Source organism: Solea solea, chromosome 9, assembly GCF_958295425.1.
Source record: "Solea solea chromosome 9, fSolSol10.1, whole genome shotgun sequence".
Taxonomy (NCBI): domain Eukaryota; kingdom Metazoa; phylum Chordata; class Actinopteri; order Pleuronectiformes; family Soleidae; genus Solea; species Solea solea.
The window spans coordinates 4,366,032-4,438,120 of NC_081142.1; the positions used below are offsets into that span (position 1 = coordinate 4,366,032).

General features: G+C 41.5%; 2 protein-coding genes across 2 annotated transcripts; both read left to right on the plus strand.

Moving 5' to 3' along the window:
• The first annotated feature begins 20,748 nt into the window (after positions 1–20,748).
• On the plus strand, positions 20,749–22,289 carry LOC131465885 (granzyme B(G,H)-like). Its single transcript, XM_058638840.1, has 5 exons — positions 20,749–20,884; positions 21,048–21,213; positions 21,365–21,491; positions 21,663–21,887; positions 21,986–22,289. The coding sequence occupies exons 1-5, from the start codon at positions 20,773–20,775 to the stop codon at positions 22,139–22,141; spliced, it is 786 nt and encodes a 261-aa protein (XP_058494823.1). The 5' UTR covers positions 20,749–20,772; the 3' UTR covers positions 22,142–22,289.
• A 5,889-nt stretch (positions 22,290–28,178) lies between these two features.
• On the plus strand, positions 28,179–29,662 carry LOC131465926 (granzyme D-like). The gene is made up of 5 exons (XM_058638895.1): positions 28,179–28,280; positions 28,445–28,607; positions 28,764–28,890; positions 29,054–29,281; positions 29,380–29,662. Exons 1-5 carry the CDS (start codon positions 28,223–28,225, stop codon positions 29,533–29,535), a joined length of 732 nt encoding a protein of 243 aa, XP_058494878.1. The 5' UTR covers positions 28,179–28,222; the 3' UTR covers positions 29,536–29,662.
• The last annotated feature ends 42,427 nt before the right edge of the window (positions 29,663–72,089 follow it).

Here is a 72,089-nt window from a genome sequence, read left to right on the forward strand (position 1 = left end):
TTCTACTTGAGTTGCTCTACATGCGTTACTTTCTTGCCAGAGCACTTCTCTTGGCTACATAGAGGCGAGTGGCCCACTAAAATATCTTTAAATGGCACTTTCTTTTTCTTTTCCAATTCAACAATGTGCATAGCAGGTCTTCTCCCAAACTCTGCAACTTTCAGTTATGAACAGTATACGCTACAGTATACCACCATGGGGGGGGGGGGGGGGGGGGGGTAGAAGTGGGGGCAGGTGGAACTCCATCGTTCCACCACATGTCCCTCACACAAAAGAAGATTAAAACAGACAAATCCAAATTATTTAGTCATCGTGTATGTTGTGTTTATATTATTAAATCCCACAACATCAATAGGTGTAAACATCAAAAGTTAAAAAGGGAACATGTTAACAACCACACATGGTTGTAATCAAAGTCACATTTTTATGTGCTTTAGGTAATGTGAGGTTGGCACCTCATGCAGACACTCTGGAAGTCTCCAGACAGTTCACAGGAGGACCTTGGTAGACTTGAATCGTGGTAGAGAAGTCTGCAAGTGTAGGGAAGTCCCGGGGGGCCACAGTAGCTTAGTGGTTGTGGGTTTGATTCCCAGCTCTTCTAGTCCATATGCTGATGTGTCCCTTAACCCGACATCGCTCCTGACAGCGTGTGAATGGGTTATGAAAGATGAGTGACAGAAAATGCACATAGATGCACTGTATGAACGTGTGAGTGAATGGGTGTGACTGGCTGTAAGCTTTGAACGGTCATTAAGACTAGAATAGTGCTAAATACAGTAAATACAGACCATTTCAAACGCTACGTGAGTCAAATACGCAAACTTTGCCTCATACTTCGGTGGCTGCAGAAATGAACTTGGCCCCGTTAATACAGTGTGTGATCTCAAGCGCTGTCTCGTGAAACATTTAAAGCCTTTGCAACATCCCAGAAGTCATACTGGACGAGAGTGTGGAACAGCACACTGGCTGGTCTTTCATCCAACGGATGGACAATATAATAAAACCAAGTAATATAGGAAAATAGCTTTATTTGTCAAGAAGGAAATCTTCCAATTCTTTGACGGCTGGGACGACAGAGGTAACTCCACACTCTCTGTTCCCGATCCCATAAAAGGTGCAATAATGTTTAAACCTGGTCACTGTTGGGGCCGCAGTAGGATATCGCTCTTAACAGTGTTCATGAGATCACACTTTGCACCAGTATCTTGGATCAAACTAGGAACAGTATTTTCACCAACTGGACCAGTAAAACCTGTCTTATTTGATGACCATGCAGAGCAAAAACTCGGTCTAATGGCACAAACGATCCCACAAAGCAGTGCATGCAGGTATAGCATTTCACTCTTTCCAAACACGAAGCCTGTCTGTGAGATGACCCGAATTAACTTGCAGGAAACAGGGCACCTGTGAAGTTGAATTTATGAGATGTTGTCCACTTCAGGAGTGACTTATATTAAAAGCCGCTGTCAGCGATGCGTTATGCATAACCTTTGGCGAACCTGTGTTTGTCGCTGCTGCTCACATTCCCCTCCCTTCTTTATATGTCACCTCATGAATGCTCTTGGGGCTGGATCAGACTTACCAAGACTTACCGCATGTGTGTTCATACTTAGATAAGATCTCCCAAGTTTGTATTTCCTTGTATTCTTTGTGCACTGAGTTGTACGTGTGTGTGCGTGTGTGTGTGATAACAGACTTCCTCACGTAACCAAGTTTCCATGGTTACTATCTTCTTTGTTTTGTTTGCGGTGTGCCAGTTGGCAGCACACCCAAAACAAGGGTGTGCTGCCAACGAGGACTGGAAAGTGCTTCAAAGAGAATGTGCAGTTGGCGCAGAGCGTGGACCAATGCAGAAATGGATGACTGACAGATGTAATGTCACATGGATCCTCGTGGGGCTCAGTGCACATGTGGACACATAACTCAGGCCTTAGGCTATGCTCAGAATGGAGTCAAATGAGATTTATTTTTTTCTGAAATAACATCTTTTCAGTCTGACTTTTAAGTGATCAAATTCGATTTGTGCGTCAAGTCATAACTAGACATAACTCTGATGGTTGTTTAGGTAAAGATGTACCCATGTTGTGTCCCAGTTTCCAAACATGGTTGCGTCTTTTCACAGAGCGACTGTGAAATTGAACATTCACTGTGTTTCCAATACAGTTTTTCGCAAATAAAAGTGATCTTTCTAAGATTTCGACAGCCTACAGGTGTTTCCATTGAATGGTATTTTGCATATGAGCTGTAACCCACAAAATCTCATCCCGTGAGACTCCAATTTGGGGATGTTGTAAATGATTCCATTACACTTTTACGATAAACTTTAAAACCTCATGAGAGCAAATGTTTTAGCGTTATTTGAGTTTTGAAAAATAAATAAAATGAGGTGTTTCCATTACCAGGGTAATGAAAACCCACTGACTGAAAGGGACAATGTGAAATTTCTCTGCCTTCTTTTACGAAGTACATTTTGAATTATTAAAGCGACACTGAAAGTTTCAATTTAACACTGATTTTGATAAGAACTGTGTTAAATTTAACCCTGTTAGTGTCACAAAAGTTAAATATAATTAGTTAAATTCACTCTTTTATTTTAACACTGCCACACTGTTTCACATGCCTTTTCCCCAAATAATAATTTATGCCTATAAATAAATTCAAATCTGTTGCTACAGAGGCGTGTCAATATTTACACAGCAACAAGATCAATCGCGTTTTGTTACAAAGAGTTGGGAGATCATCTTCTTCATTTAAATGCAGACAAAGAGCCAAACGACAGCCACTAAGCCTGGGCTTTAGTTTCAACATCTGGTGATTTTGAAACTGCAGGATGTTCCTGCATCGTCATTGTCAGAATATAGAGAGGTTTCACACATATTTTACAGAAATATTTCAGTGACAGCAGCTTCAAACAGAGAATAAGTAGAGTTTGAAGTATTATATATTACCTTGTTTATTCCTCTTCCTGTTGGACTTGATTTTATAATTTGATTGATGGCGTTGAGCCGCACAGACACTTCCCACTCTTCGTCATGTCACTGTCTACACACCGTCTCAACTTGCCAACATTCGTCTCTGTGCAAATTCACATCGATTCCTCATGCATAAAGGTTAGTGCTGACATTTAGATACATGGAGCCGTTTTCCTGCAACCTGACAGGATACATGTGTTCTGGGGTGATTCTGTGCAGCATTGTATCCTCAAATGTGGTCTTAAGAAACACTAACACTATGGTGGACAGAAACCAAGAGTCAAACCTAGTTTCCAGATGGCATCTTCTTGTAAAATGCACCTTATTTGACCTTAAAAAAAAAGAAATGTCCCCAAAAAATTCCCCATGAGACAACAAGGGCATGACAATGAGCTGCTGACTCACTTTCTATGAAGTCTTCCACCCGGCACTGTGTGCAGGTCTGCAGGAGAGATCAGACCATGCTACATTCCTTCACTCATGTCCTCAGTCTTGATTATATCCAGACACAATACATCTTGTTCTTCAAGTTCCCAGATTAGCAGACAGACTGTTAGGGGAAATAGAGGCGGGAGTTCACATCTAAAAAATGCAGACGTGTAGCTGTCATGACATTCCTGTGATGATGGTTTTACAGTGTGCCATATGTTTCCTGCTGTACTGTGCCAAGAGACTAGATTAAAGGGAAATAAGATAAGGAACATCACTGTCGATTATTGAATTTTTAACAAGTTAATCATTTTTAACAAGTCTTAATGTTTATCAAGTTTGGTGTATTTGCGTTCCAACCAGTGGCACTGGAACAGGGGCCAAGTGAGGACTGTTCCTGGGGCCCAGCACTGAAGGATCACATTATTGTTATCATGACTATCATACTGAAGGCACAATAACATAATCATTTTAGGATGATTATAATCTCCCTGTATTTATGTGGTTTTGTTGGTTAATTTTCACAAAATTGGATTACACCTTCTTTATTCACCAAGTGGTTTGGTCTTGGTACGCTTTTAAAATACAGAGTGAATGAAGAAGAGATTAATGATAAAAAAAAGTAGAAACCAAGTATTCTGTACATTTTCTAAAAAAAAAAAAAACGCCTTTCGACATTTTGGTTGCGACATACTCTTCACAGATAGTGATGGTGAGAGATAGAGAGATTGTCAGATACAGAAGAGACTTTCAAACTTGCTGATGAAAGAAAAAGATATTTTCTCTCTTACACACACACACACACACACACACACACACACACACTCTATAGCTATAAAACATTACTGGACACAGTGTTCCTCTCACAGAACTTTAATCACTTAGCGCTCCCTCAGTCAGCAGACGTCTACACAACAGACGGGACTCTAAAAAACATCAAGCTCCCTCACATCAACCTGCTATTCATATTAAGACCTGAGGCACACAAAGACCAGCAACTAAAAAGAACAACTGTGTGTGTGTGTGTGTGTGTGTCTACACGGCAAACAGCCAGCTGTTTATTACACCTTATGAGCCATTAGGGCCGTGCACAGAGGTCCGCTAGGGTTTGTGTTATGTAAATGTTGTCATCTGCCCATTTACACAAGGGCCCACACAGACAGTGTGGACAAATCCCAGTTTGATTCCACATGGACTGAGTGCACCGACTCTGCTTTTGTTTTCCAGAGACAGTGAAAAGGATGGTTCCCATGGAAACGTGCTTTAGATTGTATCAGGAGGTGCCCGCCTATGTACAACTCATCACTCAAAGAAAACAAGGAAACACAAATAAGGGCAGTCTCCTGGTGAGACATTGTCGCAACTGGAATGAAATATGAGCATTAGCATGCATGTGTGGAACACAAGATCTGCATCTGAGTATGAATTAAACTGCGGGATTCTTCACGCGTGCAGAAATGGAGGCGGCTCTCCGCGGACAGGGGACGCGATAAGTATGAGCTGGCCCTTAGCAAACTGCTAATTTTGTCACATGAGAAGAAGAAAATCAAAACACTTCGTGCTTATGCAGGTAAATAAAATGAAAAACAGTTTCTTTTCTGTATAAAACTACCTACAACATTCTCCAGGAAGACATTTAGAGATGAGAAGCTAGGCTGTCAGTCACTAAATGCATGGACACATGATCAAATATATATTCTAACCAGTGAGTGTATATAAAAGAGAGGAAAATAGTTATTGGGACATTGCATTTGAAAATTGCCCATGGAGACATTAAACTTGTTCCCATCTGTTGCCATTAACACAGCGGACCACTGCTGCTGCTGCTGCTGCTGCAGTTTCCATCCCAGACTCAGCCTCAGTTTTCCTCTCACGGATACTTCAAGCTTTACTGATCATGCATGTGTCCCATAACAGCACTCTTAAAGGGACATAGTGTATTCCCCAGGCCTTGAAAAACAGTCATGGGATGCTTTATGCAAGAATATTACAGTCAGTATCAGAGGAACAAGATAGTTTAGAGGCTGTATAATAAGGGCCAATGGCTTTCTCACAAAGCAAACACACATTTCATTAATGTGCGTCTCCTGTTTCATAAAGACAAATCATGAAACACTGCATTCGTTCAGCGATGCCTCCCCAGTTGTGAGCTTGCAAGACCAACACAAGCAAAAACAACACAAAGCTGGGCCATGCAATGACCCCCCAAGCTGTCCAGCGGTGTACCCGGCCTTTTGCCCTATATGTAAGCTGGGATGGCCTCGAGCTCTGTGAGGATTAAGTAGTAGAAAGTGAATGACTGAACACAAAACTCGACATGGCTTTCAGTCTTTGTGTGTAATATGCAAGGATTTAAGAAAATAAATTACGAAGGGAAAGAGGAAATCTGCATTGGCTCAAAGGTTCTAACCACATCACAGCAATGAGGCTAAAAGTCTGTCCAGCCAGACGACCTCAGTCTGAGAGCGCAAAGGACTCACAGCACAGGGAGATTCATTTGCAAGAGGAACAAATCCATATGGGAAAGGGAATATTCAGAAACAAAGGGCTCTTGAAGATTAACTCAACATTGTGCCGAGATTCAACTATTATTCAAGCATTTAGGGAAAGTGCTTGTGAAACACACACACTGCTTTTGTGTCAAATGTGAATCGGTCCACATTTCTGTTTATTGTGACGGAGGCAAACGGTGCATTTCCTAAGATTTTCTAAGGCCCAAACATACATCTTTACCTCTAGCTGTGCAGAAATGATTCACTTTTGAATCCAAGAGCAACATAGTCAATGTAAATGTAAATGTAAATCAACAAAAGACATTTTTACATTTAATGTTGAGAAAACGAAGCACTATCATGTCATACTATCACGTACCAGTGTTTAGGCTCATATGCATAACTCGATTCCATCACAAAACGCCTTTGCAATCATTTCATCAAATCTTTCTGCGAATCATGTCCTGTTTACAAAATGCAGATATTCTGTGGTGTTGAAACTGCATGTTAACAGATGTGCACAAGATAACAAATCTGCATATATGGGTTCTCACAGAGGAAGAGTGTTGCAGCAGATAACTCTGCTAATGTGACCACAGCAATGTTAAAGTCACCAGTATTAAACCTTTATTGTGGGGTGGTTTTTCACTCACTCTTGTTGAGAATTAAATAGTCATTATATCATATAAAAATAGAATTTCAGTGATTGATTTCAATCATAAAGCTGCAAAAACATTTTTTTTTTAAATGTTCTAATTATTCTGTGTTCGCCTGGATTCCCAGATACTAAACTAGAATCTAAAGTAGCAGTTTGAAGCAAATGGATCAATGTAGACCTCATTATAGCAACAATATGCACTGAAAAAGCAGCATTTGATACACCGTAGATCAAAGACACAGGTCCAACAAAATATCTGTTAGTGTTACTATCTATTTAAGGCCCTTAAGTTATAAATATGTATATTACCAGACCACTTTGCAACAACAGCCAATCGTCAACATTGTTTAGGACCAGTTGGGAAAGTCTTATGTCTGTTCTGCATGATTCTCCAGCCACCTTCAAACTTACTGTTCGTTCAAGCGCATGCAAAATCATATCTTACTGTGACCGATATCCGATCCTTGATGGACTGCCGTATAAAGGCCTGTTTAATCCATTGCATTAATAAAGTGTGAGGATTTGGTGTTTTGTTTTGACCTCACAAAATCGTCCGAGCCTTCTCAGACATCTCTCGTCTTCCACATGTTCCTACATTTTCACTTCAGGTCTGACAGCTAGAATAAGTTGCACTTGCTAGAAAGTAGGTCAGGGTAGGAGCTACCTGGTAGGAATAACCTGCGTGTTGCCCAGGGAATCCTCTGTGACTTTCCTCTAACTGTGAGTTGGAGCAGTCACAGTGGAACACATTTATTTAATGAGGTGCCGAGTGTCTTTCCAGTCTTGTATCTGCAAGGCCAAAGGTTCCACAATTGTCTTAACCAGTACTTCCATGACCAACTGAAAGGAATGGCATTTGGTCATCCTGCATCCTTAAGATATACCGTTTAGAAAAATACAAGCCTTCAAAGTTTGAAAGATGTACAAAGGTACAATATTCTGCCTCAGAACATCCACGGCAAAGGAAGTGGTTTATGATATTAATCTATACTTCCGTTTAAACGAATTGACTTGTCAGGTTTTGTTTGAGGTCTCACATTGATTCAGATTGAACTGCAGCAGCTGCTCTGACACTTGACACATACACAGTCATCTCTCTCTTCACTTTGTTTGGTTTTACTTGTCTAAAGGGTTTGGACAAAATGTGAAGGAATGAAAAAGAAAGCAAAATGTGCACTGAAATGATTCAAACAAATGTGGGGAATATGAAAAGTTCCAGTTCGTCATTAAAATAATAATGAATGAATGTTTGGTTTTGTTAAATATTCACGCAATGTTTGAAATTGTATGTTTTAGTTTGAGTCAAAGATCATCAGTGCTGACATTGCTCTTCTTTTCTACAGATTCAACTGCTGATACACAAAACACTAACTGGTACTGAGAACTGTGGAGCAGCAATCATGAATTACAAACATCCTATTTTCAGTGTTTGCATGTTTGCAAGATCAGATTGACAAATTAGCACCAATTAGTATTTTGAAAGTGCTTAATTCACAATTATTGATGGTTCTTAAAGCAAAGCTGCGTGTGTTCCCAGCCGTATCCTGCTTTATTTCAAGATTTGCTTTGCCAGAACATGAGAGGTCTGTTAAAGGAAAACTCTGTGACCTTGGTTGTTGTTCATCCCCTAAGCATTTCAAACGAAAGAAATACAATGTTTGGTTTTGTTCTTTTCCAGAGAAAGAAACACAGTTTAGCTCAAGCTTTTCCAAATGAAAATGCAGAGTATGTGCAGCAGTTTGTGCATTAGAAAATCTACATGAGTGTGTCTTCTAATTCAAACGACTTAAACAACTTCAAAAAAATTCAGCGGCAGGTCAGTAAACAGCAGGTGTGACACTGATAAATAGCGGCCATTAGTGATGGACTTGAACGTTGAAGTCAGGGTAACATTTGCTATATCGTGGAGAAAATAAATATGTCACAATAGCTTTGGTGTGCAGAGGAGCAAAACAAAAATGAAGTTATTCTGGCATGAAGCTCGAAAAAACGATTCTGTGCTCAGCAATTAAATGGCGCTGACATAAGTTTTCAGCGGTAGGTTGTGACAGTGACAGTAGACAGAGGCTCGTTTTGATGTTATTGTTGGAAGTTTGACGCGTCAGTCAAACGCAGCAGAGCGTTTTAAGCACATCTGTGGGAACTAGGGTGGTCTGTGGGAGAAAAGGAAGTAAAACAATACATAAAAGGAGACAAATGCTCACACACAAAAACAAACTGATCCTCCCTTCTGTCTGATCACAGCTGTCGGGAACCATCAGATAAGAATGGCTCATCTGTTTTCTCTATAGAGAAATCTCACAAAATGACAAACACAGACTGTCTGAGTGTTCTTCCACCCCAAGCCACAGTAAAGATACCCTCTCTATTGTTCTCACTCTCATCTTCTTCATCCTGATCCTGTCTGTACACTAGGAATCCAAGTACCTTCAAATACTTGCCTTTCCTTCTCCGCACTCACAGCCAAATACCCAAAATACCAGTGTCCTTTTCCATCTGGAGGGACCAATATTTTCAAGGTTTCCTGTGTAAAAGTGAACCTCAGGGAGTTTAGCACTGAGACACTTGGCCTAATAAAAGGCTTTCCACATAGGTATTTGTGCTTTGCACAAAAAGATGACTGTACATTGCAAAATATCATTAAAATTCCTTTAAAGTCCAATTTGAAACCCTTTGGGGGCAGAAATGTGATGCATTTCCTATGTTTATATGTGTATAATCACTTAATAATCACTTGTTTAATGAACTTTTCTACAACAACCTGAATAGTCAGACCATGCATTTTGTGTTTTTTATGCAAATGAAGAAGAACGACATCCTTTCTGGTAAGTGAAGGCCACCATAGTTCCCAGGCATGATTGGAAAAGAGAGGGGTGAGTAAAGGAGTCCTCTGGTTGTTGCATATGTGGTTTCACCTTTACATGTCACTCATTTTTACACACTGGTCCTTAATATTGCCATTAAAAAAATGATAGGGACACTTTTAAAATGGCCAACTCTAATCCGCACGATTTGACATCCTGTTCCATTTTCCTTTTCACTCCTAAGAAAACAAGCGAACAAAACAAGAAAATTCCACTCACAGTCCATCGTAAAAACAGAAGTGAAATATGGTCAATGCTCTAATCCAATATACCACTGTCTACATCTGGCACTTCGATCATTCCCCTCAGCTATACTGTGCTAGAGGGAACATCCAAATATCAGCTTACCATTGCTATTAATTACATCTGACCCGACACAGCTCGCCATGAAAAGGGCTGATGTTCTGTATTAGTCCTTTTGCCTGCTAACACAACTCTCCTGCACCACAGTGAAAACTTAGACGGCGACGTTTCAAAGGTCTGTTTTGGTTTCCATGCTGTTTGACCAACACGTCTTTTTTTCTTTCAGAGGCGCTCTCTGTGGTAAGAGCACTGGAGCTCAGACAGACGACCCGAAGAGGAGACACAGCAAAGGGATTGTGTATAATGTCAAGGTATCAAGTGTCTCTCTCTGTGTGTGCATGTGTGTGAGGGGCAGCTTTCAGTTACTGACCTCTTGATCCCCTGAGGGTTCTTATGTCTCAGCCTGATTTACAATTACAGACGTACAGTACATGAGTAATGAAATGACTTACATTTTGGATTTTTTTTTATATATTAATAATTCAGAAGAAACCACGGATTGTCCAGTCATTACTTTGTTGGTTTTTCAGCATTTAAAAAAAATGTAAAATGTAAGGAATGCAAAACAAACACTGTGATGGTGTGGATGCTTTACTGCGAGTAAATGTTAAAACTGGGTGGTGAGTTAATATATTATATCACATATTATGTTGTCTACATAAGTACTCATCTCACAGTGCAAAACACTGTGTGATTCAGTTAACTGGACACTCTTTATCCGGGGTCTCAAATTCAAATGACCTTGGGGGCACCAAGTATCTGGTCTGGCCAGTAGGGGGCAAGTTCAGAAGGGGTGGGTAATTTGAGCATCAAATGATATGACAATATTCTATCATGATATCTAAATAAAAATAGTAGTATGAGTAAAATATGATAGATATTTTACAGAATGGGCCACATGGTTGGTGTAGTGGTTAGCACTCTTGCCTTTGCAGCAAGAAGACCCGCGTTCGAGCCCTGGTTGGAACAAGGGCTTTTCTGCATGGAGTTTGCATGTTCTTTGTGTGTGTGGGGGGTTTTCTCCGGCTTCCTCCCACAATCCAAAAACATGCATTATTGGGATTAGGTAAATTGGTCACTCTAAATTGACCATAGGTGTGAATGTGAGAGTGAATGCTTTATCCCCCCGCGACCTGAGGATAAAGCGGTAGATAATGGAGCGTGTCTGTGTGGAACAATATATAGTTCACAATGACTGTTTATTTATGAATATGAAAATAATTCAAATCCACGACAGAGGTGTATTTTATATTAATATTCATATTAAATGGAGCGGATTTGGAGTCAAACAAATTTCAAAATTTGAAATTTAGAGGGTTGCTATAGCGCCACCATCAGGAAAATTGGCTGCCTTTTGTTGGTGATGACATTTGCAAAGGAATTGGACCTCTGCACCAAGTTTAGTGCTTTTAAATACATGGGAAAGTGGCTTTTCATGGAAGAAGAATAAAAACATTCATCAAAACAAGAAGACCTTCACACCATTCACTATGTGGGGCCTTTGTGTTTTATTTTTGATTGTTTTATTGACCTGTGTGATTTTTTATTTTTTTTACCCTGAAATGAACGTGTTCCATGTGAAATTAAAAACTTCAAAACCACAGAAAACTATACAGGACTGAAAGAAAATGTGATTTTGTACTTCCTTGATACCACATTATAATATAAGCACTTGTGAATAGAATAAAATAGACAGCCACTTTATGATGACATGTAATCCATTGCCGCAATCAAATATGAGTTTATTTGTGACAATTCCTCTCGAAACACCTGATGAATAGCTCACCTTCAGACAGGAGAGCTTTTAGCTTTACTGGTATCACTTTTTTTGCCAAAAAATTGAGGTCTAACTATTTTTTTGGAAATGCTTTACTCTTTCACAAAATGAAAAAAAGGAGGCAAGAAAAACATTCCCATCCTCTTATTATCCTGGTTTAAATCTGATACATCTAAATATGAATCCCATGTCTAAAGTGGATAGTCACCATGTGTTTTTTGGATTGAAATGGATCAAGCAGAACAGAAAAACACTCATACAGCTGACATAATTTATGTCATTCAAATGATTTGTTTCTTTTCTCTCTCCTTTTTTTTTTTTTTGCTGTCCACGTTGCGTGAGTAGAAGTTGGATTCATGGCAATAAGAAAATCCTGGCTTTATTGAGTATTTGTGCTGTTTAGGTTTATATCGTTACTGGGGGTTGTACACAAGTGCATTGGGCCCCTGCTGTGAAACATGACCAAAAGCACTGCGGGGAAATGATGGTTTGAACCCCAGAGCTCATTAGATTGTGGTTGAGACCCAAATGCAGCCTCCAAGTATGAGACGAATACAAACAAAGCAAGGGCTCGTTGTGGTGGAGCAAAATAACATACGATACAAGAAGTTGTTTAACAAGCTGTGAGTGAGAGAAGTCAACACAAGGTCATGTAGGTCTAAGTGATAAAATGTGATAGTGTAGTAAGAATGATTAAGTACTAGTGCTGTCAAACGATTCAAATATTTAATCGCCATTAATCGCATTAATGTCAACGACTGTCGTTTTCCCAGTTCACAATACTGGACGTGCCCACCATTATGCCAGGTGGCTACACACCTTTTTAAGCTTGTTAGTAGTGGGTGATTTCTTGTTTGTGTCTGTGTGTTTTCAGCATCTTTCTACCATCCATGAACTTTATACAGAGTATAAACTTCTTATCTTCGTCATCTAAAAAAAAATGTAATTTACCGTCAGCATTGTCTTATTCCAGCATCTTCTTTTATTGTCAGGTATTAGTCACATGTGGGAACTGTGGTGCATGTGCAGAGTACCAAGGCCAGCTTGAGTCCAACTGTGGTCCGACTGAAAGTATATATGCAGTTATAATTGCCAATGGCATTATCTGGGTCTTTTAGGGCGCATTCACACCAGGGCTGTTCGAAAAAGTTTGGTTCATTTTCACACTGCACTTTTGTAAGCAGGCCAAACCACATGGACAACATTACGCAGTTAAAATAGCTGCTCTTTTGGGGTGGTATTGCACAAAACAAGCACTGACCAGGAAGGAAAAACCCCGGCTCATCAACTGGCCACGTCTGAAAATGGAAATCCATCCCCTTGCGTCAGTTTGTTCACCACAAAACCAAACAATGGAGCAACACCAAATGTATGCAGTCTAGGGCTTTCTGGTTTTACTTTGGTGTTCCAAGCTAATTGGTTTTTCACAAGAAGCTGCCCAGTGTGAGCAGCAGGGGAGGCAGCCATCTATCCTCACTTCCTCTGTTTGGTTCACTGGATAGTTCGTTTTGCATTTCCCACTTGCAAGTGAACCCGAGACGCACGTTTTCAGGCGGACAAGAGCTTGGACGAGCTTTCACACCTGCCCAAACAAATCCGAGGAAACAGACTATGGCCCGTTTTCAGCGTACCAAACAGCTCTGGTCTGAAAGCACACCTTTAGTTCGACTTTGAGGAATTTGATTACGTAAAATCCCAATCAGACTAACATGTTTGCATGCACTCGTACTAACAACATAACTGATGTTTTTTCCTGATGTACCGACTGTGAAAATGTGGATCATGTCTTTACTGTGTGTTTGTGGTGGAAGAGAGACATTTCTTAAATTCCTATTTTCCCCATCTAATGTGTCCAGCACATACACAGCTGGCATCCCATAGTCTAGTCACATAGAAAGACCATAATTTTATTGTATTGGAAATATTAATTCCAAACTGTCTGCTATAAATACCTCTCATGCCATATCAACTCATGCTATTTGCACATGTAGGTTATAATTGAAAATAAACACACCTTTGGACTGAGCAGCTTTATTAAAATACCTTGAAAGTCGAAAGCAAAACAAGGGATACATCTACATCTGATTTGTCACTCTTTTGACAGCTGCACTACACACAGAACACGTTTGCAGAGAGTACACTATGATTCTACATCCTCCTCCAGTTTGTTGGAGGTTTTTTATTATGCAGTGTCAAGACTAGTTTCAAGAGCACATATCTAACTTTAATTGAATATAAAAAGTCAAAACCTGACTTGGAAGAAAACTCTTAGATGGAAATCACAGGTGTACACACCAAGCATGCCTTCTGATTCCTGCAGAATCTTTCCAAGCATGAACTGCCAGCTCTGTCTGTATATCCAGCTATAGCTTCCAAGCTGCACTGCCATTCAGAAAACTTTAAAATAAATGCACTCATTTTGTTTTACTTTTTTAAAGTAAATCATGATTTTAAAAGCATTACAAGTGCTCAACTGTTTTACTGTGGTACTGGTTAGAGGCCGCCCTTGTATAGAGATTAGTATAGACCAGTGGTCACCAACGTGGTGCCCGCGGGCACCTGGTAGCCCGCGAGCAGCCAACGAGGTGCCCGCGGGCTCATTTCACTTCACCTCACTTGTATGTATCCATATGATCACTGAGTAAAATGTCCTTGATATTGTTTATAAAAACTGTGATAATCATTAGGAGTAAGCACTGGAATTAATGTGTATGCAATTGAATGCATAATATTTATCATTTAAATGGTAAACTGCATAAAATGTTAATATGGTAGCCCTCCATATTATTCTCTAACCTTCAGGTAGCTCTCGGTCTCAAAAAGGTTGGTGACCCCTGGTATAGACCAAGACAATCACTGTAATCGTACTGTATTTTATTAACACGATTTAATATTGGACACCCAAGAGCTAAATATCACTCTTGGGTGATGTAGCTCTGTGCTCAATTTACTGCACAATAAAATGACCATCACTAATCTTCTCTTAGCAACCTATCAACTGAGGAGCAACAGTGTTGATCGCCAAAACTAAATGTTTTTGTGGAGGAAGACAATAGCCTACCTGTGAGTGTGTGTGCACTTATTCATATCTTTGTGAGGTCCAACAAAGACTTTGTGAGAACATTCTATATAAAAACAAGTTTGTGTGTATATACATGTCTTAAATTGTCTTTGTGGGGACATTTTGGCTGCTCCACATAATTTTAACAGGTGTTTTTAAGGATTAAGACGTGATTTTAAGGTTAGGTTAAAGGTTAGGGAAATAATGTATTTTGTCTGTGAGTGTCTGCACAAAGAATGCAAAACTAGCATGTGTGTGTCACACGAGCCTTCTGTAGGTGGAAGCCACCAAACAGGAGCACTTGTTGCCCACATAAAATTACAAGACAAGTCTGGATTCCTGCAGACTGCAGCTAAGCCATCTTGCCATCAATGATGGCAAGACAGTCAGAAGATGAAGACTGTTTCCAGACAGAAGTAAAACAGCTTTACCGAAGGGACTACACACACACACACACACAAGCATGTCCAGCTCTCCTTGTAAAGACATTCCATTCATTTGGACAGCCTAAACAAAGCATTGTCCCTAACCTTAACTTTAACCAGTTCATGCTTAACCATAACCCTTAAACTAAAAACAATTTACATCTTATCTCTTTTCCATAATCAGGGCCTTGGAAACGGCTGACACTACTGCCTTTGGTTTATAGCTGAGGTGTCACCAAGGCAAGGTGCACCTTGCCTTGGTGCAAAAACACACAGGAAAGCTCTAGCACTTGATTTGAAATTCCTAAAGATCACAAAATGAAGTAGAGACGAAGAAGCATAGAAAGTCCCCTGCTGTGAGACTGAAAGTACCAGTGATGGTGTAAGAGGGAGCGAGAGGGCAAGAGTGTAAGCCCGAGTTATGTTGGTGCACAAACTGTGACCAAAATGGTGAAATTGTTGGTTCGCTACAAGTTCTTTGAACAAGCATTTAAATGAATATTCTGTAGTAACACTGATGAACAATGACGTTCAGCTGCTTTGGTTCCCACTAAAGTGCGTGCTGTGTTTGAAGGAGCAGAGAATTTAGCTGAATTTCACCTGATTTGATTTTAAACTTTTTTTTAAGCTGACAGAACAAGTCAGAACAGATATTTTATTTCCTTTACATGCATGTTAAGTGCTGACAGTTTCTGACTCTCCATTCACCCCTATTAACATGCTGACAGCAGAGGAGCCAGGAACTGTTTTTTTTCTTTTTGAAGTGTCTTACCTCAGAACACTTAGGCATGAACATCTCTCCACCTACTCAGCCCCCATAATAAGACTTTGGGGACAATCAGAAATCACTGGCATCATGTAAATACAAACCTTGAGAGAACAGAAACAGCAAGAGACAGAACACATCAGGATAATCACTGAACCCATACTGTGTCACATCAGCAGGACCAGAAGGCCTTAAACCCTCTGTCTCCTTATGGGATTTCCTTTCAGTCAATTATGACTGATGCAGGAGTGTGTTCCTGTTGACTGCTATTGTTATAATTTTCCTTTTTTAAATAATAATAACAATAATAATAATAATAATAATAATAATGATAATAATGATAATACATCGCTTTATTATGGCTGCTATTACATTCTCCCTTTGTCCTTGTTGCTGTGCTCAATGGCTAAACCAGTAAGCCTCCTCTGCCTCATGGTCCTCATAAAAGTGATGGAGTAATGGTGAAGACCCCGTTCTACCAAGGAAATTCCTCTCTGCATCTCTTGCTGTAATTTCCATTACTACACTGGACTCCAGAAACTCGTATCAAAAAACAAAACCCTCTTCATTCTTTTCCTCTCTCATCCTCCTGCACCTTCTTCTCTTCCCCTTATTTAACGTGTACATTGCACTGTGCTTCTTTCAATACATTTTGATGACTTTTATAGGAGGGAATGGTTTGATTCTAGACTGTGAACGTTCACCTCTAACTTTGTTGTTCTTATTATTATGTCTGTTAGATTTTTAGATCACTGGCATTTGGATTGGGCTTTGGACCTGGGATCCAACAGGCATTTGAAGAGCTCCCAAGGAGATCTGCCGCAGGAGATATACCTACACTGACTGAGAATTGTCCTCAAGAGTTTGCTGAATGGTCAGAACAAGATCCACGCCATTATTTCCCATCTATGTCTTGCCAGTCATAGATACCCTTTGGCCAATAGCTTGAAGATAGCAAGTGAGGCCACTGGCATCAAGGTAAGGAAGCTCCTCAGCATGCATGGAAGGTTTCACCTTAAGTCCAGCACCCGAAGATTGTACACTAAGTGGAAGAAAGGAGACTCAAAGTCACGACATAGGGAAGATGGTGATGACCTGCTAAGTTAGACTGTAGATGCATGAAAATCATTCATGCTTTTATTTTGAAGCCGTGTGTGTTAGTTTGAATGACCTCACAGGTGCATTTTTTTTTTTTTCAAAAGGAAACAGTCATTTACCCCTACATTCACACAACCACACACACAGGGATATAAGTAAAAAATTAAATATAGGGTTATTCCTAAAGTGTCAATATAGTTTTTTCTAATGCATTATCTCCTGTATCCATTTATTATAAGTGGGTGGAGAGGCGGCATGTATCCATTTGAGTAGAATAAGCCTTCTCGCCAGGAGAGCGGTGAAAGCAATGACATAAAGAGACGATTTGGTTGTAATGCAAAAAAGGCCAGTCAGAGAGGAAGCAGCTACAGTCACACCAGAGCATATTCCAAAGGTTTAAAGAATTTTGGCATTTTAACCATGGGCATGTCCAGAGCATGTGAAGGTAATCTGCGGGAGATTGTTTGCACCAAATGGACCCTATGTAGTATTTTGCACTGAATAAGGTTTTGTCTTGCACATATTGAAGAGCTATACACTTGGGTGAGGAACTATTTCCACTGGTCATTCGATATGATCAGGCCAAGGTCATTTTCCCAAACAGATTTAAGTAAAGTTAGCTAAGTAGGTTTAATGTTTCAAATGTGACGTTATTGAGTTCTTCTTTTTTCTGTGTCTCTCTGCAAGAGAGAATCCATCTCTGAATAAGGGAGACGTTTAGGGAAATGTGGAAAATGCCTTACTATAAAGTGCCTGATTTTAAAATAACAGAATAGGTGACTCGAGCTGACCTCAACATTTCGTTGTGCAATACCAGTTGTATAATGACAATAAAGATGCTTTAATTTCCTTTTCCTACTTGGAAGGGAGAATTTGGCCGCCAAGTCTGTGAATGAGGCAAAAATATCATTCATACACAAGTCATTGATTGTCTGCACACCTTTTTCATGCCAGAGTTTGAAAGCTGAGTCAGAGCAGGATGGTAAGAATTCATAGTTGTGGAGAGCTTGGGACCGAGTTGAAGATGTGTGCAAACTGCAATGCTTCCTAAACTGGCTCCATATTCTAAGGGTGTTGCTCACAATTGGGTAGATTCTTTAATGGAGAGAGGCAGTTTGGAGCAGACGATAGACCAAAGTGAAAAGCGAGCAGAAGAGGCCTCCATCCTCGCCAGGTGCTACATTATCATTCTGAATTAGTATTTTAGTGATGTTGGAGGTCCAGTAATATAACGAAAATTGGGAAGTCCGCCCTTCGTGAAGGCATAGTTTTTCAAAAACCTTGTGGAGAACAGGTTGTGGTGTTTAAAGATTACAATTTGGATCGCCATCACGAGACTAAACACGCAGAGAAATACAAAAACTTGACTAATGAAGAGTGGGCATGGAACCCTCTCCAGGCAAACCTAACAAGGAGGATCAAGCTCATTGTGGGAAACCTGGAGCTTCAGCTGCAAAACTGTGAACCTATAGTTACTCATCTTTGTACGTGGGATAATGAAAGACCTTGAGATTACAGAGGACAAATTGACATATGTTACAACCGAGGGTTGTCCAGGATTAGAGAAATGCATGTGATTTCTTCTCCCTTTCACTTACACTGTGGATAATGCACCTCATTGTGTTAAGCTCAGACTCATTGACCGGCAGTCTGATGCGATACTGGCAGAGCACGTACAGTCTGTGTCGCTGTTAGATTTCTATTCTTCTCTTAATGAGGAGAACTTTCCACACATGAGGAGGTGCATACTCAGAGGTTGGTTCTCTTGGCATCAGCCAACATATGTGAAAGTGGAACAAATCCAGGTATAGACCCTGTTACTGACGATCACCTGTCAGCTGTCCTTCGCATATCCAACTCAGACTTTCAGCCTGACTTCCGTGCACTTGTTCGAGCCCAACAGAGACTAGATTTCTCTCACTGGCAAGCCTGCCTCACTTTCTCATCACTTAATCAGTTGCAGCTTGTCAAAATGATAGAATGTACTGCTTTTCATAAAGAGATAAAATAAATATTGAGCAGAATTTCATTTATTTCATTCCATTCGACGAGGTGCCAGAGGGGCAAACATCTGTGGACAAGCCCCTACATGGCATGTTACACCACCAACAGATATTAGAAATTGGAAAAACACATCAATGGCTAGAGATGACTGGACTGAAAGACAGCATAGAGGCAGAAATCATGGCCCTAAACACCAGATCAAAAGAGCTGCAGGGCAGGGTGTAAGATGTGGCTGAAATCATCGCATCTGCATACAGTAAGAACTGGAGGTCCCAGGGTCAAGATGGAAGATGCCAACAAAAGGTGATTAAGAATAGTAGCGCTACGTTGCCTGGGAGACTTAAAGATCCAGACAGACAACCTGTAGGTGGCAAATCAACTGGACATAGATGTGGTTGATAAACAGCAGTGGTGAGAGATGTGGCAATCCCAGTCAACAACAACATCCAGAAGAAGGGCTAGAAGAAGAGTTATGTGGGTGAATATGTGTGAAGTGAAGGCAACTGTGGTCCCAGTGGTAAGAGGAGTACTAAGGGCTCTAACTCAAATTGGGAAAGCATCGCTCCAGCAGTTTCCAGGAACAGCAGCTGAGATCTCTGTCCAGAAGAGCACAGTCCTAGGAACAGCTAAAAGACACAAGACTGCCCAAGTGGGCGAGTGGAGAATAAAATTATACTGTTTATACCACAGCAACCACCTCTACATTGCATCCCTGTTTGCTAAAATTAAAAATAGTTTGTGTACATTTTACATTTGCAGTCGATTTATTATATGTCACACGCAAAAAATGTGAGGATGACATATTGTAAGACTAAAGGAAAATTGATGCGTGAAGCATGCGGCTATGTCCTTCAAACTATCATGACCGTTTCTCATAATTCCACCTGAGGGCCCAATATACCTGCATAGTCAGCAGCATTTTTTTTTACCATTAGCCTTTACCTTTTTCACAATATTGTGTACTGCAGATGATGAAATACCAAAAAGTGAGAAACACTGTCTTGTGGAACGTCTGCAAATGGTGTTTGTACAATAGATCAGCTCTCTACCCTAAAAGAAAGAAATGGACTCAAATACTCTCTTGCTATGAAGCTATAGTTTATAAAAACGATACTGCCCTCAACAGAAGCCTAATGCTTCTTCATTCCTCCAGTGGCTCGGGAGTCGCATTTCACTGTAAGTTCCCTGAACCACACTTTCAAACAAATCCTATTTTGTGTCTTATGCACTGTCTTATGACATGTTAACATCAGAATATTTTGTTACCTTTGGGGCCGTGTGACAGACAGAGAGGCTTCTCTGAGAAAGCCACAGCTTTGAACATGGATTACCAATGGAGTTCTTCAAAGCTACAACTGCCACCACACAGACCAGATCATAATTATGACCAATAATAATCACTGCACTGGTCTGATTGATGCTCAGACATGAACTGTCTAATATCAGATTCATGGAAATGTCAAATATCTGTGAAAAAAAGTAGAGCATTAAAGGTATAGATATGAGAACAGGGTAATGAAAGCAATGAGTGTGAACAAAAAATCCACCACTTCAGACCCTAAATAACGACAAATGAACATTCTGATGACTGAATAAATTCTATAACCTTCAGGCAGATCTTTAAAAGTGAGCAAATGTAAAACCAAGAGTCTCAAACTCTTGAGGTTCAACAAGGAAACAGGTCAAGATGAGTCAGACACTTTTCTCTTGCACATTTTGCATTTTTGTGGTTACTATTTTTTGTGTCCCTCTTTTGTCTGTGAATCGACTGTTTGTTGAATACTGCAACTGTGGTAATACTTTTGCAAGGTAGAGTTAATGTCTGTCCATCATTGCCATAGGTCTAATAAGGTTGAGTGTGTGTGTGTGTGTGTGTGTGTGTGTAATAGTGCTCTCTCTATCCACCCATGAGGAAGTACTTAAATGCATGTAAAGACGGTGCGTCCTTCAGTGGTTGAGCTGCACTGTGATCTCACCATGTTCCTCCACTGTGAACTGGTTGTGCTGATAATCACACTGTCTCTTCATGGGCAAGGTAAGTTTGAATTCACCTTTTTCTTTTTACTCCAGGTCAGTGTAAACACATTAGGTGGAACACGGGAAGTACAAAGATAAATATGTATACACTGTATAATTCTCTGGTCCGTTATTAAGGACATGAGGAGTATGATCACTGGTCTCCAATCCATGCTTTTCAGTTCACACGGGGGAAATCATTGGAGGCCATGACGTGGTGCCACATAGTAGGCCATACATGGTGCTTTTGGAGCTGCGCACAGAAGATGGCATAACAAAACACTGCGGCGGCTTCCTTCTCACTGAGGATTTTGTAATGACTGCAGGCCACTGCCAATACAACTCAGTGTATGTATTTCATTTCTGAGGCCTTTGTTGAGACTTCTTATCCCGATAACCACCCGGACTCAAATGTTAGATCTGGCATATCGTTTTTCTTTGTTTTTTTGTGAAAAAATGTGTTTAAGCTCAGACAGCTTTTCTTTCCTTGTTTTTTCAGATCATGCAACGCCATACTAGGACTTCACAATTACCATGATGCAAAGGATGCACAGAATATATCTGTGACAAAGATCTTTCCACATAAAGACTACAGATATTATGAGAACGACATAATGATTCTTAAGGTTAGAAAGACAAGATGACTGAAAAGGATGCTTGCAATATTGTAGCTACGCAGTTATACAACTACAGGATAAAACAAGCAAATACATGAATTTGTGAGCAGTAGAGAGGTTTGGACTATTTATTTTGTTGGTTTTTTTTCTTCACATTTTCTTATCTCTCTTTTCCTCCAGTTAAGCTCCAAGGCAAACATCAGTAGAACGGTGAAACCCATTGCCATGGCAGACAAAGACAGTCCCTGTCTGCCAACAAATTGTTCTGTCACCGGCTGGGGAAGAGATGGCAAAAACTCGCATAATTCTTTGACGCTCAGAGAAGTCAATGTAACGCTCATTGACAATGAGCAGTGTCTTATGGAAAACTGCTACTGCTCTAAAGGAGACAACGGACCGGCTAAGGTATGGTAAAATGATAATATGCATTAGTTCATAAAAATGATTAACAACATTTTAAATATTGCTGAAATAATCACTGCAAACTGTTTGTATGCTTGCAGGGAGACTCTGGTGGTCCATTAGTCTGTGGAGATGGGAAGGCATATGGCGTGGTGTCACACATTAAGCCAGGACCGCCAGGAGTGCCTTTGTACTGGTACACCAAGATACCAGACAGTAGACGCTGGATCGATTCAGTTCTGCTTGATGTTTCTTAAATGCATGTAACAACTGTGCTGTTGTGCTGCATAACTTGCATGCTAAGCCTTGCTTATATTAAATATATTCAAATAACATAATAAGTTTGCTTCTCTGCTTGGAAATGTATTCAATCAATAATCAAAAATAAATTAAAATAAAATACAACGCAGCCTCCGTTTGAACATTATTGATGCAACAAGAAGAGATTCTTTACAAGTTACAGACAGAGCTGAGAGTTTCCTGTCACAGTTAAACTCTAAACGTACGCCTCTGTTTGCGTGATGCATGATTCGTGGTTACGATAACTTCTCTATCAGAATCGGAATCAGAACACTTTATTAATCCCTGAGGTCACACAGTTGCTCAATGCCAGATTAAGAGATATACAGAAAACAAGAAAGAAAGAAGTAATTATATAAATGAAAAGTAAGGTAGATTAAATAAAATACCCCTTGTAAAACAAAATAGAATTTTTTTTTTATAGCTTTTATTCATATTGTGAAAATAGTCCAAAATATAGTTTATAACAATATGAATGACTCATTTTATTTTATTTATTTTCTTGAGTTTTTTGTCACCTGCAAATCCGATCTGCAGATTGTGCACAGTCTACTGTTTTTCTCCTTTGGTCGAGACATTTTTGAAAAGGTTACGACTTTTTCGGTCTGGTATTTGTAGCTGCTCTGCTGGCATCGCATGTGTTGAAGTGCTATGAGCTGGGTTACTGGGTGGGTGTGAACTGTGAACCTATAGTTACTCATCTTTGTACGTGGGATAATGAAAGACTTGGAGATTACAGAGGACAAATTGACATATGTTACAACCGAGGGATGTCCAGGGTTAGAGAAATACATGTGATGTCTTCTCCCTTTCACTTGCACTGTGGATAATGCACCTCATTGCGTTAAGCTCAGACTCATTGACCGGCAGTCTGATGCGATACTGGCAAAGCACGTACAGTCCGTGTCGCTGTTAGATTTCTATTCTTCTCTTAATGAAGAGAACTTTCCACACATGAGGAGGTGCATACTCAGAGGTTGGTTCTCTTGGCATCAGCCTACATATGTGAAAGTGGAACAAATCCAGGTATAGACCCTGTTACTGACGATCACCTGTCAGCTGTCCTTCGCATATCCAACTCAGACTTTCAGCCTGACTTCAGTGCACTTGTTCCAGCCCAACAGAGACTAGATTTCTCTCACTGGCAAGCCTGCCTCACTTTTTCATCACTTAATCAGTTGCAGCTTGTCAAAATGATAGAATGTACTGCTTTTCATAAAGAGATAAAATATATATTGAGCAGAATTTCATTTATTTCATTCCATTCGACGAGGTGCCAGAGGGGCAAACATCTGTGGACAAGCCCTTACATGGCATGTTACACCACCAACAGATATTAGAAATTGGATAAACACATCAATGGCTAGAGATGACTGGACTGAAAGACAGCATAGAGGCAGAAATCATGGCCCTAAACACCAGATCAAAAGAGCTGCAGGGCAGGGTGTAAGATGTGGTTGAAATCATCGCATCTGCATACAGCAAGAACTGGAGGTCCCAGGGTCAAGATGGAAGATGCCAACAAAAGGTGATTAAGAATAGTAGCGCTACGTTGCCTGTGAGACTTAAAGATCCAGACAGACAACCTGTAGGTGGCAAATCAACTGGACATACAGTAGATGTGGTTGATAAACAGCAGTGGTGAGAGATCTGGCAATCCCAGTCAACAACAACATCCAGAAGAAGGGCTAGAAGAAGAGTTATGTGGGTGAATATGTGTGAAGTGAAGGCAACTGTGGTCCCAGTGGTAAGAGGAGTACTAAGGGCTCTAACTCAAATTGGGAAAGCATCGCTCCAGCAGTTTCCAGGAACAGCAGCTGTGTCTCTGTCCAGAAGAGCAAAGTCCTAGGAACAGCTAAAAGACACAAGACTGCCCAAGTGGGAGAGTGGAGAATAATATTATACTGTATATACCATAGCAACCACCTCTACATTGGTGGTTATAGCCTTTATCTTTTTCACAATATTGTGTACTGCAGATGATGAAATACCAAAAAGTGAGAAACACTGTCTTGTGGAACGTCTGCAAATGGTGTTTGTACAAAAGATCAGCTCTCTACCCTAAAAGAAAGAAATGGACTCAAATACTCTCTTGCTATGAAGCTATAGTTTATAAAAACGATACTGCCCTCAACAGAAGCCTAATGGCTTCTTCATTCCTCCAGTGGCTCAGGGACCCATTTCACTGTAAGTTCCCTGAACCACACTTTCAAATCTTCTAATCAATCAAGTCTTATGACATGTTAACATCAGAATATTTTGTTACCTTTGGGGAAGTCTGACAGACATAGAGGCTCCTCTGAGAAAGCCACAGCTTTGAACATGGATTACCAATGGAGTTCTTCAAAGCTACAACTGCCACCACACAGACATTCGATGGCTACAGCGAACTTGGTAAAGTGATCTGTAATGACAAGGATGTCCTTTGTTCTACTGCTGTCGGGTTCCAAAGAAAGGAAATCCACGCAAAGCAACTCAAGAGGCCGTATCGTGTTGATATTGACTAACGGCGCTGCTTTCTCAGGCAACGCCTTTTGGTGTACACATCTGCCACAGGTTTTCACCATCCTTTCAACGTCTAAAGCCATCTTGGGCCAAAAGAATCTTGTTCTTACGAGATCTAAGGTACGATCAGCCCCCATGTGTCCCATGTGATCATGTAAGCTCGTCAAAACCATGTCACGGAGCTCAGCTGGCAAGACCAGCTGATAAGATGTCTGTGAGCTGACCTGCCGTCTCCGGTAAAGCACATTATTGAAGAGCTCAAGACGCTGTAGCTCTCTCAACAAGAGTGGGAGTTCTGGAAGTTCGCTCCTTAGTGTGGGGGGTGGCTTCTGCCCACACTCAAGCTGAAGAATGACATGTCTTAAACACTGATCTGCTCTTTGTTTGCTTGCCAACTCATCCTCAGTTAAGTGAGGGATGACCGGCAAACCTCCAATCTGATCCTCTTTCCCATAGCTATCAGGTACAGCTCTTGTGGAGGTGGTAAGAGTTTCAACCAAAGTCGCACAACCGTGGACATCAAGTTTGTCACTGTAGACAAGCTTTCTCTCACAAATAGCTTGAACGACAGCGTGGTCAACTGCATCAATATTGTCCGGGTCAGAGAGATGGTCGCGAGTGAACTGACAAATTCGCTCCCTCTCTTTCTGTGATTTGGAATCGTCTAACAGTTCGCCATGGGGTCTGCGCGACAGTCCGTCGGCATCGGTGTTTTGTTTTCCAGTTCTGTACACAAGTTTGAATGTAAAAGTAGACAATGCTGCAAGCCATCTGTAACTTGTTGCATCAAGTTTTGCAGTTGTCAAAATATACGTCAATGGGTTGCTGTCAGTAACTACAGTAAAGTGATTACCATAGAGATAGTCACAGAATTTTTCAGCAACTGACGACTTAAGTGCCAAAAATTCCAGCTTATGGGCTGGGTATCGTCTCTCGCTCCATGATAGCCCTCTGCTCGCATAAGCTATGACGCGGAGCTGACCTTCCTGTTCTTGATAAAGAACGGCTCCAAGGCCGCTGGTGCTGGCATCAGTGTGATGTACATATGGCTTTTGAGGATCAGCGAAACCCAATACAGGAGCAGTGGTAAGTGCTTCAATGACCTGCTCGAATGCCTGCTGACAAACTGGTGTCCACCAACCTCCAAAGAGTTCCTTTGGGTTATGGTAAGTCTGATCAGTTTTTTGTTTCAAATTGGATTTCTTGTGTGGAGATGGGTACCCAGAAGTTAGGCCGTGCAGAGGTTTCACGATGTTAGAGTACCCTAACCCAGAGTACTTGAGGCCAAACTCCTTAAGACGACCAAGAACCTTCATGAGTCGGGCTTCATGCTCCTCCAACGTCTTTGAGAAGATGATCAGGTCGTCAAGGAAAACCAAGACCTCCCTCAAATGCATGTCACCCATACATTTTTCCATTAACCTTTGAAAAGTACTTGGTGCGTTAGTCACACCCTGAGGCATCCTATTAAATTCCCAAAACCCAAGAGGGCATACAAATGCTGTCTTGGATTTGTCTCTCTCTTCAACTTCAATCAGGTAATATCCAGACTTCAAATCAAGGACCGAAAACCACTGAGAACCTGAAAGTGCAGAGAAAAGGTCATCAAGCTGGGAAGCGCATATGCATCCTTTATCGTCTGCAGGTTCAGCTTGCGATAATCGATGCATAGTCGGACGGTACGGTTCTTCTTTCTGACCACCACAATTGGGGACGAAAAAGGTGACTCTGATTCCCTTATTACCCCAGCATCGAGGAGCTCTTGGATATGCTTGCGAACAGCTTCAACATCAGCTGGATGTATAGGCCGAGGCCACTGCTTAAAAGGAGTCTCCTCTGAAAGCTTAATGTGATGGGCCACTTTATCTGTTCGCCCAAAATCTAAGTCGTGTTGTGCCCTCTTTTAGCTCTGTTAGGTAGGTTTTAGTAGCACTGCTACCTAGCTTGGAAGTGTAAACACTACGTAAGGTCTGAACATTATACACAACATTGGGGTCATCTTTTGGTGTGTGTCTATAGGGTAATAGTGACTCCAAAGCTTCTATAGCTGAGCCACTGGAGTATTCGACGATCAGGTTTTTATGAAACTCAGAGGACTCATCATCAACCAAAACAGTGCACTGAATGGCACCATACTTCTTCAGGAAATCAATCACCTCTTCATCTTGGGCTAATCCTGTTACTATTACTATTCCTGTTAGAATAATATTATATATACTATAGCAACCACCTCTACATTGCATCACTGTTTGCTAAAATTAAAAATAGTTTGTGTACATTTTACATTTGCAGTCGATTTATTATATGTCACACGCAAAAAATGTGAGGATGACATATTGTAAGACTAAAGGAAAATTGATGCGTGAAGCATGCGGCTATGTCCTTCAAACTATCATGACCGTTTCTCATAATTCCACCTGAGGGCCCAATATACCTGCATAGTCAGCAGCATTTTTTTTTACCATTAGCCTTTACCTTTTTCACAATATTGTGTACTGCAGATGATGAAATACCAAAAAGTGAGAAACACTGTCTTGTGGAACGTCTGCAAATGGTGTTTGTACAATAGATCAGCTCTCTACCCTAAAAGAAAGAAATAGACTCAAATATTCTCTTGCTATGAAGCTATAGTTTATAAAAACGATACTGCCCTCAACAGAAGCCTAATGCTTCTTCATTCCTCCAGTGGCTCGGGGGTCGCATTTCACTGTAAGTTCCCTGAACCACACTTTCAAACAAATCCTATTTTGTGTCTTATGCACTGTCTTATGACATGTTAACATCAGAATATTTTGTTACCTTTGGGGCCGTGTGACAGACAGAGAGGCTTCTCTGAGAAAGCCACAGCTTTGAACATGGATTACCAATGGAGTTCTTCAAAGCTACAACTGCCACCACACAGACCAGATCATAATTATGACCAATAATAATCACTGCACTGGTCTGATTGATGCTCAGACATGAACTGTCTAATATCAGATTCATGGAAATGTCAAATATCTGTGAAAAAAAGTAGAGCATTAAAGGTATTGATATGAGAACAGGGTAATGAAAGCAATAAGCGTGAACAAAAAATCCACCACTTCAGACCCTAAATAACGACAAATGAACATTCTGATGACTGAATAAATTCTATAACCTTCAGGCAGATCTTTAAAAGTGGGCAAATGTAAAACCAAGAGTCTCAAACTCTTGAGCTTCAACAAGGAAACGGGTCAAGATAAGTCAGACACTTTTCTCTTGCACATTTTGCATTTTTGTGGTTACTATTTTTTGTGTTTTTAGGGTAGGTACAATCTATTGTCTGTGAATCGACTGTTTGTTGTATAACTGCAACTGTGGTAATACTTTTGCAAGGTAGAGTTAATGTCTGTCCATCATTGCCATAGGTCTATTAAGGTTGAATGTTTGTGTTTGTGTTTGTGTGTGTGTGTGTGTGTCATAGCGCTGTCTCTATCCACCCATGAGGAAGTACTTAAATGCATGTAAAGACGGCGCGTCCTTCAGTGGTTGAGCTGCACTGTGATCTCACCATGTTCCTCCACTGTGAACTGGTTGTGCTGATAATCACACTGTCTCTTCATGGGCAAGGTAAGTTTGAATTCACCTTTTTTTTTTTTACTCCAGGTCAGTGTAAACACATTAGGTGGAACACGGGAAGTACAAAGATAAATATGTATACACTGTATAATTCTCTGGTCCGTTATTAAGGACATGAGGAGTATGATCACTGGTCTCCAATCCATGCTTTTCAGTTCACACGGGGGAAATCATTGGAGGCCATGAAGTGGTGCCACATAGTAGGCCATACATGGTGCTTTTGGAGGTGCGCACGAAAGATGGCATAAAATACTGCGGCGGCTTCCTTCTCACTGAGGATTTTGTAATGACTGCAGGCCACTGCCAATACAACTCAGTGTATGTATTTCATTTCTGAGGCCTTTGTTGAGACTTCTTATCCCGACAACCACCCGGACTCAAATGTTAGATCTGGCAAATCGTTTTTCTTTGTTTTTTTGTGAATACAAAAAATGTGTTTAAGCTCAGACAGCTTTTCTTTCCTTGTTTTTTCAGATCATACAACGCCATACTAGGACTTCACAATTACCATCATCGAAAGGATGTACAGACTATATCTGTGGCAAAGGTCTTTCCACATAAAGACTACACATCCAATGAGAACGACATAATGATTCTCAAGGTTAGAAAGACTGAAAAGGACGCTTGCAATATTGTAGCTACGCAGTAATATCACTACAGGATAAAACAAGCAAATAGATGAATTAGTGAGCAGTGGAGAGGTTTGAACTATTTCTTTTGTTTGTTTTTTTTCTTCACATTTTCCAAACTCTCTTTTCCTCCAGTTAAGCTCCAAGGCAAACATCAGTAGAACGGTGAAACCCATTGCCATGGCAGACAAGAACAGTCCCTCTCTGCCAACAAATTGTTCTGTCACCGGCTGGGGAAGATATGACGAAAACTCAAGGTATACGTCTGTGAAGCTCATGGAAGTCAATGTAACGCTCATTGACAATGAGCAGTGTCGTATAGAACACTGCTACTGCTCTAAAGGAGACAACGGACCGGCTGAGGTATGGTAAAATGATCATATGCATTAGTTCATAAAAATGATTAACAACATTTTAAATATTGCTGAAATAATCACTGCAAACTGTTTATATGCTTGCAGGGAGACTCTGGTGGTCCATTAGTCTGTGGAGATGGGAAGGCATATGGCGTGGTGTCACACATTAAGCCAGGACCGCAAGGAGTGCTTTTGTACTGGTACACCAAGATACCAGACAGTAGACGCTGGATCGATTCAGTACTGCATGATGTTTCTTAAATGCATGTAACAACTGTGCTGTTGTGCTGCATAACTTGCATGCTAAGCCTTGCTTATATTAAATATATTTTAAATAACATAATAAGTCTGCTTCTCTGCTTGGAAATGTATTCAATCAATAATCAAAAATAAAATTAAATAAAATACAACGCTGCCTCCGTGTGAACATAATTATTGATGCAACAAGAAGAGATTCTTTACAAGTTAAAGACAGAGCTGAGAGTTTCCTGTCACAGTTAAACTCTAAACGTACGCCTCTGTTTGTTTGATGCATGATTTGTGGTTATGATAACTTCTCTATCAGAATCTGAATCAGAACACTTTATTAATCCCTGAGGTCACACAGTTGCTCCATGCCAGATTAAGAGATAAACAGAAAACAAGAAAGAAAGAAGTAAATATATAAATGAAAAGTAAAGTAGATTAAATAAAATATCCCTTATAAAACAAAATAGAAAGGTTTTTATAGCTTTTATTCATATTGTGAAAATAGTCCAAACTATAGTTTTTAAAAATATGAATGACTCATTTTATTTTATTTATTTTCTTGAGTTTTTTGGTCATCTGCAAATCCGATCTGCAGATTGTGCACGGTCTACTGTTTTTCTCCTCTGGTCGAGACATTTTTGAAAAGGTTACGACTTTTTCGGTCTGGTATTTGTAGCTGCTCTGCTGGCATTGCATGTGTTGAAGTGCTATGAGCTGGGTTACTGGGTGGGTGGTGGACTAAAAGGCTTTTCAATAAAAAATACATTTTATAAATACTGTGTTGGCACAATTATGAAGCCAGTACTTCAGTTCAGCATACTTCCACAATCTGTGGTGACACACCATGGTCATTTTATGTCTTAATGTCATACATTTCTTATGTATATCATCTTTAGTGTCATATAGGAGAGAGACAGAGTGTGTGCTCAGTGCAGTACTGGAGTTTTCCCAGTAATATAGGTCTACTGTTGCATAAGTAAGAGAAACTTTTTAAGTTAAACTTAAAACGCAGGTGTTGACCTCCAGACCCGACACTGGAGAGGAGGCTGGTAACTGAAGGCTCTGCCTCCCATTCCACTCTTACAGGTACTTTTAGCTCTGGCCCAGTCATCAAGGGCCTCCACCACATTAGGACAGGGAAACGATGATTACGTAACATGCCATATCTCCATGGAGATCACAAGACGAGGTCAGATGAAACACTTTTCCTGAAGCCTTGAAGCTGCGCCTCTCACCCCCTTCAGACGTATGTGTTCACAATTAAACCTTCCTGCGTTTTGTACTGGATTTCAATTTCATGTGTTTGTCCATCGCCCTGTGTCTCTGCCACTGCACTCAGCTAATTACCACACTCCCATGGCCTCAAACCTCAAATAATATGCGCAGCTGTGATATTGAGTTGACTTCCAGACACCAAAGTGTGGATTTGCTTGCTTTAAACTAATTTATTCACAATATACTTGTAAATACAAAACACATACAGTGTACAATGTTGTTGAGACAAAGTGTGTGTGTGTGTGCCCATGTATTATTAATGTTGTGGGGACCTAAACCTGTTTACACAGTCACATTCCACATTCCTTGTGGGGACAAAAATCAAGTCCCCACAATGTAAATGACTAAATTTTAAGGTGAAGATATGTTGTAAGGTTAGGTTGAGGTTAGGGTTAGGGTTAGGGTTAGGGTAAGGTTAGGGTCAGGGTTAGGATTAGGCCAGTAGTAATTGTGGTTAAGGTTAGAGTAAGTCTCCACGAAATGAATGTAAGTCAATTGCAAAGTCATGAATGTCGTAAGTGTGTGTGGCTGCAATGTTATCTTTGCATTATTTTTGTGAATTAAACTAATTCATCATTAAAACCAAGCATGTTTCAAGGTTAGATTTAAACAATCCAGTCGTGATGCATACATTAAGACTGTTGGGCCCTATGCTTTTCAAAATTAAGAGTACATTTGTTTTGTCTACTCTTGTGTCTGAGCATGAATTTAAAAAAAATCAATGAAAACAAGTCAACACTGCCTCCTTGTGAGCAAAGTTGATTCATGCAACAGGAACATGTTCACTGTTCACTTGCTGATTATTATAGAAATAACCTGATGCTGATTTTCAGATGTTTGGGTATTAAATCAGATAACACCTTCCATTTATACTAGTTCAGTACCTAAAGTTAATACAACAAAGCTGACAACATTAATATGATATAAAAGAAATGAATAAGCCATCATGCACTTGGTGCTACTTACCCCTGATACTTACTCTATATTAGAGTGTAATTTTATTTTTTTTGTAATTTTCTTACTATATTATATTGTATTTTATTTTATTTTTAATTTAATTTAATTTTATTTTATTTTATTTTATTTTATTTTATTTTATTTTATTCTCATTTCTTAACTGAACTGTGTGTGTTTCCCCCCCTGGGGGAGGAATAAAGTCATTCAATCTTCATTCAATCTTCAATCTTCATATAAAATTCAACATTCAAGCAATAATTGAATTGGAGCAACCCACAAACTCAAAACATAATTCAAAAATCAACAATCAGAGAAAGCATCAAAAAAGATCAAAAAGTCTTTCAATCATAATGTCCTTTTGGTGATAGATGGGGGGTGTTGGATATAATTTCAATTCAGTAGGATATGAATGGATTGGGATTATTATGTATGTGTGTGTATGTGTATACGTATGTATGTGCGTGGGGGCGTGAGAGAGAGTGGGTGGTTTAACTTGAGGTTGGAAGCCAGGAGAGAAGAATTTTTAACTTATCTGCTAGGTGTCTTCCAACCGAGAATTCAGCCACTGCATCCAATCAGGTTTTAAAAGACCATCAGGGTCTCCTGTTCCAGGAGGGATCGGCTTATTCCTCGGGTTTTTGTTCCACACCGAACTGTCTTTCATTACATTTCTATTGTATTTTAATCAAACTTCAGAATATTTCTTCATTTGTCTGCACTCCTGCATTCATTCCACCTTCCAGCTTCTTTTGTTTGTTCCCTCTCCCTCCTCAGCTCTCAGGTGTGACTGATTTATTAGTTCCCTCCTCCCTTTACTTCCTGCTCTGGTGAGAAAAACTGGTCGGCCATTTTCTTTTATTTTCCATCCTCCCTCCTCGTTACAACTTCAGATGACCTAACCCTGACCTCAGCCTAACTTTAAAACATGTCTTCACCTTGGATTTACATTATGGGGACTTGATTTGTGTCCCCACTGAAGTGGGAACCTATTTGCCGGTCTTACAGGACATGAAGTTTCTGTACTCGTGCTTTTCGTGAGGCAGTAAACTCCGAAGAAAATCCAAGAAGAAAACAAGGCTGACGTAAAAGACAATCCTGTCCTGCTCCGATAACTTAATTAGAAAGCAGAGATGCCCACATGGCTCATTTACTACCATTTACTACAATAAGCTGTGCTTTACGGCAGTACCGGTTTGTGGCAGCAGGTCAAAATAAGAGCATAATAAACCTTATCTAACTGAATAAACATTAATTGTATTAAAAAAACTAAATATCAGTTATGATTAATCATTATAAAGTAAAGCAAAATAGATATTAACTAATTAGGCATAAAATGCAAACATAAGCCTCATATTTTCCATGGCTCTAACACCCACAACATAAGGAATACACACACTCTCTCTTAATGAGGAGGAGAGACTGAGGCAGGGGGCTTGACAGTTAGTTAGTTAGTTAGTTAGTTAGTTAGTTAGTTAGTTAGTTACTTTTGATGTGACCTTGCAATCTTCAGGGGCAAACCATCCACATCTAAACTGTGGCTCCAAAACAAATTCATAAAAGCAGAACAATTGTCTGGACTGGTGTGGATTCATTATTAAAACATGCTGACTAGACAGGAAACTGCTCCATATTTAAATCACCAAATGCCAGACGATTTTCTCTGTGTCACTTCATTTGACTACAGCTGTCATTCATGCCAACTGTTGCACTTGTGCACTGACCGCAATTCAAATGCTTGAAGCTAATGCCTTTAAGCATCCGTAGACGGAACATCTGTCACAGTACATTCAATCTAACACGGCACTTAGATATGGTGTGGAAGTCATTTTATTTCACTGCCTTCTTTTGGTATTGGTTTATAAAATATGATGATTAAAACATTGAATTAACCTTCAGTATGTGTGTGTGTGTTGCTTTGTGAGGACCAATCATCATATTAAACCATAGACCTGCCCCTCACATTTATAAAGGGCTTTGTGAGGGTTACGACCTGGTTTGAGGGTTAGAATTGGGTTGAGGTTAGGTTTAGAGTAAGGGTTAGGGATAGGCATTTAGTTGTGATTGTTAAGGTCAGGGAAAGGGACAAGGGAACGCATTATGTCTCTGAGGGTCGTCACTTTGAACGTGTGTGTTTGTGTGTCAAGAATGAACTCCAAAACTATATTGTAGAGAAAACACTGACTTTGGCCATTTTACATGAGTGCTTTTACAATAAGGATATATAATCTGCCAAAGGTACCTTGTAAGTGATTGTCGATAAGACGCATAAAGGTCCATTATACATTGATGTTGCCCAAAAGAGAGGTATCATTGTCTCTACAGCTGCATTAGACACATGCAGATATGTCTAATTGGGGTTTGGTGCCAGTAATGAACGCTAAATCTAATCATTATCTAAAAATAATCTGCCCAGGTTCTTTTATCTTCAGTGATGTTGATACGAAACTTACTACACTTGAACTAAGTCATGCAATTCTACTTAATTCCACTAGATGGTGGCATTGAATCTTGATAAAATCCCTTAGTGGACAGTTTGAGGCACAGTTTGGGCCACATTTAGGACATTAGTTAAGTGTTATCTGACCCGCAAGCTGCAATTATAAAACTATCAATGGCATTGAGCATGGACTATGGGTGAAAAACTAACTTTCAAAAAGAGACAAATAAATAATCCAAAATGGACAGATGGTCAAGAGTTTAAAGATAATTAAATAAAATACTCCAGTAAAAGTACAATTATCTTTTCTCATTTCTTTTATTTACAACTGCAGACCACTGGCTGATATATATTCATATTAAATATTGCATCTCAGACCGTGTCTTAACCAACTGTAGGCAATTAAGATCATACAGTTAAGACTAAAGCCAGTGTTAAAAATAGAAGTAAATACTGCTGCAGTAATCACTTTAACTTCTGAACTACCCTCAGCACCTCCTACACACCAGCGCACCTCATGGCTTCCTGTGCACCACCACAGTTTTCCACTGTGGTGAGCTTCACAGAACTCTACAGTCAGGTGAGAACCTGCAAAACAGACCTGCTGAGGTATTTATGGACTCAGTGTGTAGAACAAATGTGTGCATATAAGCATTAAGTAGAACACACTTGGTATAATTTCCCTTTTCCCCCCCCAGATTTATTTACTAAGATCATAAGTTTATGTACATTACTTTAGATGCTAATCAAAGTTGATTTTATCCAGAGACCTGTGGTTTCTTTTAAACACAGTCTCTGGTGTTTGGAGCTGAATTCCACTTCCACACACCTTTAACTGAGAAAGCAGTTTGACCAAAGGCAGTGTTTTGCAACTGTATTACCCAGTCTTCTCTAGTAGATGTTTATCAAGCCCTGCCGACATTTCCACTGCTTGGAAAGGCCTGACATACTCAATCATCAAGCATCACAACAACATAAGAATGTATGAAAACTGAGGAAAGGTTTTGTTTTTCCTTTTTGTCATTTTTTTGTATTTTTGCCACGTCATTTGAGTGATTTTAATTGCTATGACAGAAGGGGGCAGTCTAAACAAACCTATAGAGCATGCTCGCTTGTGGAAGCTGGGGTCAGGACCAACACCTCCTCTGAGAGGTTCATTGACTGCAGCCTACAAAAGCTGTGTCCAACACTTGACTCTCTGTTTGATGCTGATTGCTATTCCGGTGCCACAGCTTTGCAGAGGCTTTGTGTTTCAATGCTTCAGTGGTTAAATGTGACTGTGACTATGCTTGCTTGTTGTTTTTCCTCAAATGATTTTTGTTTTTAATCCATCAAAAATCAATGCACGGTGTATTCTGCTGTTCATATATACAGGATATGCACACATGAGGTGTTTTTCTTATTGATTCTACACAACATTTACATTTTTGTGAATAATACACAATCGCAAAGCTGCCTGTGTGCCTTTAAGAAGCGAGATCATATTGTTATTCTGGGTTTGTCCACAGGCCGACTGTGGAGGTGGACAGATAGTGGTTCTGAGGGTGGTGTGTGTGGGGGAAAGAGAAGGTGTAGGAGGGGTGTGTGTGTGTAGGAGTCTCTTAATATGAGTCTCCAGGGGCCGGTACGGATCAGAAAAAGAGGTAGAGAGCGCGCGAGAGCAAGAGAGAGAGAGAGAGGGGTAGAGATGTTGATAAGATACCCTTTGGATGCATTCCCTGTTTTACAGCATGTCCAGGGATTCAGAGATGGATCCTGTGTTCCCCTCTTCTCCAGAATGATGTTGCAGGCTGAACACTCAAGGCTAAGCTGCCCATTAATGAGCCAATAATTTGTGTCATTATGTGAGGACTGCAGCTGGTGCCACTGATGCACTGCTTCTCACATGTCAGAGCTGAAGACTGAAAGGAGTCTTAGCACTGCTCATTATAAAGCCGGCCTCTCATCCCAGCTTCCACCCTTTGTCTTGACAGCATGCGTGGCAGACAAGGCTTGGCCTGGATAGCTTATTTATTTCCTCCCCTGCTCCGTCTTTTTTTCTCTGAAACACAGCATGCTCAATATATAAAATCAATGTATTAAGTGTTCTCGAGTATGAAGAGTGACGTGCTGCCATTCCCACTCTATGCCTTTGGCTGTGATTACAGCTAATTTGAATGATTGAAATGCTTCCATAGTGGAGCAGGAGTGAGTGAAATGAAGGGCTCACACAGATGAAGGGGGAGGAGGTGAGAAAGGCTTGGCTCTACTCCAGGTGGAGGAGGTGAGTCATTCCCTACACAGATAGACAGTCTATCAACGCGTGTGCGTGTACGTGTGAGTGTGTGTGTCGTCCAAATTTGTTGTTGAGAGAATAAAATAGCGCTGTGAGCAACAGACTGATAAAAAAAGACTACCACTGTGGACACTGTGCATCGCTGTGTGTTTGTTTTTGTGATTGTTTATACCGATTGCAGTGGATATATCTCTGGTTAATCTGTGTGTACTGCAGATGAATAGTGATTGAATCTTTGGTCTTTAGGCCAAATGACTCCCATTTCCCAAGGTGGGCGTCGGATTCACATGGCTCAGCATCAAACAGTCGCTTAAATACAATAAACAATGTTTGCTAAATGGACTAGTTGCAATGCATTCACGTCTTTATTATACATTTCCACACATGTTATTCTCTATATGCTTCTATGCTCTCATCACTAGTCTATTTGTTTATTGCAGATGCACAGGCTGTATTTTTAGGTCACCTGACTCCCCTGCTAAAGGTGGGCGTTAGTTTTATGTGGTCTCAGCATCAAACTAAATGGGGGCAGCGAAAAGGTTTCAGTTGCAGGTCCTGTAACGTCTTCCTGATCAGGAAACCTGATTGCTTAGTTAACTATGATATTCTGTCTGTCTATCTATCTATCTATCTGGGTACTATCTCATCTGCACTACTGGGGAAGCTGAAATAAAAAAAAAAAGCTGTAGTCATGGAAACCTGCCATGCCTATCCTCCTCTCCCCTCAGCACAGTCAAACTTGTACAGACATGTGTGCACCTACATATACACACACCGCGCTATCGTAAATCTATTGAACAAACAGTCAAGAGACAGCAACATCTTCAAGAGGCGACTTGCAGGAAAGACGTCTAACTCTTACAGAGACAGACAGAGTGAGAATGCAGAGGAAAACACTGGCAGATAGGACATAGTATAAAAGGTACAAATAACAGCATTTCAGCCTAGTGTGGCTATTATTTTATTTTTTTATTGTTTTACTGTAAATGGCCTACACTGCAACCAATATCCTCATGTAATGGCATACTAATCAAAATAGGCGATATGTGCAAACTGAAACAGACAGAATGTCAGAATTACATTTTAAAAGGCAACTATAGACCATATAGACCATATACTATAGACCATATAGACCAAATTCTAGACCATATAAGCTGTTTTTCCAAATACCAGCTCCCAGTTGGACAATAGCACACTATCCCAGAGAAGCAGTGCAGACAACAGGAGACTTCCTTACCAGCTGCAAAACACAAAGACATGGCTGGTATTGCATGTGTTTACAGGCTTCAACAAATTCTGTCACTGACATGAATCTGTATTTGAGATCATAATGGAGACCAAGTTTAAAGCTGGATGAGGCTCCACCAACATGGATCATAACTTCAGTTTGAGCTTATCTAATCCATCCATCCATCCATCCATCCATTTTTTTACCTCTTTATCCTCCACAGGAGGGTGGCAGGGGGCGCTGTGCCAATCTCCGCTGACACAGGGCGACACAGTTCGCCAGTCTATCGCAGGGCCACATATAGAGACAACCATTCACTCTCACATTCACACCTACGGTCAATTTAGAGTGACCACTTTACCTACTTATCTAATCCTACTGCACAAAAATATCACAATAACACAAAGTGCTTAGCCTAAAAGCAACTACTTTTGGGAGGGGACTTGCATTACTGAGGCCACCATCTTGCGCTACCACGTTTCTACAGCACCCGGACAGATGAAGTAGCCACAGCTTGCATTTCTTATTTTGAATGCAAAGTTTACCCTCTTTTCTGGCATGTGAAGGCCACTGTAGTTCCTTGATGCACTTGGGACACGGAGGGGTGAGCGAAGAAGACCTCTCATCTGCTGTATCGCCACTACACGTCACTAATTCTTACACTTAAAACCATTAGGAAAGGAAAAATGACTATAGATTAGACAAAGACACTGAAAGAGCTCCTTGATGAGAGGAAAGGCTGGAATTGCCGTGCTTGGCAGACCACCACGTAAAGAGCATTTTTTTCAGATGGAAGAGCAGCTGGTCCACTGATGCTACTACTGCTGCCATCCCTGTGGTGATAACATGTTCCTAAGGAAGCCAGCTTTGCACGCCACCTCCTAGGGAAGCAGATACATGCCCATTAATACACGCACACATGCACACAAGCAGTAATCCATGGTGCTGTGGGTGTGTCCCCAGCTGCTCGTAGGACTGACGCACTACTCTCCTCGTGCATGCTCTTGTGAGAGGGCACATTGTCCTGCAGGGCTCCATTCATTCAAGGTGAGACGCAAAAGACATGACAAATTGCTACCATGACAACAGTTGGTTAGGTAAAGCCGTGCAGCATGAGCCTACATGTTGGCTGATAATGAAAATAGCCCCTCCTATCTTGTCCTCGTCTGCTGGAATAGAAGAAAGCCTGGATATCTGTCATGGTGCTCCAGTGTTTTGTGTCCTTGTCAGTCACACCGTGTCTTTCTGTGTAGAGTTCTACAATTCTGGTCAGGTATCTGGCGCCCCGCGATCAATAATCAATTCAGTAGATGTTATTGTTCAGGTGCTGATTGCTTCTCAAAGTGGATTTCACCTGAGAGCTGTACCGCACCGTGCTAATGTGATAATTCTGGGGGCAGGGTTCAGTGCATTGTGGCTTTCACACGCAGACACAGTGTCATTTGAATCTTCGCTTGTGACAGGCTGGTGAGCCTGTACTTAGCAACTCAGTCCTTATGTGATGCACTGATTGGCATGAGGAGAGAGAGACAGAGAGAGAGTAAGACAAAAGAAAGCAGAAGAACAAAGTCTTTGTCATATTAATCTATCATCCCCAGCAACTAATGTATTTGATATGATAATTATGTTTATTTATTTTCCTGCTACTTGTCGCACTAACGAGCAAACTTATTAGACAGAAGTCTTCACGGAAGACACTTTGTTGTTTATATTATTGGAAGGTTTGTTTTTTTTCTTTCTCTCTCAAAGAAATGATAAAATGACTCTAACCAGTTGAAACATTTAAAGATATAATATGTAAAATAGCTGCATTAAAATATCAGAAAAATATAAGACAAATTATTATTATTAGTATTATTGTTTGGGGATAATGAAATTAGGGCCGGTTCATGCTTGTGGAGTGACTTCTTCATATGTCAATATCTGCGTACGCGCCTGCTGTTACGTTCGTACTTGAACATGTTTCTGTGGTTACCATCGTCTTCATTGACTCTTTTGACCCAAACAAGAGTGCGCCACCTGCTGGAGTGGAGTAGGTACCAACACGGAAGTGGGCGTATGATGAAATTTATATCAAATGTATCCTGGCGGACGTCTCGTACAAATCAGCTCTTTGTCAAAAATACACTAAGACACTATCACACTAATGGATCTAGCTCTCATCGCATTTTGCCGCCAAAACTCTCCTCGGAGAATTCCCAAAACTAGTCTTTTGCTACTGTTTTGATTGAGAGACCCCTAGTGGCAGAAGTTAAATACTATGTGTTAAAAATTGGACTAATCTACATAAAATAATCAATATGCTTATGTGGTGATCGAGTGCCTGTGCCTATGAAATTTCACTCACACATACTATATCAGATATTGTACTCAGTCGGACTGCCGCGGGAACGGCCTGCTGATAAGGAGACACATTGCTGGTGACATTTACAGGGAGTCACTACCCCCTCCTCTGCCTGTCCATTGTCAGCATCCTCCGTCGCTTATAATGAGAATGTGCACGCCCAGGCAATTATAAATAGTCTGTGTCCTGGTTAAATGCAACACCTCTCTTAGGGTGCTATTTGGGCTGCATGTTTCGCTGTGAATCATATCAGTGTGTGTGTTCTCTCTTGTACTCGCACAGATGAGCTGGATGACCAGGGGGAGGTGATAAAGACTGGGAACATGGATCATGTGTGTGTGTAGGCCGTGGCATGTGTGTGAGTGGTTAATTGAACAAAGAGAGGAACTAATGGAGAAAGTGAACGTGCAAAATTAGCCTGCCCACTTTTGAGCCCACTTCTAGAAATAAAATAGGCCCACTTAAAGGAGGCAGGCAAGCTCATTCCCTCTCAGAGTGAACTGCAGTGGTATAAGTGTCATGTGTGTGGCTACTGTGGGTGCGTGTGTGTTGTACATGTGCCTGTTTTTGTGCATTTGGAGCAGGTGGAGCTGCTTTAAGAATGAGGACAGCTTGTTATCACGCTGCAGGTAACTGTGCATGCACACTGCAAATCACTCCATCCTTGGCTGCTGTAGACATAATGATTGAATGATGGACCGCCATATTACTGGACCCTGCTGTCTGTTGTCTATTTAGCCAGGTATGAATAAGAAGCAAGAAGAGCCTGCCAGGAGCGTGCATACTGTACTGTACACTCTGTGTGTCTCTCTGCAGCTGCCTGCTTGTTTATCGACTAATTATTTTCACTGATTTCACTTCTGCATGTGCCACTGGGATGATAGACAGCCTTATTTTTGTGCATGCATGTGTCTAACCCTAACCCATGTGTGTCTGATGATTTCTATGCACACCGGCTCCCAGTAGCGATGTGGGTGTGTGTGGTGGGTAGCTCGGCGTTGCATTAATAGCCAAAGGGCTGGCAGCAGGACATAGACAGGAAGGGGAAATACAGTTTACTGGTCGCCCACCACTTCCTGTGTGTCTCCCACACTATCAGCCCACGAACCAGTGCTGCCTCCATAACTAGTTTGTTTGCTTGCAACACAACAAAGATAAGACGGAACTGAGATAAACTGTGACAATTGGGTAAGGAATGCAGCAGACAGAATAGTGATGGGTTTGTCACTGCGGGAAGGTTATGCAAGTTCCTGGAAATGACTTGCCCAAGCGGCCCTACCCTTTCATTTTCAGCTTGCCAAAGTGTTACAAGGACAAAAGCAACGGCAGATAAAATGACGAGCTTTCTGTCGCCCTCGTCTCATTACGGCACAATCAAAGTTGCAGTATTGGGAAAAATACGCTCATTCAGCAGACCTTAATCAGTCCTAATTCAGCAGAAATTTCACCTAGTTTTACTGCCAATCTGAGAGAGGAATTCTGAGTAACAGAGGGACTGCAGTGTCATGACTCGTCCAGCAGAGGTCCTTCTATCATTAAGTGTTGTCAGTGTCTGACGTGGGGAACGTGAATGTTCATGAATAGGTGATGAAGGTGAACTATAACTATTCCAGTATGTCAGCTGAAGCCATAAAACAGGTTGTGGAGCAGTTATATCTGTTGATCCTATTATCATCATCATCATTACCATCATCATCATCATTATGATGATCATTATTATTATTATTATTATTACCACCATTATCATTATCATTATTATTTTCTATCTTTAACACCTTCTTAAACAAGCTCCACACCAACAAGCAGCCACTTACATTGCTGACACTGTGTAGGAGCAAAGAGCTGCTGCTGAGTTGTGGCTATGCAGAGGAAAAGATTGAATTGGCTGATAATAAGCGCCTAGTTTGCACACACACACACACTGTACTCTGGTAAGAGTCCCCCCCCACACACACACACACACCCCGCCTTCTGGGATCCCACATCCCCATTGAACTTTCCACCCACTCACCAAGGAATGTGGAGAGAGGGAGGTGAAGGAGGGGGCTATGACAAGCAGGGATCTAGAGGGTAGGGTAGCCCAAAGAAATACTGGGAATGACTGAGTAATACAAATCTGAACTACCGTAATAAGTAATGGTCCTTGAGAGTGTCCTCATCAAATTTGATCATGTGAGAGCAGGGAAGGAAATACAACAGCAACGCCAGCACAGATGACACATTAGGCTGGCCCACAATGCAGAAGAGGCCATTTTAAAAGGGGGGGTGCTGCATGGCGGAGGCATTTCCACTCTAGGCAGGTGGGGTCTGACAAAATCATGGCAACAAAGAGACACACTGACTGTACATGCACTTCTAAATGTGATTATTGTGGTGAGGTGTGACGTGTCAGTGTCTCACTAAGTCTGCACAGGAAGACTTTTTTCTTTGAAAATGATCTGTATCCAGTTGAGCGTCTCAGCTCTGACTCGACAGTAATCTGCATCCATACTAACACAACTATCATGTTACCGTTCAGGTACAGTGGGCATGCATGTACCAGAACAAACAGGAAGCTGTTTTTCTCCTCGAGAGTCGTGTGCTTAGTTTTAAAGTTGACACCGAATGCTCGTATCGCACATATATGTTAGTTATGGAGGTCTACTTACGTATATTATTGTTAATATTAATATTAATATTAATATTATATTATTGTTGCAATATTGGGTTATTGTTTTCATGGTCAAAATCCTCCTAGTCGCTGCAAATGAGCCGATCGAAATATCAGATTTGGTGATTTTGGTGAACATAGACTGTGTTGTGATTGGCCAGCCAACGAGAGCTTTCCCACTGTCCTGTGATTGGCCAGGTACCTGGAAGTGACATAATTAGTAGGTCAGCTCTCAGATACACAGCTCCCCCTCTGGCACGGTGGATGCTCTGCATCTCAGCAGCTACAGCGAGCGTAGTTCTTCTTCTTCTGCGGTTAAATTTACGCAACCGGATGTGCCCGGACTAGTTCCCACACCAGGAGGAGCTATGGTGGTGAGAGGAGTGGTGAGGTTTACTGATGACATCATCAGCAAACGGAAGTGCCATTCCGCTTTGCAGAGCCCAGGAAAACAATAAAACCCTATTTTCTCAGCAGTGGCTGAACTGTTTGTTCTGAAACGTTAGAGTTTCATAAACGAGGTAATGACGCAGATACACACACAAAAGCAGCGTTAATTGGAACTTCCGGTCTATGTCCGCTTTAAGAAAGTAAGGTAGCGAATAACAACAATGAAAAGTGTGCGTGTGTTTGTTAACTCTCCAGGGATCTCATACATTCTGACCTTGCCAGGACCAGTAGTCCTAATGAGGCAGAACATCATTTCTGTTAAACTGTTGTTTAAGATTTGAGTTGAGGATAAGTTAAGGTTTAGGGGTGCACATTAAATGGTTATGATTAAGGTAAGGGATAACACTTTGTCCAAATGAATGGAAGTCAATGCAGTGTCCCAAGCAGAATAGCTGCGTAAACCTGTGTTTGTGTACGTGTGTCAGAGAGATAAGTATTGTCATGTTGCCAACAATAAAAACCAGTTTGTTGTCACAGGACGTCACAAGCTGCTGGGCATTTGTTTCGTTGTGTTTGTGACACATCTGTCTTGTCAACACGTTGCCGCTGCCTCTCTCTCTCGTCCCTTTTTTCTCTTCCGACAGACTTTCTCAGAGGACCTTATCAGGTGCCTTGCTACGCCTCTCACTGAATTAGGAATTCCACAGCGTAAAGTGGCAGCATTGTTGAGGAAAGGTTAGAGCTGTTTCAAATTCTCGCCCTAAATGAAAAGGCCCTCTCTCCAGCGGTTGTACAGAAAGAGGGATGACATTTTGGTTTCATCAGCTGTATATCTAAAGTGTCTGCAGCAAAATGCCAAAACGATCAAAGCCAAACAGGGAGAGTAATACACACAGAGGGCACCGGGGCACTCTTTGTTAGGTTATCTACCCACAAACCTTAGTCAGACCTAATAAAACGTCATTACACCCCTCAGAGATAATTTGGTGAATGCCCTACATTTAATGATAAACATTTACATGGGAGCGGTGAAAGGAATTCATCAGGTCTTTACATCCGGGATTAGAATTAGTGTCTGTTCAAGGGCAGAATCCAGGATTGGAAACTCTGTGGGTGGAACATGACAGGATTTCATTTGAAGAGGCAGGTGGTGGTGACACAAGACATTAAAGCTCTTTCTGTCACAGAATCAATCTCCGCATCGCGCTGTTTCTGTCGTTTTTGGTTTGTGTGGATGTACAGTAAATGCTCGTTCACTATGGACCCTGCGCCGTCAATGCCTCGCTGTGAACACGCTCACCGACCGGCCGCCACTCGAGCTGCACCTGCTCACTGTTCCCTCCAGTGACTCACATGGGCTCAGGCCCATCGTGTTTACTCCTCTTTTCAGCTGCCGGTGGCACCCACAAAAGGGAGTTATCAGGCCATAGATGTTTCAGTCATATATAGGGATTATCAAAGGAACATGATGTCGAAAGGTAAACTTCAACTCTGCGCCCGCCCAACAGGCAGACAGGGCTGGGAGGCAGCGCAAACAGAATGGATGTATTTGCTTTTCATGTGAAAATCAATGGGCCCAGACAGATGGCGGTTTGTTCCCTCACTATTTACTCCCAGCTCTGTGACAAATGTCCTCGCACCCCTCCTGGGCTGACGATGCACAGGTAAGCAGAAAGCGTCCTTTCCCTGGACGACAGATGCTTCCTTCTTTCTTCCTTCTTCTTCTAAGCACCAAACCTCTCCTCAGCTGATGATCCAGCAAAGAACCTTGAACTCTCCCCCCGAAGGAAAAGCTTAACTGCTCGGTCGTATTAATATCTCTACCTTCGTAAACTAAACAGATTATAAAGCCACATGGAAATGTTCTGCACAGAGAGAACACAGTAAGGCTTTTATTCATACAGTATGGTGCTGTGACTCATGTTCTGGAAACAGGAGACAGACAATGTCCACAGTCCGTTATCACCAAATATAGATTGTGACAAATTTGTTGATGAGTACTTTGTGTCAGTTCTGCCTGAAGTGTCTGAACTCACAGAGAAGGTTGACTTGATCAAGCTTGTCGAAGAGGCAACGCTGCCAAATGGAGTTGACAGATGAAAGATCCCTTATCGCTGTACCCTGAACCATATAGAGAACACATAGAGCCCCACACATGACCAAGTGATATTACAGCAGTTGTGGAAACAGGTCATTTGAAGCTCTAAACTAATATTTTTTTTTTAAATCAGCACACTCAGTCTGAAATAATTTTTTCCCTGGACACAAATGTACACAAATTGCTTTTACTGGAATCTGCACCGAGTTCAGAAGAGGCAGAAATGATCCTCACTGCAATCACACTAAGGTCTGCACTGCTGAAACTGTGGGTTTCAATAGTGTGGAATCAGACTTTCCTTGCACTGCTCAGGGAGATATTTTTAGTCAGACTGAGGTATTCCTGCTCGAGTACACAAAACAACACAGATGGTATATATTCATTTATTTAGTTGTTTTTTTGAGACACGCTTGATTCATATTCACAGATGGACGACTGGTCACACAAAGTCAGATCTTATAACAGAGGACGCTGCTTCCACTTCATTTTTCCCTGTTTTGCAAGACAAGGAGGGGTGAGACACAGAGAGGGTATAGTGGGTGGGGGTGAAAGTCAGCATTCCAGCTAGACCACAGTAGAGCATAGATTGCATGGGTAGAGTGCATGGGTGGAGGCGCGGGTGCTGCGGTGGTGGGAGTGCAGGGGCGTATCAGAGTAAAGAGCAAAGAGCAGTTCCTGATTCCACAGCCCTGAGCTCACCACCTTTGCGCCTGCCAACCACTCCTTTTCTCCTTCACACCATCCTCTTCCCACTCCTCCCTCCACTATGTCTCTCTATCTGAGGTGTTAACTCCTTGTTGGGCAGTTGTAGAGCCAATGGCATCAGTGGTGGTTTTTCATGGAGGCTTGGGAAAGAGGCGGGCGTGCTGCTACAGATCCTTACTGGAAGTGAAGGCGTGTGTGCTGGTAAAGTCAAAATGATTCACTACACAAATGTTTTTTATCCATTTGCAACACCTTGTATTCTAACTGGCAATTAAGTGGCATGAAAGATGTGTCAGCACACTTATACACACACACAAAAAGCCATGCACAGATATAGTAGAGGATCCGTCAGGGAGGGAGGAGGGAGCAGCAGCACAAGATGAAATGGGGTAAAACCGGGGAGGAGCCTTAAATTAGTCACGCCTTTGTTTAACCCATAAACACTTGCTTTAATAAAGTGAATGCTGGCAATATGAGCATTATGAACAATACCAGATTAGTGATAAAGCCAGCTGTTACTTTGTAACCATGCGCCGTAACTAAGGCTTGTGCACAGCCCAACAGACTATTATTTCAGCCACCAATAATGCGCATTAACCCAGATTGACAGGTGAATGCAAGAACAGGAAATGGTGACACACATGCGGCACATTATGTCACAGTGGCGGAGATATAACATTATAATACGGACGCGTTATGAAGAGGAGGGGAATGTGGCTGAGAACATCTTGCACAACACAGTACCTGGAATGGACTAGGCCGGGCATGGAAAGTACATGCAATCACTCTATGCCACACGTTTGTGTGTGTGTGTGTGTGTGTGTGTCTGTGGTTGGAGGAGCATTGCATTACACAATACAAGCAGTAGACAGTGACATTTGAATGTGCTGACTGTCCTTTGGTAAGCAACGTGCAGGTGACGTGTGTGCGCATGGAAAAAGATGACCTTATGATAGATCAACTGTTAATGCTCCCTCCTGCTCCTCCTCTCCCTTGCTCTCTAAAGCCCCGTCACTGTCCTTTGTCTTTTTGCCCCACTGCCACCCTCTTTTATTCTGTTTCATAAAATAAACATTGCTCACGTGGTTATATATTGTCCTCTGGCTGCAGGAGCTATAAAAAGATCCACTTGCCGGCTTTTATTTATCAATGAATCCGGCCTGTGCCTCCCTGAGTTCACTTTGCAGGATCAGGTGTACGTGATTAAAGGGGCCATTACAATTTGGCAGCTCTTGACTTCACTCTGTAACCTCTGTTGGCACTTAATGTACTCTAATGTGTTTGAATTCCACATGAACTTCAATCTATCCCCCTTGTCCTTTAGCATGTTGATGAAAAATGTCCACTCCCATGTGCAAGTGTAATTAGTGGAGACAAAGTCAAGGGTTCCCAGCATGTAAAGAACTGGAGCATGGCATATTTCTATTGTTTGTCTTCTGTTTCTGTTTCACATTTATTTCAGGACTTTTACTCTCACTTTCATTATTTTTTTTTCCTCTGGAGTGAGAGAGAATAGGGTTAATGACCACATAGGATAGAGACTCAGTGTAAACACAGCCAGTCAGCGCAAAGGAATGTGTAAGGCATGAAAAAACCCTGGGGACGAAGTCCAAAGGAGGAAGGGAGTAGTGAAGAAAGGAAGGAAGGGGGGAGGAAAAGGGAACGGGAAAACAAGACAGTAGTTCGAAAGAAAACTAAGTGATGATGATATGAAAACAGTGACGGAGGACAGAAAAGATGGAGACAGAGGGCAGATCTGTAGACGGCAGGAGATGAGCCTTCACATTTGGAAAGACAAAGAACGAGGAGAAAGTATGAGAGAGTGAGCCTGGAAGAGTGGGAGGAAATCGAGGGAGGGAGGGAGGGAGGGAGGAGAGAGACCTCAGGCTGGAGACAGAGTGATGGAAAGGAGGAGGAGTGGTGAGATAGCAGAAAAAAAGAGGGTAAGAGTATGTAAAAGGGTCAGTGGAGGGCAGAGGTGGGGGTAGATCATTCATTCACAGTCAGATGGAGTGGGGAAGGAAAAGCCATGAGCAACTTCAAAGGCTTTGGGAGGCCTTGATGGGGAGAAGGGTTAGAGTTCTGTAATCCAGGGAGAGAGAGGTTAGAGGCCTGCAATTCTGATTCCTGGTGCTGCTGAAACTAATTTAGCCAGTGGGCCCCAGAGGCCCCCAGGAGGGGCCGGGTTGTAACAGGAGGAGCTGTGAGTGATAAAGTACAGGGGACTGCAGGCAGAGAAAGGCAGGACATGTTTATTGGCCATCAGTAGCCGGTAACTTTTATTAAGAATGTGGAGGAATCTTAAAATAATATATTATACATGATATCTTCCCCACATCGTCATCATTATGCTATTCCTTCAAAGATTTTTGAACATTTTCCACACCCTACATTTACTAATAGTGCTGTGAGCTGACAGCTTTGCCTACAGATTGGATTTTCTACTTTGAACTATATAAAATCTACTTTTCAGACAATTAGCGTCAGCTTCTGTCGTCTAGTTTCACAGCAAAACACCATAACTTCCATGTCTTCTTTTTCTGATTCAAAGTGGGGTGATTATATGCCATATGGTCCAGCGCCTGGGTGCCTGGGTGTGTCTCACTCGTCGCTTGGCTACCACACAGAGGTGGAAATGATCTAAGCAGATGCCTCTCAGTCCTTACAAAGTTTAAATGACATGATGGCGAGAAAAGGAGGGGAGGTGGTGGTAAGGAGACATGTCATGTGTCAGATCATCCAGTTACACACGAGTCACATTCAGGGAAAAGTCAGGGGTTTTATGTTCAAGCAATTATGTTTTTTACAATCGCCCCAAACTTGAATTCCATATGGAATTACCATACTGCCTCCAAACCACACAGACACAGAAAAGTGTAGTATACGGGAACGCTCTATGAAAGGAGACCCTCTCGCGACGAGGCTTCGGTTGCCCTTGAATGGACTGGAGACCATTTGTGTTGTCGGATTAAGTAAGAACATCAACAGCCACAGCCTACACATTAAGTTCACAAAAAAAGCATTTGACATCTGGCAAGAACTCTGCGAGTTCTGAAATGTGTGTGGGTTGTGCAGAGTGAATACATACATATACTCCTTTTATGTATTTAATGATGTGTGAGTTCTGCGCACAAACACCTATGCGTGTGTGTGTGTGTGTGTGTGTACGCGTGTGACGGGAAGCTATGGCGAATGAGTCATCCCACATTAATCATAAAGAAATGCTTGGCTCTCATTCACACTCTCGCTTCACTGCCCATATGGAACCGACCATGCACTCTGTGTATGTAAACGTGCCGGACAATGAGCACACTGCTGAGATAATAAAAAACAAAGGGGGAGGGGGTGTGTGTAATGAGTTGGTTCACAGGTGTAGTCGTAAAGAAACTGACTGCATGGCGTCTCGAGGGAGGGAAAAGGGATTATCGACAAAGAGAGGCAGCAGAGAGGCAGTGGGTGTCTACAGTTTAGAACAAGAAGCACAATTAAAGGTTGTAGGTAAGTGGTTAGAGGTAATGCAAAATCATAGGTGTCCATCCATGAACAAAACAGCGTTTGCATGTGTTTCCGTGCAAAGACACGTGCAATCGTGTGGGTGAGAGTGCGTGTGTGTGGGTTGCTGGCCCCCCCACACACACACACACACACACTGTCGGTTTGATTACAGCGTCTTGGAGCCAAGAACTTTTAGCACTTCTGTTTGTCACAAGTGTGAGCCAAAGCACAGCAGATGTGTGCACACCAGCGTGGAGGGTACTACTGTCCTGTGTGAGCATGACAGTGAACACATTATTACAAAAGCAGAGAACTACAATAGAACTGACAAACACAATTGTTGAACTATTACTTCTAAATTCCTCTATCATAACATGGACACGGATAGTTTGTACTGTATAGCTACAGTATATTGTCAATGTGTGCAGTGTGTTCTTAATACTATATTTTTAAAGATATTTCATTTGCATGAAGTTAGCATATATGGCTCCTTGCCCGTCTAGGGTAAAACATTTTCTAAAATATGTAAAGTATATGAAAAACATTAACACTGTATTTTTAGTGTTAGGGTTACAGTCAAAGAACCTTTAGCCTGTAACTGTAACCCTAACCCTACTGCTGAATGGCATGACATCACTATCTGTGATGTAGCTAAATCTTTGCTGATTGGCTGAGAGAAGCATAAGCATATCTTTAGAAATCAGGATTACATGTTGAAGTGTAAGAGTGCTATAAAAAGATTGATTTATGACTTTGAACTTGAACAACTTCAATACTTCTTTTTTTAAATCTTTTTCATCAGATTGCCGATAGGTTGTGCTGATAAAAGGCATATAAGACACTATATTGTGCATTTCTATAGCCACTTTATATATGTTTTAACGTAGTAATGGGAACAAAAGCAGCCTAAATGCTCTGTGTTTTTAGAGTTAATCAAATCATACAGATAAATGGTAAGGAGAATCTGTCTATGAATGAGTTTTAACTTTCAACCATATTGCACAGTCAATACCGTAGTTTGACCTGAGCGTCTTCCATTGCACAAAAAAACCTTTCTGATTTAGAATTCTAATGGTCACAGAAAAAAAGCTATTGGGTTATATTTGGATAGACTAGAATGGTTGACATATTGCACAATCATCCATCCATCTTCTACCACTTTATCCTCCTGGGGCCAAAGGTGGGGTACATCCTGGACAGTTTGCAAAATACTTCAAAATAGGGTGCTCCTATCAAACAGTCTGTGCAATGGAGTAAACTGCAGCATGCTACTTGGTTTATTTTCCAGGTCCTTTGCTTGCTGCTGAAAATATAAGAATAAACATCCATGTATATGCATAACTAAAGCATAAAAGAATCAAAATGTGCAGTTTAACTGTCAAGAGCCTCATGAAAGGCAAAGGCAGCAGTCCGACGGAGCGAGGCACCACATTGTCCGTCTACAACTGGTCAATCCTAATGCATTTATATGTGAATGACATTGCCCAGCATCTCTACCATCCAGCTGTGATGGCTGTGTGTGCAGAACACTGATGTCTGACCACAGTAAACATTTCAGTAAACAACTTTTAAATCATTTTTATTACGTAAATAGTTCTATTCTATTAAGCTCCGTCCTGAAAGTTCAAGAAAAAGAAACTCACTGTTCATATGAGAATGAAAATAATCTTATTAAAACGAGGATATAGCAAATGCGGGTTACTTCCCCTTAAAGCTGCATTGCGTAACGTTTAACAAATAAACGAATAAAGATGTAATGCATTACAGTTTACAGAGAAGTATACTCCTTTGAATGAAATCAATAGAGGTATGTCGACCTAATTTCAGTGATGCACACGCAGCACAAACGAGCGGGCCGGTGGTGAAAGGAAGTGTTTGTCTTGGGAAATGAAAATGCTAAAAAAAAAAATGATCATAGGACGTACATAGGGCATAATAAGCATTCCCCCGGTGGAGCTTAAGGTGGACATGACAGATCCCAAACTCCTATATTCTACCTTAATGGAGAGAAGTTGGCCTCTCTTTGAAGAGTGCAGTGCTCTTGTAGACATCCAGTGGTCCTGAGTGACCTAGTTAGTAAGTCCCTGTGGTGGGTTTTAGTCGCTCCTCTGACAGGCTCGCCTCGCATGTGAGCTGTTTTAAGCCATACCTCACTTCCTATTTGACTCTGCTGTTCACTGCGCTCTGCATCTCTGGCCTCTACCTCCTACTCTCTCATTATCAGTCCCGTTTCACTGTGCAGGTGACAGCGGGTTGCATGTGCAAAGATCAGTCCGCTTCGTCTTTCAGCCGAGGCTTTGCATTGTGTGTGGGTACATGTGTGTCTTGGCGTTAATGTGTGGGCTCGCCACGTTTCTGCTGAAAGTAAGCAGTATTCTACGAAATTGGCTGTTCAGGAAGAGTATTGAGGTTGTGACTGGGCAGGTGAGTGTGTGGTTGTGTGTGTGTGTGTGTGTGTCAACTATGAGATCATCAGATGGCTGCTGTGGGGGCCTGAGTGTCACTGTGTTGGGGGGGCGGGACTGTCATGAAGAAGGAACACCATTTCTTGCAATAAAACGTGACAAGTTGGTAATTCATCTTCTCCCCTTGCTCTTGTTGTGTCACTGCACGATCATGAAGACACGCACTGTTCCACACACAAGTCACGAAATACAGTACATCTTCAGAGACAGCCCATTTCTTTCTTTCTTGATGACACAAAATACTGACGGCAAACAATGTCTTTTTCTTTCTCTCTTTCTTTTTCATTCTTTCTTTGTTTGCTCTCCTTTTAATATAATTACCTACACTGAGCTTGCTATATGTTGAATAACTCCACGCACACACGGTTAACATGGAGATCAAAAGGCGTAATTTCTTTTTCATCTGCGTCTCACAGTTAATAATTCCAATGCACATTAGTTTACGGCCTACGGTTAATTACTGGCTGCTTTTGAGGGTGTGCAGTGAGAAACGAGGGTGATAGTTTCAGTCTTACAGGGGATTTTTATTTCAGAAACGCGGTTTATTTCTATGGCGTTTGACAAAAGGGGGCACACTGGTATCTCACTACAACATACAACACATTGTCTGCCATGTGAAATGCAGAGGTGAAAGTGTGAGTGGGTAGAGGCAGCTGTCAATTGTGGGATGTGATGAATGACAGATAGTGGGGGGTTCAGCCCAGAGCCTGTCGTGACTCCCATCCTGACCCATGCAATGACCAGAAGAGTGGGAGGAAGAGAGAGAAAGGAAGACAGATAAACACAGCGAGATGGCCTGATGTGGAGGAAGGAAAAGGGATGAGAGAAAAAGGGGAGAGAAAGAACGTGGGTCGACCTGTTTTAATTTTTTTTTTCCACAACAACACCAAGGACACGGCAGGAGGGGTGGGTGGGTGTCAGAGAGGGAACGGAGCATCATCTATTTGTCATCTATCTTTCTCACTCTCATCCTGCTCTCTTTTTTCCCTCCATTCCCCTCTTTCCACGCCTCTGTCCTGCTGTTTCTGGCTTCTCGTGGGAGTGTGGCGAAGGCAAACAAACAGAGGAGATTGTTTATTTCTGCCAGTGGGGAATAAAAGTGCAATATTAACCTTGTATTACCTTGCCTTGGGTTACCTCAACCCACTAATTTATTTTGGAGAATAGCGTAATGATTTCTCCTACTCTGAAAATATCTGTGCATGACACAGTAGCTTTGTCAGAGGAGCAGAGCCACCTCCATCTTTAACGACACACCAAGTGGAACAAACGTGCACACGCACATGTGAAACATCAGCCTTGTGCATTCACTAATGTACAAATACACATATGCACAAAAGTAGATTTGTGTCCCTATTGGCACACAGGAAAAAGACAGACACTCACACAGATAATAAGCCTGCAGTGCCAGATGTGCCACCCACACACAAACACACAAACACACAAGGCCTCAACGTTTGCCCTCTACAATCACAGGAAGTTAGTCCGTGTTTCTTCTTATCTCCCCATGGAGGACGTGTCCCTCCAAATAAGGACAATCACCGCCATACAGCGAACATAAAGAGAAAGAGTTGTTTGTTATGTTAAAAAGCTTTTTCTTCTTCCTTCTTCTTTATTTTTTTTTAGTTTGTAACTTACTAATATAATCTAATAATAATGATAATAATGACCAAACCTATTAGCTCCACATGACTCTGCATTTCTCTGTGAGTGGTGACAATCCCACTTTTCTTTTTTAGACAATCTGATTTTCATCACAATCAGGATTTTAGCTTTGCACGCATGTGATCGCCTGATAATGACAACGCGCGCTCTGCCAAGAGTGGTTCACTAAAGGAACATGCATGGGCCAATCTGCCTGTGTCTGCACCTTTCCTGGAAACAGTCAGGACAAGTAATGCTACAATAACAGACAACTGCTAAGAACTTGTCTTGACACAGCTCTGTGTCTATTGCTGTGTGTGTGTGTGTGTGTGTGTGTCTATATGTGTACACGTGTAAGTTGGACTGAGGTTTAGGTTGGGAGAGAAAACATGTGTCACATCAGGGCAGCAGTGTTTTGGTAGTTACTCAGAGGTCCACAGGGGGCGATAGAGGTTCTGCACTGGGGCTTTAAATAACTATTGGTATCGGTGGAACTGCAGTTATAATGTGGGAGGAGTTACTGACCTGGTAGGTGTTTTCCTGTGTATTTGTATTCCCATTGTATGATGTCATGTTGCTTTCTTTTTTTACCTGTGTGATTTGATAATCAGCAAATGACTGATGTTTTTGCATGTTTTTGCCACAGACTTACTCAGGGAGATGAAATCTTGTATGCATGTCAAGTTGTTATGAGTGTTGGGATGGCTTGATATGACTTCTTGTGTCTGATATTACTACTTTGAATTTCTGTCAGTGTATAGATATCAGCCCAATATTGTGTTTTAGATCTTTTTTAACAACTTAACTGTTAATAGGAAGTGTGCTGAAGCATAATACTCCAACTGCATGACAGCTATCCTGGTCACATAACTGTGATAGCGGACATCCCTCTTTACAGGATGTTGCCTATACGCTGAGTGAACAATACCCAATATCTGATACAACAATTTGGTTTGTTGAGTATTGTATCGGCTCATCCCTATTCAATTATTGTTCTTTTTTTTAAACAATAATAGAGGTACTATAAATACCAACTTTCAAAATGATTTTTCCTTTTCTGTAATGATTTACTTTGTGTCATCTATGAGGTCAAAGTGCTTAAACTATACGAGTCATGATTTGCCTCTAGGAAAAATGACCTGACGTTTACTTTCAACCGAAGAAGCTTGGTATAACACAGAATAGCCTCTCCCAGTTCCTAAGTCCAGAAAACAAACTTGTTAAATAATAAATAAATATACAAAGACTTTAATGTAAGGTCAAAAAAAAGACCACAATGACCATTTCATAATGCATTAAAATACAAATACATTATTACAACCCAATTATGACACCAGCCCTCTCCAGTTTGTGTCTGATTTACATTTCCTTCAAACCAACTAACCCCGTGAGTCAAGTGTTTCTAAACAACATTAGTAAACACCCCTGCCCACACAGTCACTGCCTCAAACTCCCCATGTGAAAATGAATGAGCATAAATTCAGCAAAATGACACATTTTAATTTTAGAATCAAATCTACTGTCTAGTCGGTTTAAGTTGACACCGGACACTTTGCACTCTGAAAGATTCGCATGCATGTGCACCGCGCGTGTACCTGCTGCTCTGCAGACAGCTTCATACAGAGGTGATAATTAGCTCATGCTGTATGCTACTTGACTCAACACATCAACCTCACAGTGGACACTCGACCACGTCAAAGGAGCAGCTTTGTTTCGAAGGCATGAGCAGCCTATTTCCCTCACAGCAAGGGCTTTTGTTAAGTGTGTGCTTTACACATGTGTGTGTGCGTGCCTGTTTTCCCTGCGGATTTGCACCTCCCTCAGCGTGGTGTCTCCTCTCCTCTGACCCAGTCTGGAGGTGGCGAGGCTGAAGCAGCGCTTCTGCCTCTGGGGAATGGACTGAGTACCAGCGCAGGCTGATGGGCACGAAGCTGATGTCCGTGCCGCAAGAACACAGACAGAGGCACACCAACAGGACGGGGCGCAAACAAAGGGGCATGGAGCCACATGAGCTGATCCTCTCCACCCCCTCTGCTTCTTTTCTCCCCCACACATGCATGAAGAGATGTGGTGTGAAAGACAGACAGGGAGAGGAGAGGCGGCATTGATTTTTTTGCCTTATCGTTTCTGAGAACCTGTTTTCTTTGAGAAATCTGTCCGGTGAATTATTAATATCTTCATTCAATTTTGATGCATTTTCTCATGTTGGAAAACTATAAGTTCCTGAGTATGGAGGCCGTGCATAACCTCTACAATACATACTGGTGCTGCTGGAGCTCTATACCACCTCCGCCTGCACACACACACACACACACACACATGTCTGTCTGTCTTTCACCTCCTGGCACTCCTGCCATCATCTCTGGCCTGTGTGGATGTGTGTGTGTGTGTGTTTTCTGGAGACATAGGAGGGGGAAAGAGATAGAGAGGGAGAATTAGATCATGTAATGAGAGCTGCTGGCAGTGTGACTAAATTGGCTAACTATAGCTAACAACATTACACACTGTCCATCTGTGGCCTAGCCTGTCCTCCTCTCCTTTGTATACTAGTACAAATTAGCCATGTAAAGAACTCCCTATGTCCTGACCAGCGCCTTCCTCCTGAGAATTAAATGTAGAGCAAGCACCAAAATATGAGACAGTAAGTAGGAGTGTTGTATGCTTGCTGGAAATTTGGCAAGCTTGAACGGAAACGGAATACTAAATGCTTTTGAGATTCGCAGGTTCAGTGCCCCCGTCAATATCTCCGTGGTAGCTAAAATGTCACATTTAAATTTTAATGTTAATTGAATGATTCCAATCCGGCAATCCAATACTCGTACTCGGCAATTACCACCCATGTATGGATTAATATCTGGCAATTCATTCCTGCCTCTCCTCACATGTGATCACTAGTGGAAGAATTGAAGAACACAGCCACGATGTGTGCTGTCTAAAGTCTGTCATATCCCATACCCTCTGTAGTGCCTCCCTGCTGTCTCTGTGTCCACAACTGGCAGCTCGCCTGGGTAGGAGGCCAGCGCCAGGCAATCTGTGCTCGAGCACCTCTGCTGACCCGGCAGCTGCTGGACACCATGTGTGCCCAAGAATGTGGGCACTGGGCAGATGCTCTGAAGGAGGTAAGGATGGAGGGATGCTGCGCGAGGAGGCAGAGAAGCAGAAGTTGACGCAGAAGGGCAGTCGCCTGAAATGCGATACCCGCCGTCCACATTACAGTTTACAGACCCAAAACTGCAGAGCGCTGCAGGCTGTAGTTTTGTTTGAAAACTCAGTGGCTGCACAACTGTTGGGTCATAGGTGAGGTTGACTGAGCCCAACATTGGATTCATCAAAGTGACCCAACAAAATGAAGTTATAGATGTGAATCATCATACTTTGCAGGACTTTGACTGCATGGAATAGAATAAAAACAAGAACAGTAAAACTGTAGCTATGGAGACACGGATATTATAGTACAGCCAGTGTATTGTTGTTAAATTTTAGGACCACAAAGCGTGTGTGTGTGTGTGTGTGTGTGAGGAGGCTACATCACCGCCACAAACCACACACTTTGAAAGTTGAGTCAAAGATGCAGTTTCACTGTCTAACAAAAGTATTTCTATGTATGTAACTTTCTATCAACCAAATATTTTACCATGTACATCTTGGCGCATCGCCGTTGCTATGACGCACCAATTCAAAAGAGAGTAATAAATGATAGATGGAGAGGGTCTGACAGCAGGAGGACGATTGTATTTTTCTCTCATGGTTTTCCTTTGATAATCAAAAATAAGGAACAAAGTGCGTTTCTTATCTGTTCAATGCGGAACACGTCTATTAACTTTTCAAATACAGAACAAATCCTTATTTTACGGAACTGTTGGCGACCCTAATATTAATACAAGTTCACGTTATTTTCAGTTCATGTTGTCAATATAAGAAGTAGCTTTGTACCTTTGTCATTGTCTGCATAAAATGATGATTCACAGCTCTCTCGGGTCATGACGTTTAATTCAACCCAATATATAAGCCAACAGCATAATAACATAATAATAAAGACAACATAATAACACTTTTTGACTATATGGATGTAATTTAACACTAGACACAAAGCTTAAATTGAGTTTAGCTTTGTTGCAAAGTTATTTTTTGACCAGGTAGTGAATGGCAGTAATGCTGTAATAATTTGTGGGAGGATGTTTTTTTTTTTCCTGCTGGGTGGATGCATGATTTAGACGACTAAAAGATAGATGGAGGTGTGGGTCGTGGATAGCAAAGGTGATATTGTATGAGAGCAAAGAAGAAAAAGAAAGTAAAATAAGAGAAAGAATGAAAGAGAGGGGATAATGGCCGAGGAGTAATAGCGGAGGCTTCCAGGCAAAGATGAAATATTTGCAATTCCACCGGGTCCCTGGGCTGCAGGCTCTCACTCCATTTGTATGGAAATGAGTTTGTCTTTCTTTTTCTGAGTGCAGAGGAGACTGAAGGGAGGGAGGGAGGGAGGGAGCGAGCGATGGAGATGGAGGGAAGGTGGGCAGACTAACTGACTGTCAAGGATATTGTGATTCCTGCCGATGCCATGGGAAGTCTGGGACCCTGGTTGTTTCTCTGCGGCACATGTGGATAAAATAAATCTATGTGTTTATGACAGACTGATCTATGTGCCTGTCGCACTGGGAGCCAGTTTGCTTGTTGTAAAAGCCCTTTGTCTGTTATTGACAAAATTTCTCTTCATCCTCCCTCCTCTTTCTATCAGTGCCATCCTGGAGTCCAGCCCCACAGCTGGGACGACTCTGATCCTGGGTCCAGGCCCGCTTTCTGCCAGATAATTAGCAGATGTTGTGGAAGGCCTCTGTATTGCTATTTTCAGCTGCCCCTGTGGGTCTGCATGTGTGTATCAGTGAAATGTGTCTGCATTCTGCGCGATGAGTGATGCCGCCACTCATGTATTCATGGCCAGCTGCTCCCACCGAGGGCGAGTGGGGAGACGACATCCCATCTCTGCACTGTCCACTTCTCTCTGTTTCTGCACACAACGTGGCTCCCCTCCCTTTTGCCTTCCTTTGTGAGTCACAGCCGCCAGCCACAAGTCTGCGTCGGTCTGAGTCATGCCCTCAGCTCTTGTGAGATGGGCCCTGCTGTTTGTGAAACCACAGATGTGAGATATGAGAGATGGGAAATGAGAGAACAAACAGACACACGCACGCACACACAAAGGGTTATATATGTTGTTTTTTTTCGGGATGATCAAACTATGAGGCAGACTGACGCACCTGCTCCTAACAATGATTGTTGGCTGTTTCAGTTTTTCAGAACTAACAATCACATGTGACTATAATGTGAATAAGTGCAACTTTTATTTCCTTCCCAACACTTGTCAAAAGTTGCTGGTATTCTGTTTAGGTTGTCTGTCGTGTTCATTATTATGGCCCAGAAGAATCATTTCCAAGGCTGTTTCTCGTCTCTAGAGTTTTCATTTGTATTGTTAAAGAAGGACAATATCTATCTGTCCTGGAAGACACCAAATAAACTGGACTGTGTCCTTTTCACAAGTCTATTTTTTTAGTTTTAGTTACTATGAACTATGTATTTGAATAAATAGATGTGAAAAAAAGAAATCATAATTAGGTGTTTAATGATTTGGTAATCCCGACAGACGGACAGACGTTCTTTTCACCCACTTCACACACTGATCAACAGGTTATGCAAGTGAGAATGCCGAATCTGTAGACCATGCACGCAATTTCGAGAGCAGAAGGCTTCTGGTTTCCCGTTTTATCAATGACAGTTGAGCAAGCCTCGTCTGCAGGACGTTAAAAGGGGAAGAACACACAGACCACACAGCCAGATAGCTGTTATTGGAGATCAGCCAAAATGTCAAACTCCAACTCCAACTCCGAGTCGTGGCCCGGTTAACAATTTTGGGAAAATATCACATTTTCTGACAGATTGCGATTTGATTTGTGACATTTTCTGAGGTTTAGTTTCGATTCCAAAGGGTTTAAAAACGATGGAGCATTACTACACAACATCATTAAAACAATGCTCTATATTTTAATACAAGGACGAACACATGAATGTGTCGCATTGTTTCAAATTGCAATTTCATTTTTCAGCTCTATATCTGCACGATATGAAACCTTATGTTTGCAGCAGTTACTCTGGCTCAGGGTGTTAATGATAAAGGGTCTGACAAAAAATAAATATGACTGTTGGAGAAAGCTCAGAGCCCATTGACATTGGAAAACATGCAAACAAAGAAAGCATGTGTCAACTCATTTAATAAACAAATAAAAGATGATGAAACACATTAGCAGTTTAACTGATATGGTTACAGAGAATGTCTGTTAAGAAGAAACTTGGATTATAGCACTTATCTCCAGTGAAGTCATGTTGAACGTGGCATGAACACTAAGATTTCAGTGACTGATTGTATTAATCTAGTTATATTATGGGAAATTCTAGGTCTTGTTTTCTGTATCAAAGTCATATAAGGGTTGAGGAGTTGGTGAATTACTGTATCTCAGTGTTTGTGTTTTCTTTTCTTTTATTTGTTTGTTGCAAAGTCATTGAAAAAGTTCACCGTGTTCTTTTGATTTGATTGGGCTGAGTTTAGTCGCTCACCACAGAAGAAGAAACACCCATTATTCAAAGCAGTAAACATCTCCCTGTTTGTGAACATTAGCTGGTACATTTGTACTTGAGTCAAGGAGTTGTACTCAAGCCCTCATATTCATTACCCTTGTCAGACTCAGACGTGAGACTCAGATGTTGAAAACATGGCCTTTGCGTATGTTTTGTCATCATCAACCTTATTGATACATAACATTATTTCAGTTTAATGGAAAGGCAGCAGCACAGAGTCCCCGCATCAAGTGCTGTGCTTTCACAGCTCGAACTCGTGAATCGTCTCAAACTCGAGGTTTTGTGATGATTCTTACTTCAAAAAGAACCCGGTGCATGTTTTTTTCTCTGGGTTCAGTTTCCTGAAATGATTTGTGTCCGTGTGTCGGCTCTGCGATGAATGAGTGTACTGATTTAAGCCTGAAAATTCACCTTTTCAGTGGTAGAAAAGCTGCAAAGTTTCTTCATGCCACCTCGTTCACTGTCTAGAAAACTTACTGTACATCGGTTAAATTATTTATCATCGGAGACCAGAATGCATTCAGTGATGTGTTGTGTTACTGTGCCACTGATGACTCACTGCTGTAATAAACCCCCCTCATCGTATCTCTCTGACATCCAATGAGACCTAATATGTATTTGTTAACGTGTACAAGCTGCCGGAGTGATCCCGCATGAGCTGAAACCCAGAGGTGGAAGCTTAACTTTTTAAATGAGTCTGGAAAGTGTCACATGGGAGTAAGGATTGAAAGGAGTCAAATGCAGAGGGATTTCAGAGCATAAAGCCGCACGTAGTATATCTGCTCTAAGGCAGAGACTGGCGTGAGCTTTTCCAAACTCGAGATCAAAGAACTTCACCTTGCTGATTAGAATGCAGGGCAGCTCAACGTTCAGATGCGGTGCCGCCACGACATTCTGGCATAAGAGGATTAGTGATCGCACTTGTTAAACTACACAACAAAAAACACAATGAGTGCGGCTCAAAGTGTGGAAACCGAGTTTGAAGCGGAGCCAGATGCATTCATGTATGACATGCTGTACAGTAAATGAGAGAAATCCTCTCACTGCTGGGTTTTTAGTTGGAGGTTTTTGAGGTTATGTATATATATATATATATATATATATATATATATATGTATATATATATATATATATATATATATATATATATATATATATATATATATATATATACACACACACACATATAGTAATTTTCACATCTTTCAGACTCATTCACATGCTGCCACCAGGAGCAATGGGGTGTCTTGCCCTGGGACACATTGCCATGTAGACTAGTGGAGAATGGAATCAAACCCACAACTTTGTCCCTGTTTGGTCTGCGTGGACACAATGTAACGTTACTTGTACGTTGTGTCGTTCATCTGAAAACAGGCTCCGTCAAGCCAATACTATCAGACCTGACCCGACCTATCAGACCAACCTGTACAGTGTGTACCCCGCCTTCTATGTCAGCTGGGATTGGCAGGGATATAATGCTAGAAGATGAATGAATGAATGAATGAATGAATGTTACAAGCTCTCACAAAGCTTGGACCCAAATGCACGAGGCCAGAAACAGAAGAAGGTTTTAAAAGAGCTTTATTGACCCAACCAGCAAACAAAAGGTGAGCAGGAACAGCTCAGGAAAAAGCTAAACGCTAAGCTGAACTTCTAGGATGTAACGGTTATTTGTTTACATTTAAAAGATATGCACTACAAATTTGAATGTCCTCTTTATGTTCCAATGGAACTCCCTCTCTCTCTCCAAACGTTACCCATTTCAGAACAATTCTCCCTGCATCATCTTTAGTCGGAGGCCCCTTCCTCTGAGGTCAGCTACTTCTACCAGCCTGCACCCGACTTCCATCATCCTCCCTCACCCCCACTGCTCTGGCCAATGGCCTAAGGCAATGGTTCAAGAGCTATTGATCCTCAGAGGTGAGAGTTCACACTAGGGCAGCATTGCCAGGGGTCGAGGGTCAAAGCTGAGTGGGTCAAGTGAGATTGAATGTGCCCGCTCTTTGCCAGGAGCCATGAAGGTCAGCGTGGCCCAGTCCATTCAGTGACCTCGGCTGGTCAATAGCGCTGTGCGTCCGTCAACTGAAGTCTGATTTGTCATTAGATTTTTTAATTCATAGCCTGTGCATATTATTCCCTTGAAAATAGAAGACTGGCTGTGCAGATGCACACGTTACACCCCGAGATTGATTTTGGATGACAATCATCTTGACCTGCGGGCAGAGGCCCAGAGAGGGATTGATCCTTGTCGATAGTGAACAATGCTTGCTGAGTTGCTGTTGTTTTCGGTGTAGACTCCTTCAAACTAAACTACATAGCTCATCAGCTGGGTCAGGAGGCCAATTGCAGATTTGCATAGATAGACATGTTTTAATGAAATCCTTTGCCTTCTTAACCTGCTGGAAAGCAGATATTGTGAACATTTCTTCTAAAGCTTGTTGCTTATCTTGGCAGAATATACTTTTGATGAGCTGATTGAAGCTGTTTTTTGGCATCCATCCCTCAGGTTGATATAGGGAGTCCAAACCCTCTTTACAAAATCTGGGAAATCATTTGAATTGTATGGAAATTGTCGGACTGTACTACAGATATGCATGCTGTCATACACACCCAAACACACACCTACAGATACACATAGACTCTTTCTCTCTCTCGTACACACACACACACACACACACACACACAGTACTGGAACACAAGGCTGTTAGCTTTGGCATTGGCCAGGGAAGGGAAGAGAGACCGGAAGCACGAGGAGGGAATGTGGGAGGGTATATTTGTGAACAGCGAACAGATACAGATACACAGAAAAGAGGAAAAGAGGTTACAACAGTTTGTATGCATAAATAATGAGAAAGAACACATTGGACTTGAAAAATGTGGCGTCATACTTGTTTGGAAAGAAAATAGAAGTGTTTAGGCTAATTGTTTTATCACCACTGAGTCACTGCAATAAGAAAACAGGCTTCCAGAAAGTATATTTACAAGGGAACAATGTCACAAAAGCAAAATAACATTTTGTACTTTAGGCTTGCACACACCCCACCCCCAACTTTTCTTTCTTTTCCTTTTTTTTCCACTATTTCCTTATAGAAAAATCATTGTTGATTTGTACATGTGCACCCCCCCCCCCCCCCCCCTTCTTTCACTCTCTGACTTGCTATGCTTGTCACTGCAAGGTGTGTGTAGGCAGCATTGTGATAGGAATAGATGTTCCCCCTATGCGAGACCTGCAAGAGCCATTTGAAAAAATCTGCTTAATGGAGAACAGTAGGTAAGGAGTGGGCAGCGTGTACTTTTTTTTCCTCAGCCATTTTCTTCTATTCTTTCTCTGCTGCTCCCACTGTCTGCCATTTGCTCCAGATCTCTGTCTTGTGAGCTCTGCCTCCCATTTTAGTTTTGTTTCCCTCTGCGCACCCTCATTTTCACCCCCCATCTTCGCTTTGAGCATTTTCTTCTACCTCTAGTGCTCCTCCCCAATGCTCCCAATCTTTCCTCCACCTCTTCTTCACCGGCCAGACTTCTTCTGCATGATCTCTCTCTCTCTCTCTCTCTCTGTCTGTCTATCTCTGTGTCTATCTCTTGCACTCTCCACCCCCTCCCTTTGCTCCGTTTTCCTTTTACTTTTCTTTCTTTTATCTGGGCACACATTCCTCTCCTCCTACACTTCAAATTCTCACTAAATGATTCCAAGTGTCTGGGCCCCATGCCTCCCTGAGCAGACAGCACAGCCATCACACACACACACACGCACAGTTACACCCACAGAAAGATGTACATCAGCACTCGCACACACATTTGATGCAACAGAAGGGGGATAACACAGTAAACAAAAGACATTAAGAGAAATAGGGGGGTGGTCTCTTTCTTCCATGCTGTAAGAAGAATCATTGGCTTTTACTCAAGATTGAATTGTAGTATCTCAGTTCCAAACTCAATATTTAGCATTATTTGTGCATTGGTTTGTGAGTATAGTATTCATGTGCACTAACATCCTACAACAGTATCCACAAACAAAGCCTGGTTACATCCATATTTGGATGTAAAAAAAACAAACATCCTGCTTTGGATACGCCATATCCCAAAATCACTGCTCCGTTTTAATTTGAAAACGAGGGGCAGGTCATAAGTGAGCTGAGCCGAACTCAGTTAAAAAGACTTAAAAATCCCACGAAAACATGCGTTAGTCTCTAACTTTTAGCAAGGAAGTTTCTAAAATCTCAGTATTTAGCAGAGGAGTCTGGTGTATTTAGCAAAGGCACTACCAAAAGGCGGCAATTGTGAGCCGAATCACAACCCGTTCAGCCGTATTTTAATTCAGTCACTGTGTCAGGAGTCTGTGCTCCGGTCACGCAGGAAGTAGTGAAGTAATCTTTTTAAAAACTGATAAATAATTGCTTTGATCATCACTAGTTTGTGTGCGTCGGGGAAAAAACAACATCATGGCATCATACTATGTGGAAAAACGTCTAGTGCTAGGAGCTGTCTAATGAAAAAGCGCCATAACATGCAGACATGCTGAGTCATGCTAATCTATCCTAGTGTGATGGCAGGTTCCTGTAGCACGGTGACCAGGTATTTCATAAACCAGTGTAAACATCAGCCGCACAACCAACTCCATGACAATTCAGCATCAGGAAATGGAGAAACATTTACAGTATATCTGCCGCAAATTTCAAGGTGATCCATCATATACCTGGCAAACCATTTCACTTCAAACTACATATGGCAAACTTGTAATGGTGCTAAGGCAACGTGGGGATGGACTTATCCTCTGGGGGGCATGAATTCCTTTGCCATCTGTCCAATAGTTACATTGAATATACAGTGCATAAAATTCAGTTTGCAGTATTTAGTATGAGCAGCTTGAGTCTGCTGCACCAGGGACTCCAGATTCCACCAACGCAAGCATACATTTGCTTTGTACAATTAAATTAAAAGTCAGATAATTACAAAATCTACATTTCATTTCAATGTCACAGAGGTTTTTTTTTTCCATTATTATCTGAATAAATGTTGTTTTTTTTGGCCAATGTTCCTCATTTTGGAATGAAACAGTAAATAATGATGAAATCATATATTCTTTTCTTCAACTTGCATCATGCCCCCCTTTCCCTGTGGACTGCTGATTTCTGCAGCCGCTTTCTGTATTCTTTAAGACATCAATAATTCAGACATGAAGTTTAGGATGAATTATTCACATGCTGATGTCAGACATAAATACACTGTGCTCGTGAAATAGGCCTGTGCCGCACTTTTGAATTAACCAAAACAAAAACAAAAAAAACACCTTCTGTATATAACACAAAATTCATCTTATATTCAGCTCCACATCCCACCTCCCCCCCCCCCCCAACTTGGTTCCCTAAACTCTCTGCATTCTTCCTCCCGTCAGCTGTCCCATTTTCACTCGCTTCATACGCATTCGGTTCTCTTTTCATTCTTTCTTGTCACCAAGATTACATGCATGTAGAGCGAGGCGCTTCTGTTTGAAAGAGACAACACAGGGACAAGGATAAGTAGTGGTGGCTGAAAAGGGGATTTCACTGCCTATCCTCTCAGCACACAATGCAAGCCAACAATCCTACAAACTAATCCCATCGCTGCTTGAAACTCAGGGTGTTAAAACATTGAGGGGAGCCAGGCAGCAAGGCAGGCTGACTACAGCACGGCGACACAAATGTCATTTCACTTGCTTTCAGTCTTTTCTTACTTTTTTGTCACGCTTTATTTCTGTCTCTCTGTTTATTTCTCATTAGAACAGTGCTGGTGTGAGTCATAGGCTATTACTGTATTATCTAGCCTCTGGGCCTATTTAGACACACACTGCCTCCTTAACAACTGTTCACATTAATCGTTTGATTCAGCATGACACTAATTAGGCTTTGTCAATACTATTAATCTGCTCATCCAGCCCTCATGTGGATCTGAATATCTCCATCACGATGTCGACCAGCATTTGATAAAGTATTACCTGTTTGATGAAGAGCTGCAAAGAGGGAAACCACCATTCAGACAGAAAATCCTGTTTAGATGAAGCACTTGAATGAACAAGATATCAAGTTCATTCATTCATCCGCATGACGGTCGCAGGGGGCGCTGGTGCCAATCTCAGCTGACATAGGGCAAAAGGCGGAGTCCAACCTGTACAGGTCACCAGTCCATCACAGGACCACATAAAGAGACAAACACTTCCACGCTTCCACTCTCATGGTCCAATTAGAGAGTCCAATTTGCCTAATCTCCAAATCTGGACTGTGGGAGGAAACCAGGGAACCCAGAGAAAACCCATGTGCACATCCGACCAGGTTGCGAACCCAGGTCTTCTTGCTGCAAAGGCAAGAGTGCTAACCACTACACCAACCTTGTGGCGTTGGTATTCAAAATGTAGATATTACATTTTAGAACCAATAGAAACAGTGATAATTGGAACACTACAAAGCGTTGCACCCTTCTTGTTGTGGCACCTACAAAATGTGTCATTTTTAAATAAACCTATAGCATTAAGTCCAAACTTTTGCTTTCCTTTTTTATCCTCGGAGCTCCCCCTAGAGTTTTGGAGTACATCATTTTACGACACCACCGTAAACATTCATCCATCCATTGTCCACTTTATCGTCACTGTTGTAAAAACTCACTGCTGATGCTCCCCCTCTCTTCCCCTCTCCTGGTCATGTGCATCTATTTTCAATGGAGTCATGTAGCCATGTCTATGTCTATTCCGGCCGGCATCCTTTTTTTTGCACACTTCTGTGTTTTTCAGTTCTTACTGGTGTGTCAGACAGTCGTTTCCTCTTCTTCACTTCCTCCGACAATGGTTTCCTCTGGTTTTTTTTTTTTAACCCTAAAATAACACTATCGCTGCCTTGATCTTATAGCTGGTACCTGCCTAGGGTGTATGTGTGTGTATGTGTGTGTGTGTGTGTGCAGTGCTGTGAAGCAATTTGTGTTTCTCATGAGACCCGAGACTTCAGCCCTGATCTTGCAAGGCTGGGTTTTCAGCTAAGAGACAGTAGGGGGGAGTGAAGACGGCCCCCAACCTCCCTGTAACCATCACTCCAAAGCTGTGGAATTAGGGTAAAAATCCTGCATTATTCTGCATTAAGACAGGAGACAAGATTCAAGGCTGTTTCTTTTTGAACAAATAATGTCACGTAACAGTGTTTAATGTCTTGCCTTCCTCTTCGTCATTGAAATTATTAGCACATTACACTGTTTCATGGTATGCTGTCACACCATTTACGGTCACGCCACCGTGGAAACATGAAGCAGACTGTAGAGCGATATACCAGCTTTTGACAAAACGTGTGAAAGCATCACCTCAAAAAAAAGTCATCGGCACTAAGAGCAATGTATGCGCTTCGTGTCTGCAGACTTACTTACTAACCTCTGGCTATCGTCTTTGCATTTGTTGCTGCAAGCGCACAGGCAGGATGTGCACACGACAGCAGGTCATTAAGTCACAGACAGGCACCAGCCAATCATTCCATGTGATCTGAATGCAATTACTGTGTTTATTTATGGGGATGTAGAACCTTAAGTATTTTAATAACTAGGATAAAAAAGTGTTTTGGAAACAAATTACACACCATTTGAACATTTAACCTTATGTTCAGTGCATTATTTAAATCACTCATGCTTAACACTCATTGGCTTCTTCATCTGCTGATAGACTATTAACTGATTGGAATGTCTAGTCATAAATAAGCAGGTATACAGAGCATCAATTATAACGCTGACACTTCTCTGGGAATGCAGCACTTAGCTTTAACCCCTGTATTAAACATTTAAAAAAAAAAAAAAAAAAACGTAATTACATGTCACTAATGTGTTTAAAAGTGGCAACAACTATAACTCCTTTTAAACAGACATGTCAGTGTACGTCATTATAAACACTACATAGCATGGTATTATACTTTATGGCAAAGAATGTGGGAGCTGTGGCTGCCATGGAGATACCGCATGGAGTAAAGGTTCATATTTTCTCCCACAAGTTTCTGACGTTATTAAGAGTCAAGAGACAAAACAATGAAGAAGAAAACGTTCAAAGAGCTGCTGCTTTTTAAAAAATCACACACTTAAACAAACCATTCTCTAAACAATAAAGACAACACATGCCAGTAATGTCCACATAGTCATACTCATAATCAACATCATAATACTGAGACCATTTGGGAATATTTTCAACATATGAAAGGTTAAATAAATGAGCTGAGCAGAAATTAAATGATCAAGTGCTAAAGACAGTAGCCGCTGCAGAGATGAAAGGCTCATGAAATCCATGCTGAAGTCTTCTTTTGTTGCGTGTGAAATAGTTTGAAATGTACTTTACGCCACAGACATGCAGATCTCAAGGGAGTGGGCCGAGGTGTGACAGAGCCAGACATTAAACAGAAGCTAGGCCAGGTTAGAGGGGCCAGGCGTGGGAGACAGGAGAGAGCCTGTGGGATAGAGACCCGTGTAGGCACTGACTTAACCTGCCCCCCTCCCCCTCATCTCCAGTCCTATCTGCTCACCCACACACTCTCCTTCATCCCCTCTCCCCCTCTCTCTCTTCTCCTCTATTTTCTCTCCGTTGTATTCATCACCCTCTGCCCACACTACAAACTCAATGTGGAGACAGAGAATAAGCATTCTGTGTGTGTGTGTGTGTGTGTGTGTGTGCTAAAAAGTGTCATGTAAGAATGCACCGCGGCACTCCACACTGAGGACAATATGAAGTGGTCTGTGATGCTCTAAACAACATCAGCAGACATATACAGAGACAGAGGAGAGGGAGGGAGGAGAGGTAATCAGTCCCAGGCCAGTGTTTAGTAAATGCACACAGTCAGAGGTGAGAAGAGGCAGGACTGTCAGACACAGCGGGATTCAGAAAGAAGTGCTCAGAAAGACACACAGCACTGCAGGAGACTCCAGAGCAGACATGGTTTAATATGAATTATTGTTCTCACAACAGGACACAGCTTTTATGACCATGTCATCTGTTAATATTTAAAAATGAATGTTATAAGTGATATGAAAAAGTCTCAACGATGCGTATAGACACACACACACACACACACATATACTATTAACTATCTATGCCATTATTGGCTCTCATATATGAATCAAAGCACTACTCAAGCTGCTGTAAAAGGAAAATCTGTTTTTTAATTTCAGCCAAAAAAACAAAAAAAAACAGTGTTAATATTGTGGTGTTGGCTACAGATTAATACAATATATATATACACACATATGTAAATATAAAAACAAAAAAAAATTCAGCCCAGTGAAATTTGAGCAGATCCGATCAGTCCTTTTTTTTTTCCATAAAGCTCAAGAATGTGGTCACATGTGTCTGCAAATGATTGCAAATCACAGTTATTATACAACTACCCGAACATGTCCTGTTTGACCTGTTGCATGTGGTATCTCCAGCTGTCCATCATGGCATGGTTCAGCTTGGTACAGCACGGTAACGGTGGTTTGCCTGAGAACACTTCACTTGGTGTGGGGTGTACCCATAGACCGTGTCAGCGAGATATGTATCGTGTGACGTCATACCGGTGCAACGACAATGTACAACAATGGAGGACGTCCCGCAGCTCTTTGTGTCCTGCTCGGCTTGTGGCTGTTTGTCTCAACAAGACGTTAAGCTTTGTATGAGAACAGACTATACATGATATAAAATCAAATCTATTTTAAATCATATGTGAGTGCTAACTTTCAGTTTCTATCACACTGGCTGCAGCTGTTTCACATTCTTATGCTCCATATTTACAATTTCTCCTTTTAAAAGTACCTGTATTCTTGCCGACATGTCACATCTAACATGAAGGTCACATAAAAAAGGGCTTGAGCCATGAGTTAAAGGTCTGTGGTTGATGACGCCGGTTGTTTTTCTCCTCTAAGCAAAACACAAAGGGCAGTGAGTGATATTCAGCAGGAGGGACAGTACCTGTCTTCTTTTTTGTTCTAACACTTTTTCAGGTCTACTCACACTCCCGTGACCACGTCTTTATTTCTGCTTTAGTGTGTTACTCATGAGTCACGGATTAATTAGTTATTTTTTATGTATTGGTTTCTGTTGTTATGTGTCCCTGTACTGTAGAAAGAAAAGAGAGCGAGTGGGAGAAAAGGTCAGAGCATAAAAGAAAATGGCATTGAGCCACAGGTGGATTGGGTTGGGTGAGACGCTCCTTTGCTGTCACTTGTCCAAAGGTAGCATAAGGTTCAGGAAATAACCTGAAGAGCAAATGTTTATCTTTTATTATCCATCATAATTAGCTCCTCTGTTGTATGCGATGACGTACTGGATTCTCAACACTACGTCAAGGACATGTTGACCATGTGAGGACATTTGGGCTTGTCCTCACAGCTTTAAAAGGGCTTTTTATAGAGCTAACAGTTTAGTGATTTTATTATGTCTGTGTGTCCTCAGTAAGGTAGCATTTCAAGAATGTGTGTGTGTGTGTGTGTGTGGCTGGTATTCCTCATGTTGTGGGGACCTCAGTCACATTAAGTCCCTATAATGTCAATTCAAGATTTAAAGTGTTTATTGTCATATGCACAGTGAAAAAAACACGTTTCCCTGTACAATGAAATTCTTACTTTGAAAGTAAACAAGAAATAGTATTAAATAAAATTTGTATATAAATATACATACAAAAATAATAAATGATATATATATACATATATATGTATATATATATATATATGTATATATATACATATACATACTGATGGCAGTGGGTTAGAAAGAAAATCACTACATTTTTAGGGGAAGACATGTTTTAAAGTAAGGCTGAGGTTAGGGTTAATGAATGTAAGTCAATGCAATGTCCTCTGAAGTCATGGAAGCCAGTGTGTGTGTGTGTGTGTGTGTGTGTGTGTGTGTGTGTGTGTGTGCTGCCATGCTACTCTGATCCCTGTCAGGGCCTTTAGCCAAGCCTGCGGCAGGTCCGGCAGCAAAGCTCATAAAAGTCCAGAAGTCTTTCCCAGCAATCAAACATGGACTGACACGGAGAGAAAAGGAGCACTGGCAGTGTTCCTGCTCACTGGTACATTAATATTTTTCTACAGTCAGGAGGCAGCAGGCTGGCTGTCAGCACAGGACTCCTCCCTCCCACGCTCTTACAATCTGTGCCCATAAAGATGAAGGCAGATAAAATGCGGTGTGATGCAGCTCCTGTAAGACGCACAGTCGTCAGCCTGCATCAGCAGAGACATTTCACTGACGTCACACACCGAGCTCACACCGCTCCTGACATATTTTCTCTAACATGCCCTGTGCCAGAATCAACCCACACACACGCACACACACACACACACACACACACACTCCCATGACACCGAGTAGAATAGTAGGCCTTGTCCCATTTCTGTTCTGTCCGAGGGGAGAAGAATGATGGAGTGGAAACATAAACAGCAAAATCCACCATAAGGAGAAAGGATGAAGAAAGTATTGGAGGAGGGACCATAACTCACTTTGTTATGACACAAAACAACAGGCTGGGCGAAGAGAAAACATACAAAACTGAGGAATGAGAGACAGGAAAATGTTCAAATGAAAGGTAAACAAAGCCTGACAGCTAGAATAACAGCCACAGCAGTTCCTTGACCGATCATACGCTCCTACAGCAAGAGTCTGCAATATCAATTTATGTTAGCAATGAAAAGCTGGTAGGTGGAGAAGGAAATGGTGTTTCCTGTAAAACAACTAAAATAACGATTACAGGAATAGACTGACATTTGGGGTGATATGGTTGTTACCTATTTTGATGCAACTCAAACCCAGGAAACATATTCATGTGCTGGATGAATGTGTTTGTGTATTTGTTTGAACTCACCAGAGACTGGGGTTCACATCCAGAGATCAAGGGTTAGGTTTACATAACCAAAGCACTTTGGTTAAAGCCAAAGAGAGATCATGGTTTTGATGAATAGATATTTAAAACATGCTTATTATTCTACTTATATTAACCTTTTTTCTGCATTAGATTA

What these genes read in the sequence shown, in the direction of transcription:
- LOC131465885 (XM_058638840.1), top strand. Translation starts at nt 20,773, where the DNA reads ATGCATGTAAAGACGGTGCGTCCTTCAGTGGTTGAGCTGCACTGTGAT. An exon ending in ACGACATAATGATTCTTAAG is followed by an intron (nt 21,492 to 21,662) that starts GTTAGAAAGACA and finishes CTTTTCCTCCAG; the next exon opens with TTAAGCTCCAAGGCAAACAT. An exon ending in GAGACAACGGACCGGCTAAG is followed by an intron (nt 21,888 to 21,985) that starts GTATGGTAAAAT and finishes GTATGCTTGCAG; the next exon opens with GGAGACTCTGGTGGTCCATT.
- LOC131465926 (XM_058638895.1), top strand. Translation starts at nt 28,223, where the DNA reads ATGTTCCTCCACTGTGAACTGGTTGTGCTGATAATCACACTGTCTCTT. An exon ending in CACTGCCAATACAACTCAGT is followed by an intron (nt 28,608 to 28,763) that starts GTATGTATTTCA and finishes TTGTTTTTTCAG; the next exon opens with ATCATACAACGCCATACTAG. An exon ending in GAGACAACGGACCGGCTGAG is followed by an intron (nt 29,282 to 29,379) that starts GTATGGTAAAAT and finishes ATATGCTTGCAG; the next exon opens with GGAGACTCTGGTGGTCCATT.